The sequence below is a fragment of the Jaculus jaculus genome, chromosome X (genome assembly GCF_020740685.1).
Source record: "Jaculus jaculus isolate mJacJac1 chromosome X, mJacJac1.mat.Y.cur, whole genome shotgun sequence".
Taxonomy (NCBI): Eukaryota; Metazoa; Chordata; class Mammalia; order Rodentia; family Dipodidae; genus Jaculus; species Jaculus jaculus.
This window is the reverse complement of record NC_059125.1, coordinates 57587295-57659383: the sequence shown is the minus strand read 5'-3', so window position 1 is coordinate 57659383 and position 72089 is coordinate 57587295. Positions and strand designations below refer to the sequence as shown.

At 39.2% G+C, this 72089-nt stretch overlaps 1 protein-coding gene and 2 pseudogenes across 1 annotated transcript; 2 read left to right on the top strand and 1 right to left on the bottom strand.

Annotated features, from left to right (window-relative positions):
• Positions 1-17800: 17800 nt before the first annotated feature.
• Positions 17801-18253, bottom strand: LOC101606096 (profilin-2-like). The gene has a single exon (XM_012949304.2). The coding sequence runs from the start codon at positions 18251-18253 to the stop codon at positions 17801-17803; it is 453 nt and encodes a 150-aa protein (XP_012804758.2).
• A 23132-nt stretch (positions 18254-41385) lies between these two features.
• On the top strand, positions 41386-41927 carry LOC123453254 (annotated as a pseudogene).
• A 7350-nt stretch (positions 41928-49277) lies between these two features.
• LOC101606383 lies at positions 49278-51238 on the top strand (annotated as a pseudogene).
• Positions 51239-72089: the final 20851 nt, after the last annotated feature.

Sequence of the window (72089 nt, the reverse complement as noted above, 5' to 3'; positions counted from 1 at the left end):
TGGCTGGAGACAAGCTATTTTTTAACATTTTATTTATTTATTTGAGTGGGGGGCAGGGAGAAAGGCATATAAAGAGAGAATAGGTGTGTCAGGGCCTCCAGACATTGCAAATGAACTACACATGCATGTGCCACCTTGTGCATCTGGCTTATGTGGGTCCTTAGGCTCCACGGGCAAGCGCCTTAACTGCTGAGCCATCACTCCAGCCAGAGACAATCTTTATAATTAAATATTGGAGTCTATTGGAGGAAATAAATTATCACAGAAAAAAGAGTATATAACCTGATGGACATATAATCAATATGTTAAAATTAATTAAAAAGCAAAGGATTCTCTATCTCAGTGCTCCCATTATATTTCCAAGATTAATTTCATTTGATCAGCTTAAACCACATGACTCTTTAAGCTAGTCTCTGTGTATAGAAGCTATATTGTATTGTTTACTCAACCCTAAAGTTGACTTCAAGTTAAGGATTCAATGCCTTCTCTAAGACTATATCTCATAGATCCTGTTTCAGTCAGGATTCTTCAGAGTAATAGAACCAAATTGAATATATATTAAATATTTATGAAATTGGCTTACATGATCAAAGGCCAAATGGTCCTATAAAGGCCATCTGCAAGCTGGATAGCTGAAGAATTTTAAGGCCTGGAAGCCCTTTAAAGAGTCAGTGACACAAGTTTATAATCAAACACTTACATTCATGGTGATAGCATCAGAAAAAAAAATACCCATGCTCAAGAAGGATCTGATTTATACTCAAATGAGTTTTGTTCACTCATCTTCCACTTTGGCTGTCCATATAGACAGCCAGACTACATTCAAGGTGAGCCTTCCTCACTTAGTTTACTGATCCACATTCTAATCTTCTTTGGAAACACCCTCCTGGGCCTATTCAGAAGTATGCTTTATTAGTTGTCTAGGCATCTCTCAATCAAGTCAAGTTGACAACCAAGATTGGTATTCATAGATTCTCAAAAGAAATCAGGAGCTATTGGGAGGGGAGGATGTTGGGAAGTTAGTTCTAGGAAAGTAAGCAATAATTTTCACTATAACATGATCTCTTTCATACTAAGGCAGTTTAAAAATGAGGACCATATGAAAGTCATATATATGAGATACAAGGAAATCTAGGCAGGTTGTGGCATTTGAGAAGTCTTTCAAGGAATAGTAGAAATACAGCCATTAACTTGTGGCTTCAAGATCAACTCCTATAACTAGAAAAGTAAATGACAATAACAAAACTGTACCCTTGTCCCTAACAAATGTTATAGCAAAAAATATTTCCAATAATGAGCCGGGCGTGGTGGCCCACGCCTTTAATCCCAGCACTTGGGAGGCAGAGGTAGGAGGATAACTGTGAGTTCAAAGGCACCCTGAGACTACATGGTGAATTCCAGGTCAGCCTGGGCTAGAGTGAGACCCTACCTCAAAAAACAACAAAAATAAACTTATAGCTGAAAAGAGGATTTAAGGTCATGGGTATGTTCTTGAATGCATAAGGTTAGTAAAAAGCATTGTGATTCAAGAATGAAGCACATATAGAGCCAATGGAAATGGATGGTAATCTTCTAAGCCATGATTTCAGTTCCCTCACCTTACATCAGCAATATTGCTAAGGCAAGGCTGGGCTTGTATCTGTAGAGAAAGAGAGAGATCATATGATTTCAGATGTAGGAGTTGCAAAAGCTAGTTATAGCCTGGTGCTATCAAGGGCTCTTCTTTTTCCCTCTTCTCCAATTCTTTGAAATCTCAGGCCCCAAGTAAGGTAAAAGTGAAGGAAAATTGTCTGGATTGCTTTGATTGTAAGTGGTAGAAACTAAATTCAAAAATGACCTAATCAAAACAGGAAATTTTCTGACTCAGATATCTCTTTTTTAATTTATTTATTTTTGTTTATTTTTATTTATTTATTTGAGAGTGACAGAGAGAGAAAGAGGCAGATAGAGACAAAGAGAGAATGGGTGCACCAGGGCTTCCAGCCACTGCAAACGAACTCCAGATGTGTGTGCCCCCTTCTGCATCTGGCTAACGTGGGTCCTGGGGAATCCAGCCTCAAACCAGGGTCCTCAGGCTTCACAAGCAAGCGCTTAACTGCTAAGCCATCTCTCCAGCCCCTGACTCAGATATCTCAAAAGATGAAGGACATCTGGGTTGAATTCAATTCAGTTGAGATTGTACTCAGGTATATCTTTAGAACCTGGCTTCTCTCTCTCCTGTTAGTTCAATTGTACCTTCAGTTACCACCAGCTTCATTTTCAGCATCTTCAGGCTTATATTATACATTCATTCATAATTTAGCCCAGAGGACAAGAGCACAAGCTAAACAGCCCCCCATTAGGTTGTGAATCCTCATTCTGTCAGCTGCTACACTACTTGATTACCTGTATCTATGAAATAGGGATGTGACTACTTTCTACTTCAGATAATTACTGTGGTGATGAACTAAGCTAATCATACAAAAATTGATAACAATGGCAAATGCTCAACAACTACTTGGAGTTATTATCTTCATCCTTCTATCTAATGATCTCAATGGCAATAGAACATACTGTTATCAGTAATTCCTATCAAAGCTCTACCTCTGAACACGCACTGAGGTGAAAAGGAAATCTCTCCAAAATTCAAGAAGTTCAGAAAGTGGATACCAAAGGAAAGAAAGGAATGGGAGAAGGTTAAAAAAAAGTGCTAACATATAACAAATATGTCCAAACTGAGGTTTTCTTTAGATTAAAGAAGGGAGATCTGTAATAATAAAGGACTCCTTAAAGCAAAACCTTGTCTTTTCTCCCAACTCTAAAGCAGCATGCCAGTGGTAGTGATGATGACATGAATGACAATGATGAGGTAGAAGTAACTGGACAGCTCACATTTCAAAAGTTCTGAAAAGCAGTAGAAATGTCTTGGGATATTTAAAACTAACAAAGAGCAAATGACTTGATTGACAGTATGTGTGGTAGTTTGGCTGTGAATGCATATCTCCCATAGCCTGGGGGAATATTTTTGTTTTTGGTTCTTGAGGTTGACCTGAAATTCACTATATATTGCCTGAAGTGTTATTTATTAAGCTTGCATCTATAGCAGGCAGAGCTCTGCTGGAGGAGGTGTCACTGGAGGTGGATTTTGCCGTCCAGCTCTACTATGCAGGTATAGAGAACACATTTTGGTGCTCTGACTGTTCATGTTTGCTGGCTGTTGGCGGTGTCTCTCTGCTATGCATCTATGGAAGGAGCCAGCTTCTTCTGATGTGATAGAATTCCCCCTGGATTGTTTAATCCTGAAATAAATCCTTTCCTCCCATGAACTGTTTCTGGTCAGATGTTTGTCCAGCAAGAAGAAAGTGATTGTAGCAGTATGAAATTCTTCCACACTCCCTAGATGACTGGCTATTTGAAAAAGACTAGATGCCTTTCATGACAATAATTTGTCCAAGGTGTGATAATGTTTGAAACACCTTTATTTGAGCAGTAAATCTGCATGATAGGTGGTACCCTATAAAGCATTATATCCCTCTTTCACAGATTCAATTTCATAAATACTCTTGGGCAGAAAAGGAAACAAAAGTTAAACTTTTCATTTCTAATGGGCTCTTGGAAGTAGCATTTGGAACTAAATTATGGCTTCTTGGTGCTCTGTTTAAAGAACAGATGGGAGATAGGGGCCTAAGTAAAAGAGAAATTCATGAAAGATAGATCTTGCCTCAGGATTTACCCTGACATAGAATACTTTTTTACCAAGAGAAATGCTGTTGAGAGAGCACTTATGATGATGATAAAGCAAAGACTGAAAACTAGTGATACAGACTGAGGTTATGTTTGGCCAACAGTGTTTTTAAAATGTTAACCTGATGACATTTACACAGGGTAAGAACTCATAAGTCTAGATGGGTTTCTGATGCCTTGTCTTGCTGCCCAAAAGATAGTATGTCCAATGGTTAGTATTATTCTTTGGTAGGATAGATTTTACATACTTTCACTCACACTGATGTTTCACTTAACAACCTTCTCTAATATGGGAAGTGCAATTTGCACTTCCTGTTCAAACTTATAGTCAGATTTGTGGTATGTATCACCTCAGAAGATTTTGGACTGGTTACTTTTGGAGTGAGTGTGTTACGGGATCTGGTGTTTTTAAGTAAGACCATTGACTCAAAGAATGTGAGGCAAAGTTTTATTGGGTAAAAAATTAAAAGAAGAAAGTCTGGTATATCAGATCTGCACCCCAGAAGTTGGGATCTCACAATGCAGCCCTGAACTTTTTGTAGTGTCAGCTTTTATTGGAAATAACCACATGATGTTTATAGAAAAAAAAGATGGGAGATAGACCATAAATCACAATTTCACATGTTACCGTTATAGCCATAAAAGTAATTGTAAACCTAGTGGGGAATTCGGTGGCCTTAGGAGATGATAGGTAAGGGATAAAAAACAAAAGGAACTTGTAGACAGGTCTGTTGGTCAGTTACAGGAAACGCCTGGGAATGTGAGGTTGGCCTGAGACCAGGAGTCTCCCAATGTCCTGCTTATCTGCCCTTAAGGATTTTGCTCAACAATGAAGGCCTGGGGTAGTGATATTCAGTGATATCTATCAACAGTAGAGCCTCCTGTTTATCTACCATCCCCACTTGCTTAAGAAAGTGTTTCATTCCAATCTTTTACCTCCTACAAGTAAGTAACTTCGATTTTTCTCTAAGCTAGGTATAAATAATTGTAGAGAAATCTGACATTTTGCTGTCTTTACAAGGTTTTAGCTCACCCACACTGAAGTCAGGGGTCAGATTTCTCTTTGATTTACACTAGGCTTGGCTTGGTGAGGTGCTATGTGGGGGTGGGGCCAGTGGGAACCCTTGGATTCAGGTGCAGCTTCAGTGTTCCTGGTGCTAGTGAATGGGGAGATGAAATGAGAGTTTACCTTTTGGTTCCCACATCCTCTGCTTCAACTTCTTCTGATCTTGCAAAGCTGGTAGGTGTGAATAGAAACTCTTCCTGAGTTTCCACTATTTTCACCAGCAGGACTGGTGTGTGTGAGAAGCACTTTCTGGCAGCTGGTACCATTTGTTGAAGCTAGACACACAGATCCAGCTTGACTCACAGTGTTCCCACCTACCTCCCCTCTGAGATATCACCTGGTTTTAATAAATTCATTTATAGATCTTGTCTCTTTCAAGCAAAGACCTTATTGTGTATTATCTTAACAATTTCCTAGTTTCATAGGTGATGCTTCTAATACTTCATCTTATCAAAAATCTCAAAATACTTTTTTTTTTAATTTTGAGTTTGTCACACTAATATTTCCAGCTGGCCTTGAACTCATTCTATAACCTAGACAGTCCTTGATCTTGTGTTGATACTGCCTCAATTTCCCAAGTGGTTGTAATTACAAGCCTGGTAAAATATTTTACATATATATATATATATATGTAATAAATATATAATATATATTTAAAATATTTATTAATAAATATATATAATTTATAATTATATATAGTTTCTATATTACATTTCCTTAAATCCCTTGCCTCAGCAGAGTAACTAACTAGAACTACTGTGATAAGCTTTGTCATATTAATAAGTAGCAGCATGTTTGTATGCCAATACTTACTGTATTGAAGTCTACATTTTTAATGGCCTTTGGAAGATACTTTATATTAATGGAAGAACAAAGACAGATATTTGTAAGTAATAAGGTTTTATTTTCGTAAAGCTAGTTTAACTGCTATGGAAATCAGTGTGGAGGATCTTCAGCAAGCTAAAAATAGATCTACCATATAACCCAGAAATACCACTCCTGGGCATAACCTTCAGCACTTTGCACATTATTATAGAGATACTTGCTCATCTAGGTCTATTACTATTCTATTCACAATAGCTAGGAAATGGAAAATTTGGTACATATGTATAATGCAGTTTTATTCAGTTGGAAAGAAAAATGAGATTGCCTTTTCATTGTTAGGAGCTCTCTGTACTTTCTCTCCTTTCCTTCTCTTAATCTAATAAAGTTTCTCTAAATCTCAAGTAAAATAAAAATGAAATTGTAGAATTCTCAGGAAAATAGATCTATCTGGAAAATATACTACATGAGGTAACCAAGGCTCAGAAAGAGAAACATTGTATGTTCTCTCTCATATGTGGATTTTTAACTTCAAGTTTTCAGATCTCTATACAAGGTAAAGTAAGAATAAGTAGAAGCCAGAAAGCTAGAAAGAAGCCATCTTGGGAGATTTAGAGGGCAGAGCTTAAAGAGAAATGATAGTAGATATGTAAGCAGAGGGACAGAATACTCAAGGTGAAAAATTTCAAATGGGGTCAAGGAAGGGAATGGAAAGGGGATATAATTAAAACTTAAGATGCTATTGAAGGGTTAATAGCCTTCCCTGAAAACTAGAGGGAACTAAAGAGTTAATAATGATCCCTAAATTAGCAGGCAATAAAGAAGTCGAGAGACATGCAGCCTTGACAGGCTACTCCCAACTGATAAGCTTCCCTTAACTCAGAAATCCTTGAGGGAAAAGAAACTGTCTAGTGGGTAATCCTCCCTAGAAAATTTAGCTTAAAAAAAGCTTATTCTGAGCAAGGACACAAATAACTATAGATCCTTATCTACTTCCCTCGGACCTGCAGCTGGTACTGTTTTTCTTAGGATCCTCATTATAAGATTGCGTCCCAGCCTGGCCCAGTGCTTCAGCCTTCATCCTTCTGGAAGGCTGCTACCCCTTGCTATTTCTTTCAATAATCAGTCTGTCTACAGAGTTCAAGTCTAGTGTTCTCTTTTGCTTTGCTCTTACACTTTCCTTACACCTATGAAAAAGACAGAGGAAAACACACTTCTTTGTTTACTAATTTTAAAAAATAAAATTAAAGCCAGTAGTAGTGGTGCATGCCTTTACTCCCAGCACTCGGAAGGCAGAGGTAGGAGGATTGCTGTGCATTCAAAGCTACCCTGAGACTCCATAGTGAATTCCAGGTCAGCCTAGGCTGGATTGAGACTCTACCTCGAAAAACCAATAATAATAATAATAATAACAATAATAAATAAATAAATAAAAATGAATTAAAAATAAAAATAGATTGGAAGAGAAAAACCTTACATGTTTGTATCATATATTTTTATTAGTCTTTGTCCTTAAATAAATGTTCTAATTTCTCTATGCTATTTTTAAGTCCTGATGGTCTGTCTTTCTCTTGATCCATTCTACTGCTAAAAACTTTTCATTGAGGTTTTCACTCGACTTTTTGAATGTAATTTCCAGCCTTTCCCTTTATTTTTATTTATTTATTTTATTTATTTTGGTTTTTCAAGGTAGGGTCTTGCTCTGGCACAGGATGACCTGGAACTCACTATAGTCTGAGTTGCCTTGAACTCACAGCAATCCTTCTATCTCATCTTCCTGAGTGCTGGGATTAAAGACATATACCACCACACCCTGCTCCTCACTTTGTTTTTTACTTTAGCATTTCTCTATTGAATTGCATTTTCTTGTCCTATATTGACTTCCTGATTTTATGAATATGTTTGTTTTGACTTAGGATTAATTCAGGAGTTTATTATTCATTATTTTTAACAGATTTATAATAATTACTTTGAATTTTATTTTAAATTTTGTCTAATTTACTCTTATTGAGGGTTATTACTATAGGATTTGTAATTTGTGAAAGACATGTAGCCTAAATTTTTCATGTTTCTTGTGCTTTTGCATTGGGACTTTGGCATCTTGAGTTGGGCTATCAGTTGATTTTGCTGGAGTTTTCTTTAGTTTTTTCAGTAGAAGTGTTTGACATGGTCATGAGAGTCTAGGTTATAGTGGGGCTTATGTTGTAATAGGTAACCTTTTCCTTCATTAAATTGGCATTCATGGTACCAGGCTTGATCTCAAGTACTCCTCTGAAAGTAGAGTGGAATGTTGTATAAAAAATCCCTTCAAATTGGGCCAGGCATGGTGGTGCATGCCTTTCATCCTAGCACTTGGGAGGCGGAGATAGGAGAATTGCTGTGAGTTCGAGGCCACCCTGAGACTACATAGCGAATTCCAGGTCAGCCTGGACCAGAGTGGGACCCTACCCCCCCAAAAAAAAAACAAAAAAAATCCCTTAAAATTGAAATATGCACTTCTAGAGGACTAAGGAGATCAAGGTCAACATGTCTGGGAGAGCTGAAGCTTAAAAGGTCACAGGGACCCTCCACAAGGTTATAGGAGTTGTAAATAACTGTTGAAGGAGAGTCTGATCAATGTTGTGTAGCAATATTCTTTGAAGTGAAATATTCCCTCTTGGGGTTCAGGGGAAGAGTAAGACTTAGGAGGTCAACAAGTCTGTGTAAAAGGTTGTAAGACCCCTCCCTGAGGTTATATAAAGGGTAAACAATTGCTTGGGATGAGACTTTCCCTCCTGCCCTGCCAATATGCTTGCAAATCCTGCAGTGAGCTCCAGAGATACAGCTTCTGTGAGTTGCTGCCTATGCTGGGGTGGGCTTTTTGGTTATGCAGCTGCCTTTGAGTCATTAATTGCTTCTCTTAGCAACCCGTTACACTACCCTGTATATAACCGAATAAACTCATTAGTCCACCAAAATGGGTTTTGGTGCAATCATACTTTGGTCTGTCATTTGGGTACTATTTGGGGTGAATAGACTTGTTTTCATGTCTCCCAAGGGAAAAAAAGTTTCTCATGATATCACAGCCGTCACCATCCAGAGGCAGGCCTATGAAAATATAATGATTATCAAATAAAAATAATCACTGTTTAAGTACCAGTCATTTTAAGAAGCAAAAGGGCACTGATAGGATTGTGTGTACTAATACATTACTGTGGCTATGTATGAAAGGGAATAAAAGACATTAAAGCTAGTCATTAGTACTGGGTTGTAGAGACAGAAAATAGAGAAGGGGGATGTAAACAAGAGGGGAATGTTAGAGACAAAAGTTGGGAAGGGGGAGATGAAGGAATTTTTTTCTCAAGGTAGACTCAAAAGAGAGAGGTAAGGATTTGAAATCAAATAACATAGAGTACAGTCTCATGTCTCAGGAGGTTGAGATACAGATCAGGCCAGTCTATGTTCTTTGGAAGAGGAAAATGAATTTTTTTTAATAAAAGCAATATAGGGCAATAACAGAACAGGATCAGATTGGCTTGCTAAATCGATACTGGATATTAAATAAAGTAATAAGTGTGAAAGTGAGAGAGAGAGATAGCTTGATGAGGATACATGATATGAAAGCTGTCCTACCTGATTATTGGATTCTGTGTCAGGTCTCTTAGTGTCCTTTCTTGGCTCATAGAAGCCTATGTCACCTCTAGGAGTTCCTCTGTGATGGGTACTTGTGTGTTCTCCTCTAAGTCTTCCTTTAAAATACTGGATTACAGACACTAGTCCAGTCTGTGGTTAGTGCTTCACAGGTGGAGTCTCAAATGATGGCCATATTTTGGAGTATTCCTTCAAGATTATGGTTCCATATGCTAGCCCCAGACCTATATGAGTCTTTCTAAATTTTTAGCATGCTGTTTTGAAGCATGTGTGATAGCTACCCAGTAAACTCTTATTTCTACCAGGTTTTCAGCTTATGCACTAATGGACCATCCTGATTCAAAGTTTCTTCCTTGCAGACAGGCAGTACTCTGAGGGCAAGTTTTCTGACATGACACTTGCTCTGAGTTTCATAGTATGATTCATGCAGGGTCTTGGGCTACCAAGCTGTTGACACAGGAGAGATAGTTTTGCAATGATATTTTGTCTCTTCTCTATCAAGTGCCAAGTTCTGAGTGCTCAGTAGTATGGAGAGAGGGGTTTCCCAGCATTTCCTTCCTCTAGTCCCATTGCTGCCTTGGGAACTGCCTATTTTCAACTCTTTAGAATGCCATTAATGCAGATACAGTGTAAACTTTCTGAAGCCTCTCTGGCTCCTGCAGTCTGCATTTGGAGGTCTTTCCCAAGCTCCTTTGACCACAGCCTGTGTGTTTTTCAGCAATGGGGTGTTACCATTTAGTTCTGGCGGGTAACCAAATGATTTATCAATGGACTTATTTTATTTTGGGCCTCATAGACATCTCTGACCAACAGATCACTGTGAGGGCAACCCAAATATATGTAATCTCTCTCCCTCTCTCTCTCCTTTTCAGAGTTATATCTTTTATTTAGGTAACCAAGTGGTAGGTTTTTTATGGTACTGATTCATCCCATCATTACTTTTGTGTATCTCCCTCCTCTCTTCCCTGCCTCACCCCATTTCCCCTGACCATTTCAACCCCTGTATTCTGTGCCTCCACTGGCCTAGTATCCCCTTCTCTCATCCCTCCCTGCTTCTCTTCTCTCCAAGCCTCATTCTAACTTCCTTACCAGTACAAATGATGTTTACTACAACTTATAAACAAATCAACCTATTCCATGTTAGGATCATAATATGAGAGGGGGAGCATGTGTAACATCACTTAAGTATTATTTTTTTCCAGATCTATCCATTTTCTTGCAAAAATCATAATTTCATTTTTTTCTTACCACCAAGCAGCTTTTCCTTGTATGTATGTACCACATGTTCGTTATTCATTCAATAGTTGATGGGCATCTGGACTGATTCTATTTCCTCACTATTGTGAATAGAGTAGCAACAAATATGGTGGAACAAGTATCTCTACAGTAAATCTTAGAGTGTTTAGGGTATGTGCTCAATAGTGGTACAGCTGGTTCAGATGGTGGATCAGAGACTATACAAATTTGAACAGAATCCAGTGGCATATTTTTCTACTGAAATCCTATACTGTTGATTGAGACTTCCATTTGCTTGGCACTGTGTACATAGTTGCTAATTACATAAAGCCTGAAAACAGATCTAAAGATTTCCTAGAGTAATAACTCTCTCATTCTCCTGCTGCCTGGATATAAGGAAATTAGTGAATGGTACTGGAAAATTGGTGGGCATATGAATTATGGAATAATAAATAAGCTTCCTACATTCTCTACTCATTTCAACTGTGATGAGACCAAGGAAGAAGCTTGCCTAAAAATATTATTTAATTCATTATTTGTCATGTCATTCACTTTATTCATCCAGCAACTAGAACTTCCTAGCACAAAAACATGCTAATAGAAACTATAGTGCAAGAAAAATCTGAGAAGCTTTCAGGCTAAAAAAAGGAGAAGCGATACATACCCATATAATAGTAAAATCTAAAACTTGAAAGCATTAAGTATTATGAGAAAGGTACAAAAGACCAAGATGGAAGATTCCACGGCCCAAGGAAACTTCTCTAAATGTAGGGAATAGGGAATATTCTTAGATGAATGGAACTTGGAGTATAGCATGTGGGCTTAATATTATTAGGGAATAGAGGGAAGGTAGGTGGTAATTCCAAAGAATCTAGAAGAAATTGGAAAGCATATTCTTAAATCACTAAGTTCAATGTGGTTGGAGTTTTGGGTGTAAGAGAGGAAAGGTAGATTCCAAAGTGTGAAATGAAGGCTAAGAACAGATTTTGAAGTCATCTGAATATCACTGTGATCACCAAAAACACAGACTCACAGGGTACATGGGAATAAAAGATGAATCCTCTATATTCTGTATATCCCTCTTCTGGCTCTGAACCTCCCTTTGATGGTCTTTCGTGGTACCTTGTGGAAATAGAAGAGCCCCATGGGTTTCTTTACACTTTCAATTCAAGTGCATTTATATAAGCTATATTCAGCCTCCAGGGAAAGACATCATTAGCAAAAGATCATGAACATGGTCTAGTCTAGCAGGGAAGTTTTCCTCTGGAAAAGAAAGGATTCCTGATGACTGGTTACTCCTAGCCTATAGTCTCTGGACCTCAGTTAGCTGAAGGTCAATTTTTTTTTCTTGTCCAGTAGGAAATATAGATGATGAACTTGTACTCTAATGATTTTCGTGGACCTTTTTGACTGCCAAGATTATTTGTCTTCAGTGACCTTATTTTCATCTCTTTACTTGGGAGATACAGGCTGAAAATAGTAATGGGTGAGGCTCAGTTATTTTAAAGATTTGCCTTTCTTGCCTCCCACTTCACTGCCTCCTTTTTCCCATTATGGGTGTGTATCATGCCACATTGAGTGTCTGTTCAAGGTGAAGAGTTTAGTGAAGTCACTTGCACATCTAAATTTTTTCTCTGGCTCATTGCCCCTACTACTATTTTGAGCTTCTTTGTTTTAATTACATTTTAATTTATTTATTTATTTGAGAACAACAGAGAGAGAGAGAGAGAGAGAGAGAGAGAGAGAGAGAGAGAGAGGCATAGAGAGACAGAGAGAATGGGTGCACCAGACTCCAGACACGTGCACCCCCTTGTGCATCTGGCTGACATGGATCCTGGGGAATCGAGCCTCGAACCAGGGTCCTTAGGCTTCACAGGCAAGTGCGTAACCACTAAGCCATCTCTCCAACCCTTGAGCTTCTTTTTAAACAGCAAGCAGTGTGAAAAAGCCTTTGGGTTTAGTCAAATACAAGCACAATGTGAATCTGCAGAATGACGTGGCCAACAAAACAAAGCAAAAAATTAAAAAAACACACATTTTTAAAAAAAAGTTAATGGAATTTAATTAGCAAAAGAAAATTTCCCAGAAGGAAGGTGTCCAAAACTTTATTTCTATGCTGCTTCACTCTGGGTGGCAAGCAGCAGCTGCTTTAACACTGTATTTGGTAATGATATAGGTGGAGAGAGAAAGGATTAACTGTATTAGGAGGCTGCAATTACATTGGGCTCTCGGTAGTTCCTTAGATTTGCTCTACTCCAACCTCAAGGCCTTTAAATAAGCTGTTCTATCTGTCTAAAACACTTAAACACTTACTTTAATTCTTGACATGGTGCACTTTCTCAATTTTTATGCTTCTGCACTAGTATCTTTTCCCTAAAGTCTGTTCTTAACCTCATTCATTAAAGTAACCTCTACCATTAGTCTTTTCTTTTACAACACATTGATTACATTCACTTTTTAATTTTTTTTGTTATTTTTATTTATTTATTTGAGAGTGACAGACAGAGATAAAGAGGCAGAGAGAGAGAGAGAGAGAGAGAGAGAGAGAGAGAGAGAGAGAGAGAGGATGCACCAGGGCCTCCAGCTGCTGCAAACGAACTCCAGACGCATGTGCCCCCTTGTGCATCTGGCTAACGTGGGTCCTGGGGAACCGAGCCTCGAACCGGGGTCCTTAGGCTTCACAGGCAAGCAGTTAACCACTAAGCCATCTCTCCAGCCCACATTCATTACTTTCTTATCATTTGGAGGATGTAAGCTCATCATTGTGGCAGTGGTGGTGGGGAGATCTATGCTAATACTGTTGCCAGTAACTTGAGGCATTCTCTTACTTGTTAGGGATTTCCACTTAGGTAAATCTGAATTCTTGACTGTGCTATAGGAAAGAATTTTAGGATGAGCCAGAGTGGAGTGAAGTTACCGAGTTTATTAAGACAATAGAGAGTACATACTTCAGATTTATAAGGAAAGTGACAGAAAGAGAATTTCTTTTTTTTAATTTGTGTTGTGTAAGTGTGTGCGTGCAAGCACATGCACATGCACACACACACATACAAATAAGTGTGCCATGGTCTCTCACCACTGCAAATGAATGACAGACACTTTCGCTAGTTTTGTGTCTGGCTTCATGTGGCTAGGGAATTGAACCTGGGCTGGAAGCCTTTATAAGCAGCACCTTTTTATTTGTTTAATTTTATTTATTTGCAAGTAGAGAGACAGAGAGAGAAGGCAGACAGACAGACAGAGAGAGAATGGGCATGCCAGGGCCTCTAGCCATGCAAATGAACTCCAGACCCATATGCCCCTTGTGCATCTGGATTATGTGGCTCCTGGGGGATCAAACCTGGGTCCTTTGGCTTTGCAGGAAAACACCTTAACTGCTAAGCCATTTCTCCAGCCCACAAGCAGCTCCTTTAACCATTGAGCAATCTCTCTAGCCCTGATTCTATGGATTCCTAAGTCACATTCTCCAAAGGATGTAATTTCTAAGGTTTAAAGATAATGAAAGGTTAAAATTTTAAGCAAAATTATATAAGCTGTTTACTTATTTTTTAATCTTAAAGAGTTTTCTTTTGTAAATGAAACTATAAGTTGGTTTTATGAGTTGCATCACTACAATTTATGGATGAAGGGGCTGGACAGATGGCTCAGCAGTTAAGGTGTTTGCTTGCAAGCCTAATGACCTAGGTTCAATTCCCCAGTACCACATAAAGCTAGATGCACAAAGTGGCATATGCATCTGGAGTTCATTTGTAGCAGCTAGAGGTCCTGGCATGTCCATTCTGTCTGTTGGTGTCTCTTCTCTTTATCTCTGTCTGCTTGCAAATAAATAAATAAAAATATTTCAAAAACAATTTAGGGATGAAGAATATAATATAAAATTCAAGGTAACAAGCCAGGTGTGGTTGCACACACCTCTAATCCCAGCACTTGGGAGGCAGAGGTAGGAAGATTGCTGTGAGTTTGAGGCCACCCTGAAACTACATGGCAAATTTAAGGTCAGCCTGGACTAGAGCAAAACCCTACCTCACAAAAACAAAAATACAAACTGACAAAAAAAAAAAAAGAAAAATTCTGACCCAAATTAAGCATAGTTATTTGTTGATTTTAGCATCTTTGATTAAGATGTCTTCAGGAAAACATGAATCTTTTTTGGAAATTTCAGATTTATCAGCTGTGTTAGGTTTTAGAGTGTAAGTCAAGGGGAAGGGAAACTATTCCAGGGGCTTTTTTCCCTTCTCGTGTTCCCTTATTCTCTTTCTAGCATGCTTTGATAAGATTTTTTTTATATATCTTTCCTTCTGAACTCTGAGCTTTTATTTTTTTATTGATAACTTCCAAAATTGAAAACAATATCCCATGGTAATTCCCTCCCCCCCTCACTTTGCTCATTGTGATTTTCTTTCCACTGTTGTGACTTGAATACTTCCTCATCACTCCATATTTGGATAGAAAAACTCTTTTTAACTGTATTGCAAATTATCTTTATATATGCCTTCCCACTAGATTTTTTTCTAGTATGCTATTTTTTTTCTTTTTCTTGACTTTTAAACCAATGTTCCAGCCAATAATTATCATGGTATAAATTGGGGGGGGTGAACTAACAGGAATACTGCATGTTGTAGAGCATGTTTGTTTTTGAAACAGTTTCACTGTGAAGTAAAGCTTTCACAGATCTTGCTACTAGTTCAAGCTGGCCTTGAACACACAATATATCTGCCTTGCCCTCCTAAGTGCTAGAATGACAGGCATACGCTTGATTTGTGGAGAAGTTTTCCGTTTTTCTTGTGCTAGTGGAAATGAATGTCCACATGTGTGCTAGGCAAGCATTTCACTACTGAGTTACATCTGTAACCCTAAATATTAGAAGAGCGGATGGCCTAGACAGACAATGCCAAAATATGATAGCTGTTGGATACATGTGGCTAGTGAGCAATTCAAATTAAGCTTGTTTGAACTGAGATGTGTTACAAATGTAAAATGTATTCTGGAATTTGAAGCCTTGGCATAAAGAATTACTTAATTACATGTTGAATGATATATGTATTAAGTTAAATAATGTATATTCTCAAAGTTCAGCTTATCTGCTTCTTTTCCTTATTTTTAATGTGTCTATGAGAAAATTTACAATTACATATTAAACTAGCAGTCTATTAGATTGTCCTGTTACATTGATTTTGACCATTTCTATGTTTAAACCCTATTATAAGTTTTGAGGTATGTATATGTATGTGGGGGCTTATATAGATGGTCTCTTAAAAAAATAATTTTACTTATTTACTTGCAAGCAGAAAGAGATAGAGAGAAGAGAGACAGAGAGAATGGGCATATTAGGGTCTCCAGCTGCTGAAAACAAACTCCAGATACATGCACCACTTTGTGCATCTGGCTCTATGTGGATACTGGGGAATCAAACTCAGGTCATTAGGCTTTGTAGGCAAAGGCCTTAACTGCTAAGCCATCACACCAGCCAAGATGGTCTCTTTTTTGCATGTGGATGTGTGTGCTCTTTGTGTGTATGTGTCTGTACATGTGTGTTCATGCATGTGGAGGACAGGTTGGCACCAGGTATCTTCATCTATTGCTTCTTCACATAGATTTTTTGGAAACAAGGTCTCTCATTGCCTGGAGTTTGCCAGTTAAGCTAGACTAGTTATCTGGTAAATCCCTGGACATCCCCTATCTCTACCTCCCTAGCACTGGGATTGTACGCATGCTATGGATCTGAACTTGGGTACTCATGCTTGTTTAGAAAGCACTTTAACCACTGAACCATGTCTCCTGTCCATGATGGTTTCTTATAGTTGACATAGTATAACATTCTTCATAATCTTTTCTCCTGGGAACTGGTGACAGGAGTGTCCAATCAGTACTATGGCCTATTATTCAACCTCATTTTTCTCATTTTACCATTTCTCTTACCAGGTATCCCTAGAACTGTTAGCAACAAGTCATGTTGAACAAGTTTTAAATGTCTCTTCTTATATCCAGCCATCCATGTTTCCACTGACTAATGAATAGATGAGTGTTTAAAAGGTAAGCTATAAATTCAAAGAGTACAATGTAGTCACAAGCATCCTGGGTCACCCTTACTTTTCAGAATCTCAAATTTGGAAAATCTCTTTCTGCCTGCAAGTAATTCCTGTGTCAGAGAATTAAAAGACATTGTCTTCTAGAGATTATAATCAAGTTGGAAAAAATCAAACTAATGAGTACATGAAAAGTTAGCAAAGAACATTGAAGAGTCATCCAAGAAATGTTGGAAAAGGTGTGAATAAAGGCCAGAGAAATGACACAGATGGTTGTGTGTTAGAAGTTCCAATCAGAGTCAGCCCAAAGAGCTGAAATAGTCAGAAAAAAGCTCCCTGAAGGCAGAAGGAGGTATTCTGGAAAGGTGTGTGTGTGTGTGTGTGTGTGTGTGTGTGTGTGTGTGTGTGTAATATGTTATAAGCTTCTAGACTTCCTTAGTTCAAAGGACTCTGAGAGGCATAGTGTGTTTACATTTTACTTATAAGGAAACTGACTGCCATCTAGAAAAAGAAAGTTGTTATTAGAACCAAGATCTTCTGATTTCTAGTCCATTACTCTCTCCACCGGGAGCTGAGGAGAGAGGAATGACATTTTTTGTATAATAAAGGTAAACATAAATGATAGCCTATTCCCTGGCAGGAGATGAACCACCCCTCGCACATCAGCCAGGGCCCAGGTGAAACCACAGAAGAATTGCCGAGATGAGCAAAAGTGCCGTTTCCATGATGAGCCTGACAACCTCTGCCAGGGTGATGTAGACAAACACTGAGGATACTTAAAATATACCAAAGCAGTAATCCAGAAGCTTCTAAGAGCTTGACACTTAAGTAGACTTAAGACACACCCACCATGGCAGAAAGAATTTTGTGGAAGAAGGGGCAGAAAGAATGTTAGAGCCGCAGCGTGGGAGGGAATATCCAGAGGCATTGCCCCCCAACCACAATTACTGACTGCTGCTCTCATAACCCACAACTCATGGTGAATACCAGCAATCCCACTGTGGAGGGCCTTAAGTGGAATGAGAGTAAGGGGGAGGGAAATGATGGCACCGACACATGATGTGTCCATACAAAGTTCCTACTTAACAGAAAATATAAGCAACATAAAAGGCGTAGAAAACTAAACATCCGAGAAAACTATTACTCTCCAATCCACACTCCCCCAGCCTCTGCCTCTACTTCAAAGCATATACACATCCCTTCAAACCCAGATCGTTTTGTCCCCCAAGGATATAATAATTTAGCAGACATAACACTGAATTCAATTGCAGGTCAACATCAGCTCATGCTTATTAATTTAGACACGGGCCATTTTCTGGAGAATGATTTCTCTCATGTAACCTGCTAGTTCAAAAGCTTTAAGATTGAGAGGCCCTCCTTCTGTCCCTCGTTTCCCCATCACCACAATGTACACTGACTCCATTTGAACTACTGTCACTGCCTGGCTGCTTCGACTTTGGCTTTTGGTGCGCAGGTCCATGGTGTTGTTGCCTTCGGTATACAGGTTGTCCCTGATCAACAGGCATCTGATCCCAGCAAGGGTGACTCCATGGAGAAACAGTTTTTCCCTCTCATTTTTTGACAGCAAGACCTGGATTTCTTCCTGGGAGATCTGAGAGAAGTTACCTTCAGGATAAGAAGCTAACACCCAGGGGGGATAACTGGTGAAAATTGCTGCATCACAGATCATCTCAGTTTGTTTGAAGAGACGAATGCAGTCTTGCCAGGTGTCTTGGCTGATGTTCTGCATACTTCAAATGTGTTGTCCCTGTAAGATAAAAGGGAACTTTCTAGAAGGTTGGTCTTCAAGGAAAGTTTGTTGGCAATTGGCTCAAGAATTTTGATGAGTTAAGAATTAAATAACCTAAAGCATTCAGTCTCTTTCATAAGACCCTTCTAAGAGGCAAAATAGAGGAGGTCTTGGTGACTTGGATGGAGTTATGCCTGAAGTGGCCTCTGCTGTGATTTATTAAGCTGCCTTTGAGATGGGAGTGATGACACAAAGGCTTTGTGACTTTTGTAATAGTCATCATAAATGACATCATTAGTAACCCCTGGCACTAGCTTTCTGGGACTCCACTCTATAGCCAGCATGGTAAAACAACTAAAGTACAGCTACTTACTTACTTGGTTGCCATTATAAGGACCAGCCCTGAGTAGGTAAACACTAGAGGTGGAACATAAGCAAGTAATTGAGTCGGAACTTTGAGACACAAAAACAGATGAGACTGCGCCAACTAGTATTTCATATATTGGCTCATCTTGGTGGGACAAGAGCTCTACATTACAAAGTCAAAAGTCTACATACCAGCTCACAACTTCTTTATGGGACAATAACAGCACCCTCTTACCTAGTTTTCTTGCCTTCAGACTCTTGCCCTCTTGTTTCACACTAACTTTAAATTTAGTGTCATTCACTCTTATTTAGCTACTGTCAAGTGTTCATTATGTGCTAAGCACTTTTCTAGGTGTCCCAGTAATGTAGGGAACTAAGCAGACAAACCACAGACCTCAGAGGAGCTGACTCTCTAATGGAGAGACAAAAAAATAGATTATATTATCTTTTTCACTTAAAATATTTTGAGCCTAGTGTTTCTTTCAACTTTTCTCACCCACTCTCTGGTTTTCCTACTTCTATGAGGGTTTCATTGGGACTCCTGACTCTTCTGTACCCTTTGGTAATTCATTCTGCTTCAGTTTCCCTTGGAATATTTTCAGCTTGTCTAGGAAGTAATGCTATAAGGATCAACTAATATCAGACATATTAAAAAATACTATGATAGATCCAAAAATTTATTTTATCAACATTAACTACTGTGTTTTAGGCCTGTTCCAGACTTCAGAGATTGTTTCTGCCTTCATGAAGATTACACTATAGAGGTAAATTAAATAATAGATGAAAAATACGTTTATCTTGCATCAGATGGCAAAAGGTGAGAAAAAGACGTAAGTAGAGAGTGCTGTAGAAGCAGTGGTGGCTCAGTTTCATATAAGGTGCTCATGTAATGATTCTCTGATAAAGTGACATTTGGTTAAAGATGAGGGCTGGAGAGATGGCTTAGCGGTTAAGCGCTTGCCTGTGAAGCCTAAGGATCCTGGTTCGAGGCTCAATTTCCCAGGACCCACATTAGCCAGATGCACAGGGGGCGCACGTGTCTGGAATTCGTCTGTAGTGGCTGGAAGCCCTGGCATGCCCATTCTCTCTTTCTCTCTCTCTCTCTCCCTCTCTCTCTGCCTCTTTCTCTGTCTGTTGCTCTCAAATAAATAAATAAAAATAAACCAAAAAATAGAGATGTGTTAGAGATGAAAGGGTAAATATGAGATGTCTTTGGAAGAGCATTCTAAACAATAGAAAAGCACTAATGTAATCCCCCTAAGCAAGAGTATGTCTGATCTATTTGTGAAATGACAAGGAGGCCAATATGTTGAGAAAAGAGTGATTAAAGACATACTAAGGATGTGCTAGACTTAGATAATATGTAGGGCTTTATAGGTCATGATTAAGTATTTGTTTTTTTTTTTAATTAAAATGATTTTGTTTATTTACTTGAGAAAGAAAGAAAAAGACAGAGAGAGAGAGAGAGAGAGAGAGAGAGAGAGAGAGAGAGAGAGAGAGGGAGAGAATGGGAACAACCAAGGAGTACCATTAGCCACTGCAAATAAATTTCAGACACATGGCCCACCTTGTTCATCTGGTTTTATGTGGGTACTGGAGAACTGGGTCTGGCTTTGTAGGTAAGTGCATTAATTGCTGACCACCCATCTAGCCAGGCTCTAATTAAAGCAATAATGCCATTCTTAATTGCAGAGTCTAAAATATGCTATATAGAGAACAGATTCTAGGGGAACCAAAGCCAAGACCTGGAGACCAATTAGAAGGATACAGGTTGAATATTTGACTGAACTTATGTTTCTGAGCCTTTTTGGCCTGAACAACTGTGCTATGGTTTCAATGTTTGTGTCCCCTCAAAATTTTCATTGAACCTTGTTGTGCAACATCATTCCCTGAGCATGGTATGGCCATTGCCTCCTTGAATTATCAGCAGTTGTGATTATCCAAATGAGACCTGCACAAAATTGGGCCTATTATGTTCCACTGGGGCAGAAGGAGTGGCTTGTGAGGCCTCACCCCTACTCAAAGATATATAGACATTTAATAGTTGCTGAGAAAGAGTTAGATTTTTCTTCTTAGTATAAATTGTCCATATTCATGTAAGTAGCCCCAATTAAACACATTGCCTCACACAGATACACTTGGGTAGAATAATGTTTTTATTATTGTTTGTTTTTTGTTTGTTTCTATCATTGGCTCCCTATCTAAGGTAGGTAGATGTTTGTTCATGTCTCATCAGGAAAAGTTCATACAAAAGAAAACCTCAATTTATAATTTAACAATGTTAAAGTTGTTTGTGATGGTGTGTGTCTCTAATCCTATCATTCTAGAATCTGTCACAGAAGGATAAAGAACTTGAGGCCTACCTGGCCACATTGTGAGACCCTGATTAGGCTATGAAGGCTCCCATCTCATGTATAAGATTAATGCCTATCAAAGGGTTCAAGGGGACTATATATGCCTTTTTTGTCTTTCTATCCCTTCTGCCACATGAGAATGCAGCATTCAAGATGCCATTTTGGAGCCAGGTATCATTACATATACCTATACCTATAATCCCAGCTAAATGAAGCTGAAACAAGAGTATTGTGAATTCAAGGCCATCTTGAACTACGTAACAAGTTCCAGGCAAGTCTGGGCTAAAGCAGATTCCCCCATTCCTCCTCCCCCAAGCAAGAAATGAAAGTCAGATATGGTAATGCATGCCTTTAATCTCTAGCACATAGTAGGTGGAAGTAGGTTGGTCTGGAAAGATGTCTCAGAGGTTAAAGGCACTTTCTTGTAAAGCCAGACATCCTGGGTTTGATTCCCTAGCACCCATGTAAAGTCAGATGCACAAAGTAGGTGGAGGTTACCCTGAGGCACATAGAAAACCTGAGGCCATTCTGGGCTACATGAAACCCTATCTTTTAAAAGGTCATTGTATTAGTTATAGTTCTCTAAAGGAACAGAACTGATAGAATAACTATGAATTATAAAGGGAAGTTATTACATTAGGTTACAGGATACAGTCTGGGAGTCCAACAAGAGCTGCCTGCAGACTGTAGAGTCTGAGGACCCAGTAGCTGCTCAGTCCACGAGGATGGATGCCTCAGCTTTCCCAATTTGACACTGAAGGAAAATCTTGGAGAGCTCCTGTCTGTAGTCCAGGTGGGAAGGCTGATGAACTGGGTTCCAATGCCCCCAAAGGTTAGCAACAGGGTAGATAGATGCACTCATCAATGAGTAGCACAGACACCCAGGCAAAAGGCTCTGTGTTTTCATGGAGCTTCTGTATATAGTCCATTACTGGAAGGGATGCCCACTCTGGAGGACGGACTTCCTCCCTCAGTTAATGTTTCCTAGAAACTCCTTCACAAACCACCTAAAATGCAGCACTTTTATTTAATTTCTAATCTGATCACATGAACAACAGAGCTTAACCATCACAGTCATTTTGGAAATAGAAAAAGTAGCTTTTACATACCCTTTTCACTTCCCCAAACAGCTCCAAAATGAATTTTTGATGGAGAAAATGATAATAAAGTGTTCAGAATGGGGAAAACTTAAAAAAATAACAAATGTCAGAGATAGGAAAATGCAGGAGGTCTGAGGAGGATATGAAGGGAAAACAAGTTTTATAGGATCAAATACCTTTAATGTGTTAAAACACACACACACACACACACACACACACACACACACACACACAAATGGGACTCTCAGGGAGCAGCTGGAAGTTTTCAGTTTGAGCTTTGCAGAACAATCACAGGATTTGAGATACAAAATTGGGGTCCTCTACTAGTCAGTTAAGATTGAACTTGTGGAAGAGATCAAGATTAACAAGGGAAATTAAATAGAAGATGAACGAGGCTAGCTGACTGGGAAATTAAAAAAAAATAAGATTATGAGGAGCTAGGAGGAGGGAGGCAGGGGAGTACCAGTTAGGTATGCAAGCAGTGACAAAAGCCAAGTGAAGAAAGAATGCCAAATATGAATATCAATCAACAGCATCAAATGTTGCAAAACAAACAGAATGAGCACTGAAAGGAGGTGGTGAATTCAGAAAGTGGAGTTGAGAATGAATAAAAGTCTCAAGTGAGAGAATGGTCAGGAGGAAACACAGTTGTTATAAGTAAATATGATAATATGTAGATATTTCTTTTGAGATGTTTGACTTTAAAGAAACTGAAAATATGGAATGGTAGTTAAATGGAAAATAGGGAGAAGGATTCAGAAAAAGTTTTTTGGACTAAGGAAGAAGACAGCTTTGATAAGTGAGTTTAGACAACAAGAGTCATGGATACCCAAAGGAGATATGTGATTGAAAACCACAGCACTGTAATAGTAGAGCTAGAAAAAACTTTAGAGACAGTAGACAATTTCTTCATTTTAACTGGTCAGTTTAAGGCCCAGTGAGGTGGCATCATTTGACCAAGGTCATTTAGCAAATTAGTGCTGCCCTGAGAGTAGTAGGTGCCCGTTTTTCAAATTCTCAGAGTGTTCTTTTTCCCATTACATATCTGCTTCATAGAATACCACTGAGAGTCTACACTTGTCTTCACCTCATCTGAATCCAATGGTCCTGTGTTCCTCTTCCTATATCAGTGATGATAAAAGTTAATGAGGTAGGGGCTGGAGAGATGGCTTTGCAGTTAAGGCACTTGCCTGAGAAACCTAAAGACCCAGATTCAATTCCCCAGTACCCATGTAAGCCAGATTCACTAGGTGGTGCTTGTGCCTGGGATTTATTTGCAGTGTTTAGAGGCCCTGGCATGCTCATCTCTCTCTCTCTCTCTCTCTCTCTCTCTCTCTCTCTCTCTCTCTCTCTCTCTCTCTCTCAAATAAATAAAAATGTTTATAAATAGTTAATGAGGCTACTACAGTAGTCTGAGTTTTAACTAGGTTGATGGCAGTAGTTACATAAGAAAGGATAGAGAATAGAGCATAATTTTCTATATTTCAACAAATATTTGTGATTAGCCCAAAGTTTCATTACTGAAAATTTCTTCAGAAAGCCAGCACCCTCCTAGCATCAATAAATATGAAAACTGTGGTAGTATTCAAAATTTTTGTTAAAGATGGAGTATCATGGCCTCAAACTCACTATATACCTTGTATTGAGGATGATTTTGAATTTCTGATCCTCCTATCTCCACTTCCCAAGTGCTGGGATCACAAGAATGTTATACCATTCCGAATTATTAAAGTACTTCATATGTTCCACTTGGTAGGCAGCGACTCTTATAGGCTGAACTACATCCCTAGCCCAAGAACCTGAGGCCAAAATCCTGAATCTAGGCAAAACTTTGAGGTCTTAGCCAGAATGATAAACTCATGGGAGAAAGGGCATTTGCTAGAAAGTAAGATGAGCTGAGTACCTGTGGTAGTTTGAATACATGACCGCCCCCTCCCCAATTAGATTCAGGAGTTTATTAAAACTTCTTGGCTTTCCAGACACCTGGCTCAAAGAGGTGTCACTGGGAGGAATTTATGGTCCAGCCCTAAGGTGTGGTGGTGGATTTGAAATTTCAGTCTAAAGATATGCAAAGTGCCTGAGTTCTGCCTGGAATCCCTAAGTCTGCTTATGTGTGCTGTGGCTTTTTCTTTTTTCCTTGTGCCTCCTCTCAGACCTATGAAAGCAGGGACTAGATTCTGCCATTATGGAACTTCCCTACTATCTTTAATAAATCACTTCCTCCATAACAGTGCCTGGTTTGAAAGTTTATTTTGGTGACTTGGAAGCTGTCTACTACAGTACCCATAAGCAAAATATTGAGATAGGAGCCTCCATGAGGATTACTTTCAAGCTAGTATAAGGAAGTGGGAAGTGGGAGGAGACAAAGAAAAGCCTTTGGATTAGGAGGCAAAGCTACAGGAGTGAAAATGCCAATAGTAATCGATAATTGTAGTAATGAGTCCTGTCATGGTTCTTGAAGTAAGATGGTTTTTTTTTTTTTTTTTTTTTTTTTTTTTTTTTTTTTTTTTTGCTTTTGGAAAGACACATTTTGCTTTTTTTTTTTTTTAATGTGCTTGTCATTTTATAGAGTAAGTAATTCCTAAAATGTGAACACCTTCACATCCATATAAATGTTTAAAGGGGACTGGAGAGGTGGCTTAGCGATTAAGCGCTTGCCTGTGAAGCCTAAGGACCCCGGTTCAAGGCTCAATTCCCCAGGACCCACGTTAGCCAGATGCACAAGGGGGGCGCACGCATCTGGAGTTCATTTGCAGTGGCTGGAAGCCCTGGTGTGCCCACTCTCCTCTCTCTCTATCTGCCTCTTTCTCTCTCTGTTTGTCGCTCTCAAATAAATAAATAAAATAAAATTTAAAAAACCCTGCACATTCAATGGCTTATGATACATAAATAAAGATGCTGACTTCTTTCAGGGTCTATTATTAAAAAAAATAAATAAATGTATAAAGGCCCTTTGTATATACATGCTAGGAAACCAGTATGCACTTTGTGAAAGAGTGAATCATATTTCCTCCTCCTCCTGCACCTGTCTTCTTTACTTCTGAATCTATTGAATTTACTTGTTTTATCATCTGTATTTTTCAGTTTCAGATAGGGCTGTATATGTATTTCTGCCTATAATCTTAGTTATTATAAAAGTACATTTTATTCTTGTATGCTTTAGTGCCCTTTTCAGGAAAATAATAACATATTTTGGATAGATTTCATCCTGGTATATTTTTGTTGTTTATGAGAAATTGACATTTCTTGATGATAAATACTAGCTCGCCAACACCTGAGTGATTGCTAATTCTAATCAGTTGCTAATAAGTAAAAAAAAAAAAAATGTAAAAATAATACTGAATTTGTTTTCTCTTCCATATGAAGTACTTACTCTCCTAAAATAATGATTCCCAGTCTCTTACCTAGGGAACTGTGATTTGAAATTTGATATACCGAAGTAAAGAACATGTCCCTGTGCTCTCCTATCTTATGAAGAGAACAATGTAAAAGAACTAAAAGGTTTTAGAAGACCTGGATTTAAATTCCATCCTAACTCTGCAAATGAACTTCAGATGTATGTGCCACTCTATGCATCTGGCTTTACATGGGTACTGGGAAATTGAACCCAGGCCAGCAGGCTTGCAAGCAAGTGCTTTTAACCATGGATCTATCACCCCAGCCTAAATTTCTTTGTAAACTGTTTAGGATGAAGAAGTGGGATTGATGAATCCCATTCTTTTATCCTGTGGCTTATTTGCTTTATTGTACCCTCCACTTTTATAACTGAGTGCCAAGAGATCAATCAGGTAGCTGGGAAGTGGTATGAAAATGAAGACAACTTTGTCAACATTTGTTACAGATTCGTTCATTGGGTACATCCATGTTATATGTAGCAACAAACTGAAACTCTTGGAAGACATTTGGATTTCACTGTGGCTAGTCCAGAGGTCTTGGGTTTGCATTATTATGCAAGCAAAAAGTCTGCATGATTTGGAGTGAACATAAAAGCAAGCAGGTGAGCAGAATCAAAAAATGTTGTTTATAGAAAAACCTAGCTAACATAGTACTGAATTATATCAGAATTGGTCTAGCAGATGGACTTTTACAATTCAGTAAAGTGCATCTGGGTCTAATTATATAAATAATATTTTATATAATTATAGAAAGGTGTGTAGATCAATATATAAATGTTAAATAATTAGGGATTCATTTCATACTCCTCAAAGTGAAGAAATTACCTCACCTAATTGGCTTTAAGGAGTCATTCCAATGTCATTGTGCTGATGCCGAAATTGAATTTAAAACTCAAAGGAATAAGGCTCATACAAGAAAATTTGAATAATTTGTCATTACTACAAAATAATTGGGATCAGAATGGAAGTAAAAAGCTACTGAGCCTTATGGGACTTGTGACACTGGAACATTTTCATAAAGGCACTCCTCAGAATTTCATAATATGGTATGCTAACTAAAAATGATAGTGAAAACCTACCTTATGTAGTGACTAACTTCTTCTTCCTCTTTTCTTCAGTTTTGTCATTGTATGGTGTGATAAGACTTCTATATATAACCCTTGTTAGATCCTGTCTCCTCAGGCTGCGTACTTTTTAGGACCTCGCTCTCTCTCTTACACACACAAACACAACTATTTTATAAAAATTAAGTGTCCCTTTTATTTGGGTCTCTTCATGCAGAAAGAAAAAAAAAGAAAAAAATCCTTCTGAATATTCTGTAGGAAAGATAACTTTGTTTTACAAACTTTTAAGGCAAAGCACTGCTCTCTGCTGGATAGCCAAGGAAAAGTATATGAAGAGTATTGTGACATTTTTTTTTTTAATCTGTTGAGATAGCACAAGGCTGCATGATTACACTGAAGAGTATAGACACATGTTAAGGACCTGCAGAATTAGGATGAGTGACTGGAGAACAAATATGTTGTCCAATCAGAGGACTTATAAGTACTTTCCTATAGATGTTGGCTCAGTCTTTTGTCATGTAAAAGATTTCTGAGGGATTTGTGTGAAGGGGCTATGACCTGGGAAAGTAAAGATCCACACTCTATGCTGTAGCCCTAGTCCTGGCTCAGACTCACTATATTGTTACTTGCTAATTGTTTAATCTGCTTTTTAACAAAGTGAGGATCTATTTTGTTCCTTTTTTTCATTATTAGGTTATGTAGGTACTCAGTGTGTAAGCAGCACATGTTGGTGCCATTTAGTCTCCTCCCTGTCCTCCCCCCTCCGAAGGGACCCTTCTCATTGGGGACTGTGGGTCAAACATACTGGGGTAGTTATGAGTTGTGGGTAGGAGGCATTGTCTCTGTGCATAATGTCCCAACTTGTGGCTCTAACAATCTTTCTGCCCCCTCTTCTTCAAATTTCCCTGAGCCATGTTGGTTTCATTTTAGGTCTACTTCAATGATGAGGTCCTGGGAGCCTCTGTGTCTCAGTATCTCTGGTTTGGTAGGAGTTGAGTGTTCTCTGTGTCTATCTCCTTTACCCTTGTGCTGATACCAGGTTCAATTACTCTATGGTTTCATCTGGGGTCCTGGTGAGGTGTGATAGGCTGATTCTCTCCTCATGTTTTGCAACCATCTGAAAAAGAGAAGCAGAATCTCCAATGGAGAGTGAAGTCAGAACTGGATAAACGGGATAGCCATTATTATTTTAGAGAGAATTTAATCGGTGTGGGCCCTCTTGTATTCCAAGATTGGTGGGAGTTTGATAGTGGAGAGCAAACTCATTTTTTGGATGTGATTCTGACTTGTTTCCCAGTTCCAGCTATGGGTTATAGTCCCCTGAGTGTATCTGTTAGCCAATTCAAGAGCAACTGGTTACCCACCATGGCTGTGTGCCATTATTGCATTTGTGTGAGCATCACATCAGGTTGTTTGCTGCTGAGTATCTTAGACCACGAGTTGCTTGGAGAGATGTTGGCCATTTTCCCCTTGTTGTTCATGTAACACCTTCTGGCACTAGATAAGTTGTCTGGGGACTGACTCTCTTCCAGATTCCAGCCAGATCTCTCCATGTTCTGTACCAACAGCATATGGTGTCTTTGGCAGTAGATTCTGATCTTTGGTGGGTAATCAAGTGCTTTGACAGAAGTCTGTCTTCTTTGGGGAGAACTTGTAGGTCTCTCTGATCAACAGCTCATTGTACATCCTGGTACTGAGAGTTACAGGCCAACACCCAAGGAAAATAAGGAAGAAAAATATAGGTAATATAAAACAGAAAGAGAGAAAAGAAAGTGAGAGAGAAACATGAGAAGCTTAAGCTTCATCATACCCTCTCCAGGGCCCTTTGATTCAGGTGTTCCCTCTAAGGACCTGATAAAGGTTCAATCTTTTAGTTTGTCTTTCAGGATATAGGAATTTGTGGTACCATTGACATTTGGGTCCAGTTTTGTGCCTCCCCCTACCTTTACCCTCCACTTCTACCCCACCCTCACTATTGTCTGGACCTTGAGATGCCTATTAGATATGTCAGCATCTCAGGCAGATCCATATTAGGAGCCACAGATGAGTGAAACCATGTGACAATTATCTTTCTGTGGTTGGGTGAGTTCACTGAGAATGATCTTTCCAAGTTTGACCATTTTTCTTCAAATTTCATTGTGTCATGTTTGCTTACTTCTGTGAAGAATTCCATCATGTAGATATACCACATCTTGGTTATCCATTTGTCTAATGATGGACATCTGGTTTAATTCCAGCTCTTAAGTATTAAGAATTGAGCAACTATAAACATGATTGAGCAAATCTCTCTGAAATGAGGCATGGAACTTTTAGGGTAAATGCCTAGTAAGGGAATAACTGGATCTGTTGGTAACTCTATAGTCAACCTTTTTAGAAGTCTCAGTATTGCTTTCCAAAGTGATTGTACCATCTTATATTCCTACCAATACTGAATGAGGGTTCCTATTTCTCCACATCCCTGCCATCATTGGTTTTCATTTGATTTTTTAATGTTCGTTGTCCTTAATGGGGTAAGGTGGAATCTCATAGTTGTTTTAATTTGCATTTCCCTGATGATGAATGATGTTGAACATTTTCTTAAGTGTGTGTCTGCCATTTGTATTTCTTCCTCCGAGAATTCCCTGTTCAGTTCTCTGCACCATTTTGTGAGTGGGTTGTTTGATTTTTTTATTGTTCAGGTTTTTGAGCTTTTTGTACATTATAGAAATTAGGCCTCTGTCAGTTGTAGAGCTGGAAACAATTTTCTCCCATTCTGTGGGTAATCTATTGGCTCTACTTGTATGTTTGTCTGTGAAAAATCATTTCAGCTTCATGAGATACCAATTTTTAAGTGATTGTTTAATTCCCCGGGCTACTGGGGTTTTGTTCAGGAAGTCTTTTCCTACACCTATATCATGGAAAGTCCCTCCTATTTTTTCTTCTGGTAGTAACAGAGTTTCTGGTCTTATATTGAGGTCTTTCATCCAACTGGACTTGATTTTTGTGCATGGCAAGATGTGTGGACCTTGTTTCATTTTCCTGCATATGGTTCTACAGTTTGTCCAGCAACATTTGTTGAAGAGGCTGTCTTTTTTCCAGTCTACATTGTCAGGACCTCAAGCTCCATGCCTCAGGTTTTGTTTTATGAATTGTGGTACACCTGTATTTGGTACATAAAGAATGATGATTGTGATATCCTCTTGTTGGATCATTCCCTTGATAAGTAATAAGTGGTCTTCTTTGTCTCTTTTGAGTTCTTTTGGTTTGAAGTCTATTTTATCTGATAATAGTATAGCTATGCCTACTTGTTTCTTATTTCCATTTGCTTGGAATATCATTTTCAACCCTTTCACCCTGATGGGGCTTCAGTCTTTAGTGGTGAGGCACATTTCTTAAAGACAGTAGATTGAGGGGTCTAATTTTTTAATCCACCCTGTTAGCTTATGACTCTTGATGGGTGAATTAAGGCCATTAATGTTTAGGGTAATAACTGTGAGGTTTGATTTAATCCCTGCAATATTGTGGTGGTTTATGTGGTTTGGGTTTTCTTGGACATTATAGTATGTGTGCCTTGTCTGAGTTTGGTTATTGTGATCCACTTCTTGTAGGCACTTGAGAATGGTTATTTGGCTCTTCTGTGTGGAGAAGTCCCTGGAATACTTTCTGTACGTTTGGCTTTGTGTTCATATACTTGTAAAGCTGACTTTTATCATGGAAAGTTTTTCTTTCACCAGTTTATATGAGGGGTAGTTTTTCTGGGTAGAGTTGTTTGGGTTAGAAGCAATAGGTTCTTAGACTTTGCAGTGTTCAATTCCAGGCCCTTCTGGCTTTCAGGGTTTCCATTGAGAAGTCTGAAGTAATTCTGATAGGCTTACCTTTATATATAGTGTGCGATTTCTCCCTAGCTGCTTTAAGGACTTTCTCTTTGTGATTGATGGTTAATCTTAACGATAATATGTGTTGGAGAATTTCTCCTTTGGTCCAGTCTGTTTGGAGTTCTGTTTGCTTCTTGTGACTTGATGGGACTTTGTTTTGAGTGGGTGGGAAAGTTTTCTTTGATGATTTTGTTGATTAAGTTCTCCTTGCCTTTGGTATGAATTCTTCCCCTTCTGGTATTCTTATGTTCTGATCACAAATTTTTTTGAACTTATTGAAACTTTTGGGCTCACAAACTGTTTCTTATGTTTTGTCTTCCAATTCTGAGTTTCTATCCTCCACATGGCTGACTCTATTCTTGAGAGCTTCTGTAGAGTTTTGGGCTTGTTCAATTTGGTTTGTATTTTCTACTGCCTTTATATGTATAGTATACAAACCTCTGTCACGTTCCCTTTTAATGTCATATTCTGATTTTCTTTTCTTAAATATGTTTTTTATTATTAGATAGGGACATATTTTGTATGTAACATCACTTGTTGGTCCCATCCTTTCTCTCCTCCATGACCCTTTTCTGAAGAGGCCTTCTTCACTGGGGATGCAGGTCAACCCCATGGGTATTGTGGGTCATGCATTATGGGGCAGCAGTAAGTTATATGGGGGAGAGGTAATGTCTTTGTGCAAAATGTCCCAACTTCTGGCTCTAACAATCTTTGCTCCCACTCTTCTGCAAGATTCCCTGGACTATACTGGAACATTTTAAGTCTACTTCAGTGATGGGCACTTAGGAGCATCTAGATGTCTGGTTTGGTTTGGCTAACAGATCTGCTCATTGGAAAGGTAACCATACCTGGAATTGGGAAACAAGTCAGAATTATAATCACATAATGATTCTGCTTTCCACTGTCAAGCTTCCACTAACTTTGGGCTTTTAAAAGTGTCTAAACCCTTATAATTCTCTAAATTAGTACTGGCTATCCCATTTAACTGCTGCTGACTTCACTCTCCATTGGAGAATCTGCCAGATGGGAACTGGACTTGAGGAAATAAATGACCCAGCGCATTCCACCCTGTCCCTAGCTGAAACCACAGAGGAATTGGGGAAATGAGCAAGAATGCTGCACTCTCAGTTAAGCTGATATCAGCGCAAGGGTGATGGAGAAAGATACTGAGGACACTCAACACATACCAAACCAGACATTTTTTTGATTTTCTTAATGCTTCTTGGAATTCACACTTGCATTTATTTTATTTTATTTTTATTTATTTATTAGAGAGAGAGAGAGAGAGAGAATGGGCACACCAGGGCTTCTAGCCACTGCAAACAAATTACAGACACATGCACCACTGGGTGCATCTGGCTTATTTGGGACCTTGAGAATCAAACCTGGGTCTTTAGGCTTCGCAGGCATGTGCCTTAACCACTAAGCCATCTCTCCAGCCCCAACCCTTGCATTTCTTTATGTCTGCATTGAGATTAGCCAGCTGATTATTGAGATCCTCTTTTATTTTTTCCCCTCTCCTTTAGATCATTTAATTGTCTTGAACCCTTCCTGGTTCTTTTCTATTAGGTCTAATCTAGTGAGGACAGCATTCCTACAATTATTGGACCTTTGTTGATTTTCTGTAAGTTCTGCTAATTGCTTGGCCAGGGTTGCATAGCTTGTATGTGCATTTTGGGATTTTGATCCTAATGTCTCTTCTATGTTTTGATTAGAGACTTCCATTACTAGGCACCCATGTTGGATTGACTTGCATTTGATTTTTGTGCTGTGGTATGCCCATCACAGTGTAGGAGTCTTGTTTAATTTAGAAGGAAGCTGTAGTATACCCTAAAAGTGTCTTCAGTGATTATTCCCTTTTATGTTTGCTTTGATTAAGCTTTTGATGGGAATGGGGGCTTATCTGCTCAGAGGGAAGGAGCCTGCTAGGTTCTGGTGGGGGTCCAAGAACCAGATGAAGTAGCTTGTTGGTTGGTGGTTCCAGGTATGAGATTGCATGGTCAGGTGGCCTGAGGGGTCAGGGGCAGGGAAGAATGGGACAAAGCTGACTGATAATGTGGCAGGGGCAGTGAGGGATGGAGGATGGGATTGTGTGTTGGTTCTGGGATGCTGAGGGGTGAGGGGATGGGACAGTGGGATCTGTTGCAAGCTTGTAGCAGGGGTGAAAGTGACTTCTGTGCCCTGTGACATGATGGGGCATGATATGGGACTGCTGCAGGTCAGGTGATGTGCAGGGGGGATGGGAGGTCCTGGTTGTGGGAAGGGGAAGGGAAACCAACGGAGGGAGGGAGGGGTGAATACTAGCCTGCTGTCCTGGGTCCAAGTAACCTGCAGGAAGTGTACAAGGACCTGGCCCACACCCAGTGGGGCAGCGGGAAGGCTGGTGGTTATGCATGGAGGTTCCTGGTGGCCAGAAAACTGAAAGGAGTGAGGGGAGACACTAGCCTGCTTACCTGGGTCCCAGTAGCCTGTGGGTAGTACAGGAAGACCTGGCCCATGCACAGCAGGGTGGCGGGGGGGGGGCGACAGTCATGAGTGGAGGTCCCCAGTAGCTGGAAAAATGAAGGAGGTTGGGGGGAACACTAACCTGCTGACCTGGGTCCAAGTAGCCTGCGGGTCAGATAGGAGGACTTGGTCCACTCACGGTGGGGCAGTGAGTGGGAGGGCGGTCACAGAGAGGTCCCTGGTGGCAGGAAAACTGAAGGAAGGAGGGTGAATGCTATCCTGCTGACTGGTGTCCCATTAGTCTGCAGGAAGTGCAGGAGGACCTGGTCTGCACATGGTGGTCCTGGCTGGGATGGCATAGTGCAGGAGGAACCTGTTGGTGGGGCAGCTGGGAGGGTGGCTGGGGCAACTGCTTGAGGGGGTTGGGGGACTGGTGGGCTACCTGAGAGAGTGGGAATTAGCTGATTCCCTACTTTGCTCCTCTGAGTTTAAGAGTCCAAGAATCGCTGAAGAAAGACTCCAGACTCAAATAGTATGCAAAAACAAAGAGCGTTTATTCTGCAGAATCAGCCAGCATGTGGAGGTCAACCATTCATACAAAATGGTTACCCTTAGAGGAGCTCGCAGGCTCCTTTTAAGCACAGCTAGATGAATTTTGGTGGGTTTAGTCTTTTCTAACATGATTGGCTAATTTGAACAGTAACTATACTTGCATTCTTTTGATTGGTCCTAAGGTTTTGGCAGGCTAGGTCTAGGGGAATTCCCGGTGGGTTAGGTAATCTTTAAAATGATTAGCTAGGCAAGCAGCACTTACAGTTGTGAAACTCTGATTGGTTGGGGCAGAAGGCATGAAAGGGACATGTCTGGGCATGTCCAGGAACTGCTCAGCCTCTGGGCAGCTATCTTCCTGGCCACATGTCAGGGCAGGCCCTTTCCAGAAGTCCTGCCTGCCTCTCTGGGAAAGTGAAACTTAGCCTAGTTAGAGTGGCCTTACTGAAGCCTGTCATGGCATCAGTTTGGTCCCTTCATGAGCTCTCCCACTGGAGGTCTACTAGGATCTCCAAACTCCTAAAAACTGCAACAATCTTGTCTTTCCTTACTCACAATGTGAGGTTTAGTTAGGCAGACACCATCTTCACTGGGAGTCCTCTACTTTATTCCTTTTTAAAATAGTTTTAAATTTTTTTCATATTTATTTATTTATTTATGAGAGAGAGTGTGTATGTGTGTTTGGTGTGCCAGGGCCACCAGACACTGAACATGAACTCCAGACACATGTGCCACCTTGTGCATCTGGCTTATATGGGTTTTGGTGATATGATGTGAAATGTGTGTGTGAGTTTGTTTATTTCTCTTTTTGAAGTTTTGTTTTTAGATATCCTATATGAAAACTCTTCTTTCTTTCTACTGTCAGTATTCCAGTATTCAAAAGAAATAAAGAAAAAGAGAATGGCTTTTCACTACTGTCATTTTCTCAGTTTAAAGCTGTCTCTCTCTCACTGTGTGTGTATATGTTTGTAGACAGACAGACAGACAGACAGACAGACACACACACACACACACACACACACACACACCTTCCATCTTATGCGGATCCTAGCTACAAATGATTGGACTTCTATGTGAGTTTGAATAAAACTCAGTAGCAGAGGCCAGTAAGCTAGAGAGGGGATATAAAGGGAATATAAAAGGAGGGTGGGGAACTTAATAGGATGGTACTGTGTATATCTAAGGAGAAAAACAGATGAATGGGGGTGGAAAGGCCTATGTGAGGTCAGGGGAAGAGACTGAGAGAAGGAAAGGTGGGGGAGGGCTAATAAAAATCTAAGAGGGTATGAATAAGTCATATGGAAACCTACTTTTTTGGACACTAGAACAACCAGAAGCCTTATATTTTTATTTGAATATTTTTCAGTGCCAGGGATGTGATACTTTATAGCAAATTGTTTGCCAGGGAGGTTCCTGATGCCCCAAAACATTACAGGCCTATTGCCAAGGCTGATGGTTTCCCACCAGGAATAAATGGTAAGACCCTACTGCTGAAGACTTCACATACATGGGCTGCAAGGTCACTGAGAAATCCTGCTGGGGGTGAGCTGAAAACCTACTTCATGTAGACCAGCTGAAAGAAAGTTGGAAAAAGCTATGCTGCATGCAGTTCAATGGAAGAGAGAGAAATCCAATGGAGATACTCAACAGTAGATGCTGCAAGCCTTCAATTTGGCCAGCCAGGCCAAATGAGCCAATGGGTATAATAGTGGCATGTCTGTTATGGGGGAAACAACCACTCTTTAATTGGAATGGAGGAATTCTCCATGAGAAGGAATACGTGCCAGATACTGAAAACCTACAACAGAGGTAGTCATGAGCCCTAGGTGTATAGCATCTGCTGGTGTTTGGCTAAATGTATGTACTATATGCTCACCAAACTGCCCTGTAAGCACTTCTCTTAATGTTCATACCTATATATTAATACTACTCTCAATTTTGGTTAGATAAGCTGCTCTTTTCAGATGGTGATGACCCTGGGATGATTTAGAAGACACCATGGTGCTGAGAAGTGACAAAGGAGAGCTCAGCAATGAAATATCTCTATCATACTTTCCAAGGCTCAGGGTCCATTGCACAAGAGGTGGCAGGAAGAATGTACAAGCCAAAGGAAGGGTAGGAATCCTTACAACATGCTCCTCCAGATACAAAATGACCTGGCTATCTGTGACCTCACAGTGCCTGACACTACCTACACAAGACCATCATAAGAGGAGGAAAAGATGATGACATCAAAATAAAAGAGAGACTGATTGAGAGGGAGAGGGGAAATGATGGAGAATGGAGTTTCAAAGGGGGAAAGTGGGGGGAGAGAGGGAATTACTATGGTTCATTGTCTATAATTATGGAAGTTGTCAATAAAAAAGACTACTTTTTTTTTTTACATACTTTGAAGGGACTACATATATACTGCCTTAAATAGCCACTGTACTTTCCTGTTTCTATTGCCTACTTTTTTATGTTATTTACCATATGACCCTGTTGGTTGTTTTAGTCCCTTTAACTATCCTTGGTGTTCCTTTTTCATATTACCTACACTCAAACATCTGTATTCTCTTTCTCAAACCAAATTTCTTAGAACAAAGATGGAGAAGAGGGCTATTTTTAAGTTAATATGAGGTAATAAATACTGGCTGAATTAAAAATGAGTGAACCAAAAGAATATAAACCTTTTTCAGTTGGGTCTTCAAAGGTAAGTCTGGTGATTCTGCTTTCCATTCTAGTCTCTCCTTGTAACAGGGGAGGGTTTTCCCTACTTCAAGGCAACAAAATCTTCCTTTCCTCCAGAGCCTTAGAACAAACAAACCATAAGCAGTTTGTGTATGTTCAAGGGTTGATCTGCTTAAAGTGTGTCATTATGCCCTTACTATTACGATTACTCTGGCCAATGTACTCATGATTTGACAGATGTATGAGTCAATTTTTAACCTTTATACAGTTTTGACCTCTCTGCTACATTTGGCAATGTTGATCCCTTTTTCTCTGAATATTGTTGTAGTCCTGGCATTAATGCACCTATTCCCTTCTGGTTTTTACAACTTTTTGCCTGCTTGTATACATACTGACTACTGTAATATTCCCTATTTTGCTATTTGACCTTCAAATGCCACTGATTTATAAAATCATGTGTCCAATTTTATCTTTGCTTGGACCATAGCATCAATGAGCACAATATGAGCACCATAGAAGCTGCTATCTCTGTTATGATGGTGACCAAACCTATACTTTGGCTCACATTCTTCCCCCTGTTCAACTCCAAGTACTCATATACAATTATTACTGAAGTACACATTAGATGTGTCTTTTCAAAAGATATACTTTATTTGTGTGCATGTGTGCATGTACTGGTGTGTGGGAAGGGTACACTAGAGTTTCTGGCTTCTATAAACTAATGTCAGATACTTTCATCAGTTTGTATGTCTGGCCTTATTTGGGTGCTAGGGAATTGATCCTGGCTGGTAGACTTTGCAAGGTGTATTTTTAACCACTGGACAATTTCCCCAGCCCCCTGGCTGTCTCTTAACTATCTTAAATACACCATGACCCAACCACTATTACTGTCTAAAACTTGCTTGATTTTTTGCTTTTTTTTTCTTACAAGCTCATCACCTATGTTGTTTACTCTTCAGAATAATGGTATTGTTATCTAGCTAGGTACTAAACTAGATATTTCAGAGTCATCCTTGAGTGACCCTTCTTCATCCTCTGTCCAGTTTCTCACTACCTACTATTAAATTTTCATATTTATCATTTATTATTCTACTTATCCTTTTTGGCCCTATTGCTTACTTCAATTACTTATGGACTTCCATGGTTTTAGAAATTCCTTCACTGGTCTTCCTAATATTTTCCCACTTCATTCTCTTTACTGCTACCACAATGATTATATGTATTATTTGTGAAAGGGAGAGAAGGATAGAAAGAGAATGGGCACACAGCCACTGCAAACAAACTCCAGATGTATGTGCCACCTTGTACATCTGGCATATGTGGGTACTGGCCAATTGAACCTGGATCCTTAGGCCTCACAGGCAAGTACCTTAACCCATAAGCCATTTCTCCAGACCCACAATGATCTTTTAAAAATGCACATCTGATCGTGGCACTCCTGTTTTTATAATTATATCGCCTTCTTATTGCTACCAGATAAAACTCACACTTGTTGGTCTCTTAACTTCTAGGACAAGTCTGTCTCTCTTTACTGTCTCTTTCTCAGTCTAACCTCAACCATTATCAAATTTCTTACAAGTCCATCACCTATGTTGTACCTCTGTGTCTGTATGTATGTTATCACTTGTTCCCCTAACATAATGTCCTTTTCTTCTTAGGCATCTGGAAAGTGCCTATTCATCTGTCTTAGTTGTTGTTTCCTTAGATTATCTTTGTGCTTGGTTGTACCTGGTATGGAATGTCATTGTTTATTATCAACCCACAATAATAGGTTCTCCACATTGGAATTTTCTCTTAATATTTAAAAAGTATTTTTAGTTATTTGTTTAAGAGAGAGGAAGATACAAATAGAGAGAGAATGGGGAACATGTCATGGCCTACAGCCACTGCAAATAAACTACAGATGCATGTGTCACCTTGTATGTCTTGTTCATGTGGGTACTGGGGAAACAAACCTGGGTCCTTAGGCTTCATAGGCAAGAGCCTTAACTGCTAAGCCATCTCTCCAGCCCTCTTAATATTTTTGATACTAACTCAGATGTTACATTTGTATTTATGTTTTTATAGGCTGAATTTACTTTTATATTTACTATTTTTGTATTTATTTATGGGTTCATAGCTTGTCATACATCATGTAAAAAACAAATGATATGTGACACTGGATACAGATACAGAATACTTTCTATTCAGAGCATATGAAGTTTGAAGACAAGCCTGTAGAAGTCTGTAATCAAAATCAAATTATTTACTTATTTATCATTTGGAAAATTAACATAATTAATAATTCAACCATTTCAGCAATTCTTATATGCACAGCTAAATGATTTTAATTTTTAAATGATCTTTTCATATAAAATGTAATAGAGAGAAAATCTAATAAAAAAGGAATGGATATTGATTAGCCATAGGTTCTCTCTAAGGTAATCAAATACTCATTTTGAAGAAAGATGCTAAACAGAGTTCATTCAGATAATGTTTACTAAACATGATTTTTGTATGACTTTGCTTGAGAAGGAATAGGAAGTTGCACATGTACTTAAGGTTTTCCATTAAAAAATTAGTATTCTGGGCTGTGGAAACCTAGCATGAATAAGACTCTGGGTTTAATCTCAAATACTACCCAGCAAAGAAGGAAAACAGTCAGAGAAACAGTAGTAAACTCAAACATGATGGTGAGTGTCTACAATACCTTCATTTAGGAAGTGAAGGCAGGCCATTCTTAGCTCTGTAATGAGTTCAAGGCCACCTATTCTAAATGAGACTGTTTCAAAAGAAAAGAGAAAAGGAAGGAAGCAAGGAAGAAAGAGAGGGGCAGAAGAGATGGTTTGACAGTTAATACACTTGCCTGCAAAGCCTAGTGACTCAGCTTTGACTCCCCAGTACCCATGTAAGAAAGATACACACAGCAGTGCATGTGTCTGGAGTTCATTTGCAGTGGCTAGAGGACCTAGCATGCCCATTCTCTCCCCACCCCAAATAAATAAAATATTTTTTTTAAAAGAGAAAGAGAGAGATAAAGAAAGACTGATTAAATACATGGAACAAGTATTCAGTGACACAAAGATTACTATAACGTCATCTCTGCTTTGAAGGACTACAGGTAAGTATATAAATTGTTGAGTATTTCAGAAAAAAAAAACACAATTCATTATGAGCCACAGAGTGAAAAAATGTTTAGTTTAACTTTGCATGAAGAGTAGACAACATTTAAGAGTGAATTTTTAGAGATGAAGTGGCATGTGATAGGTAAAACATGAGCATGGAAGAAGGAATTTAGGTAAATGACTATTAAGATAATATACATTTTAATTTTTTGTAAAGAAAAAGACAGGTGCATATTTCTGTTTTTTAGTAAAGTGGAAAAGGCTTATGTTACCTATTTTCTGGTGGAAATAAAATAGCCTTACTATGGCTTTTTTTAAAAAAAAAACTTATTTATTTCAGAAAGACAGAGAAAGAAGAGAGAGAGAGAATAGGCATGCTAGGGTCTCTAGCCAGGGCAAACAAACTCCAAACACATGTATCACCTTGTACATCTGGCTTAGGTGGGTCTTGGAGAATTGAACTTGGGTCCTCTCTCTCTCTCTCTCTTCCTCTCAAATAAATTAAAAAAATTAAAAAAAATAAAAATGGGGCTGGAGAAGTAACTTCATGGTTAAGGAAAACTTGGGTCCTTTGGCTTTGTAGGCAAGCCCCTTAAACAGTAAGTCATCTCTCCAGCCCTACTATGGACTTTTCTATAAGATCAATGAATGTTTTCATGATATGTAAAAATGTGCTGTATAACAAATCAAATCCTAAGCCAGTCCTAAATGAAATACAATGTTTTACTCTTGAAGAAATGGGCATTCATGTCTTATTTCCTCTTATTGATATGTATTCATTTAATTTTATCCATCTTTCTTTCTCTATATTTTAGAAATACCTCTCTGACACCACTGTGGAAAGTTGAGACTGGAAGCAAGGGGATGAAATCTAAGGCTATCCAAATTTATATGGCTCTACAAGAGGAAAGAAGCAATGGGGCAGATATAAGGTTGGTTGGGAAGTAGAAATAACAGACCCAGGAGATGTGAAAAAATGTATAGCAGAACTTGGAAGTTTGCCTTAAGTAGCCAAGATTACCAAGACAGAGAATTCAGAAAGATATAGGACAATAGAGGGGAAAGGATGGTTTCAATATGAGACTTTCTTGACATAGGGCATCTAAGGAGAAATGTCTAGTAAGGAGATTACTCTTTGTAAATTTTAATCTCATTCCTTTTGCATTGACAAGTTTAGAGAATTGAGAGTAATTGATATATAAGTGGCTGTGTATTTGGATAAGATCACCTAAAGAATTGTTTATAGATACAAAAGGACCAAGGGTCAGTCAAGATAAAGCCTTGGATAACATGGGTACCTAGGAATTTAGTAAAGAATGAAGTCCATGAAGGTGGCTTTAAGGATTGTTAGAGAAGTAAAAAATGTATTTAAGGAAACAAAATGTAAAAATGTAGAATCTCTTGTGAGTGTTCAGCAATGTCATATGCCTCAGAATAACCTCTGAATAGACTTGACAATAAGTAGGCTAGATAATCTTTAGTGGCAACGAGATGAATAAGGTGGTAGAAGAAGCAGCCAAACAACAGCAGATGGAAGTAGAATACATGCTGTTCAGACTGATACTGGAACTTAGAATTCAAAGTAATGATAAGAACTAGGTAATTTCAAGAACCAGCCTATGGCCATAGACTCAGGAGTCTGATGATAAAGAGAGGTAAAACTGGGTGTGGTGGCGTACACCTTTAATCCTAGTGCTCAGGAGGCAGAGGTAGCAAGATTGCCATGAGTTCAAGGTCACTCTGAGACTGCATAGTGAATTACAGGTTAGCATGAGCTAGAGTGAGACTCTACCTTGAAAAATCCAAAAAAAAAAAAAAAAGAAGAAGAAGAAGAAGAAGAAGAAGAAAAGAAAAGAAAGAGAGAGAGAAATAGAGGTAAAGATGAGTGAAAATAATTATATTTTGGCTAGGGAACCTGTTAGTTTGGTCAATGTAAATCATATAAATCAGCACCAAAAATAAATACCTAAGAAAGGAGTCAAAAATCTCCAGAAAATGGAAGCAGACAACATGAGCATGACCTGTGATGGAAGTTATTTTAAGACTCTCCTCTCATCTCTTGTCTCCACTCCCTCTGTGGTCCTCACCACTCCCCTTACCCCACTTCCTTGCCTCTCTCCCAGTCCCTTCTCTCCTCACACCACCTGGCATCCTGCCCTTATTCCTTTCATTTACCAGGACCTACCAGCAGAACCAATACTGGGTGGAGAGGAGGGCTCTTGATATAGCACATGCATCGCTATTGCTCCCTTCTCCAATACTTTCTGATTAGGGGCTGTAGACTCCACTTTCCCACCCTGACCGACCTCATCAAGCATATCAAAGAAGACCACATCAATACAGACCTGTGAGTTTTAGAAAAGCAAGAATTATAGCAGACAACTTATGTTACCCTCAGATAATAGATTCATGATGGATGACATCTGCCAAGAGCAAGAGATCCTGAAGCAGAAGTTTCAGTGTAAGCTCTCACTGATCCTGACTAGCTCCATGTGGAAGACTTACTCCCTGTGTGACCCCATCTATTGCCCTCTTCTCTTCATTCTGCATCAGCACTCCAAGAGGAACCAAATACAACAGGGAAGAGGTGAACTATAAGGAGTAAGAAAGCAGTAAATTCTGGACCAAAGAGAGATTGATCAGTTCTAAAACATCCTCAGCTCCATATGCTTGAATGGAAGAGAGGAAAACCCTTTGGCCTGCTCAATTCTTAAATGTAAAAAAGATATACAGGGATGTGAATGGCATAAAGTACCATGCTATTTATGTCTGAAAACCACTTGGATGTCAGTGTGTGAGGAGTTATGAGTCAGCTCAGGGCCTGAAGCAGTACCACACTGGTCATAATTTCCAACAGTGGCTGATGTTGAAAATAAACACCTTCTTTCAGGTGAAGCATTTTACAGCACTTTATAGAAAACAAATGCATGCTTTAAGATTTTCTGAAATTTTTGAATTATGCATCATTTTAGAGTTAATGATTTTGTACATTTATCCATCACCACACTCATTTTCATGACTTTGATATAAGATGCTGAACAACAAAAAAAATCCATCTGGGCATGGTGGCACACACCTTTAATCCTAGCACTTGGGAGGCAGAGGTAGGAGGATTGCTGCGAGTTGGAGGCCAGCCTGAGAATACAGAGTGAATTCCAGGTCAGCCTGTGCTAGAGCAAGACCCTACCTCAAAAAAAAAAAAAATCTATCCAGCCCATTTTTTATAAAACAAAATAAAATTGATGGCATTGTTACATATTGCAGAAGGAAAGAATGTGAAAGAAATAATAGAGCTAGAGAAATGGCTTAGCGGTTTACATGCTTGCCTGCAAAGCCTAAGGACCCATGTTCTACTCTCCAGATCCTATGTAAGCCAGACACACAAGGTGATGCAAGCACAGGTTGCACAGGTACACTAGGTGGCACAAGCGTCTGAAGTTCAGTTGCAGTGGCTGAGGCCCTGGTGTGCCAGTTCTCTCTCTCTCTCTGCCTCACTCACTCTATAATTGTATGATAGCAGATTAGCAATAGTATGAGGAAGGAAAGAGCAGATACCATTTCTGCCCTTGTGATATTATGACAAGTGGAAGATGGAATAGTCAGTATTCATTTCTCCATTTGATTTAGGCTCCATGTAGAGGTTATGTTCTTAGTAAGCCCGGTAGGTTACAGGCATGTATTGGAAGGTAGGCTGAGGGTGCTATGTTGATTTATGGTAGAGTCAGAATTCCTGTAGATGGTAGAGTTGGCAAAGTAGGCATTATAGGGCTAGAGAGATGGCTAATCCATTAAAGGCACTTGCTTGGAAAGCCTGATGGCCTGGGTTAAATTCCCCAGTAACCACATAAAGCCATACACAAAAAGTGACATAAAATGTTTGTAGTACATTTGCAGTGGCAAAAGGCCCTGGCATGCCCATACTATCTCTCTGTCTGCCTTTCTCTCTCTCTCTCTCAAATAAATAAATATTTAAATATTTTAAAAAGAAGGTACTCTGTGGGAGGAAATATTAATCAGTTCTAAAATGAGGTTTTGTTTATGTGTTTAATTTTTTCTTAAATGTATGTTTTATTCCAGACATTTTGCAATAAACAGTTTAGATGTGGTCATTATATTGAGCTAAATATGGGTATTTAAATTACACTAAGTTAATACAATTACAGATCTCCTTCCTCAGCCACACTGGCCATATTTCAAGTACTTAACAGTAATATAACTGCCATCTTTATGCTATAAATATAGACAATTTTCATCATTGGAAAATGTTCTGTTGGAAAGAAGGAGTATTAGAAACATTGAGAGCTAACCAAACTGCTTATAGTCAGGCATGTCCAACCTTTTGAGCTTACAACACAATGTTGTCATCTACAGAGTTCACACTTTAGATGCAGGAAATTGAGTTTTTAAAAAACTCATACAGTTTAAGTAAATTTATGATTTTGTATTTGGCCATATTCATAATTATCCTTAGCCAGTTGTGGCTTGGTAGTGAAAGAAACTATTGGCTAAGCAGTCTACTGAGACTAAACTTCGAGATTCTGCCTGATGTTTTGGCATGAGGTATTTTTTTGCCCATGCTAATAGAAACAACAGAAACTAACAGCTCATAGAATGATCTTGGCCTAATGGTTTGTTTGGTTAAAGGAGAATATTTTTGTTGTGGATATTTTGTTGTTGTTTCCAGGTAAGGTCTTATTCTGGCCCAGGCTGACCTGGAATTCACTATGTAGTCTCACGGTAACTTCAAACTCACAGAAATCCTCCTACCTCTGCCTCCCAAGTGCTGGGATTAAAGGCATGCACTAACACGCCCAGCCTTGTTTTGATTTTTAAGACAGGATTTCACTATGTAGTCCAGGCTGGCCCTGAAAACACTGTGCAGCCCAAGCTCATAATCCTCCTGTCTTCACCTTGCTTAGTGCTGAGAGTCCTATTACATCTGGCTTGGAGGTATGTTTTTAAACTGTGACTTTAGTTGACAACATTTAAATATTAAAGGAGTTCATAAAGAAAATCCACTTCACTTGAGAATTTTTCGCCTAACTAGTATACCAAGATATTCTGAAGTATCAGGAGGTCAGGCAGGCAGTAGGGAACCTGTATTTCTTCATGACAGTAATCAGCAAGAGTTGAGTAGCAGCTGCTCCATTTGGCGGAGGCAGCTCTTATTGGCCGGAGTTCTTGCCACTCCCTGTTGTTTATTTTCAGTCCACTTCTAATGTTATCTGCCCAGCTCTTGGAAGACAGTTCAGTTTTATCCATGATTTAAACTAACATCCATATAATACATAAAACCTTTTTGAGGTTGGCAAGATAGAGTACCTGTGAATAACTTTCTTATTTTAGAGACAGATGAAAAGAAATAGGGCAGTAACTATTTCACAGTCTATGTTTCACAGCTGTTGGCTGAGTTATCAGTCAGCTCAAGTTCTCATAACCTTCTATGGTGTTGCCTAGATGACATTATTTCTCTGTGATTTCATTTTCTTATCAACACAGAGAATGATAATAAGTCTTTTGGCCTTAACATCCATGTTTACTTGGTAGCTTCCATACACATTTCTCTTTTTCCAACTAGACTTTATCACTGTTTACTCAAGTTTTTTTAAACACATTCATTCTTTCTCTAGTCAAGAAAGTCCAAGATTTTTATGATACTATTTTCTTTATTTTTTTCTATTGTTAAAAATTTTTATTTATTTATTTATTTGACAAAGAGGGAGGGAGAGAGGGAGGGAGGGAGAGAGAGAGAGAAAGGGAGAGAGAGAGAGAGAGAGAGAGAGAGAGAGAGAGAGAGAGAGAGAGAGAGAAAGGGAGGGAGAGAATGGGTGCACCAGGGCTTCCAGCCATTGTAAACGTACTCCAGATACTTGTGCCCACTTGTGCGTCTGGCTAATGTGGGTCCTGGGAAATCAAACATGGGTCCTTTGGCTCTGCGGGAAAGTGCACTAACTGCTAAGACATCCTTCCCTCCAGCTCTTGATACCATTTTCTAATTGGAAGGAAATGTATCTGGACTGATTTTTCAAACTAATTTGAATCTATGTTACAATATAAAATTTAGGCATATTGATATACAAAATCTGTCATTACTTAAAACACCAGAAGTGTCATTCACTCATGAAACACAAAACATGAACTTTAGAATCAAGAAGACATAGAGTCAGATATTGTCACCTATTATGTGACTGCTAACAAGTTGATTTCTTTCATTATTTTTTACTAATGTGGAGATAAAATTCTTCATTGGATACTTTTGTTTTTTTGAGGTAGGGTCTCACTCTAGTCCAGGCTGACCTGAAATTCACTATGTAGTGCCAGGTTGGCCTCAAACTCATGGCTATCCTCCTACCTTTGCCTCCCAAGTACTGGGATTAAAGGCATGCACCACCAGACCCTGGCCTTCATTGAGTTTTATTATGCAAGTTAAAGGATATATGTTAGGTAGAATCTGGAATAGTATTTGACACAGTAAATACTCAGCGAATATTAGTTAACTCTTGAAAGATTGGTGTTTTTGTTTCTATTTTTAACCAACCAATGAGAAAGTTAGATGTACAGGATATTTAGTTTTACTGAAATAGTATGAGCAATGTAAAGTTCTAAGACCAAAATCCTATCACCTATACTACTGTTCTTCATTCTCCTTTAGCTTTCTTTGACATAGTATGTGCAGAAGACCTTTCCATCACAGTTACACACAACTCTCACTGGAACCTGGTGGATCCCATGTATTTTGAATGCTTTAAGTGAGGTTTCACTGCCCATTAAGCAAGGTCTTTGTGGATAAGAATTAGTTTTTCAATATAAATGTTACAGTTTTCAGTTAACTGCCTGGAACAACTCATGAATATTTCCTCAGATGAATTGCCAATTACTTTTTACTCCTTCTACTCTTCTGAACTAAAAACAAAGAAAGAAAAGAAAAAGAAAACCAGAGGAACCAGAAACCCTGTAGGATTCCTATCTTTTTTTTCTAATTTTGTATTTGTTTAATATTTAATTACTTTCCAAATATAAAACATAGATATATGTGCAAATGTTTGTGTACATACATATATAACATAGCATATATACAAACACAAATATATGCACATGTGTATATGTATATACAAGTTGGATGTCTCCTGTCTGAAATTCTTTTTTATTAGTTATGTGCATAGTGTGTATACAGCCATGTTGGTACCATCATTAGCCTATTCCCTGTCCTCCCTCCTCTGCAGGTACCCTCCTCATTGGGAAATGTGGGTTATGCATTGTGGGGTTAGCCATCATTATGGGTAAGAGGCAACGTCTCTGTGCCTAATGTCCCAGCTTGTGGCTCTAACAATTTTTCTGCCCCCTCTTCCGCAAATTTCCCTGAGCCATGGTGGGTTCATTTTAGGTCTACCTCAGTGATGAGGTCTTGGGAGCCTCTGTGTCTCTAGATATCTGGTTTGATAGGAGTTGAGTGCTCTCTGTGTCTATCTCATTCATCCTTGTGCTGGTACTAGGTTCACCAAGAAAGCAAAACTCTTCCTCATTTCCCCAATTACTCTTGGTTTCAGTTGGGGCCCTGGTGAGGAGCAATGGGCTGATTATCTCCTCAGGATCTGTGTCCATCTTAAAAAGAGAAACAAATTCTCCAGTGGAGAGTGAAGTCAGCACCAGACAAATGGAATAACCATTAATATTTTAGAGAGAATTTAATAGATGTAGGCCCTCTTGTAGCCCACGATTGGTGGGAGCTTGATAATGGAGAGTGGGCTTTTTTTTTCAGATATGGTTCTGACATGTTTCCCAGCTCCAGCTATGGGTTCCATTCCACTGAGTGGATCAGTTAGCCAAATCAAGAGCAGTTGGTTCCCCATCATGGCTGTGTGACACTATTGCACTTGCGTGAGCATCATGTCAGGTGGTTTGCGGCTGAGTAGCTTAGACTATGAGTTGCTTAGAGAGAATGTTGGTCATTTTCCCCCAGTTGCTCATGTAGCAACTTTTGGCTAACTGTCTGGGAACTGTCTCTCTTCCAGATTCCACCCAGGTCACTCCATGTTCTGTACCAACAGCATATGGTGTCTTTGGCAGTAGGGTCTTCACATTAACCTTTGGTGGGTCATCAAGTGCTCTTACAGAAATCTGTGTTCTTTTGGGAAACCTTTTAGGTCTCTCTGATCAACAGCTCATTATGGAAGTTAACCACATCCGGGTACTGGGAGTTACAGGCCAGCACCCAGGAAAAAGAAGGAAGAAAAAGATAAGAAATATAAAAGAGAAAGAAGGAAGATAGAGAAAGAGAAACAGGAGAAGATTAAGGTCAGTCTACATCATAGTCTCTCCAGGGCCCAGTGATTCAGGAGTTCCCTCTAAGGACCTGATGAAGGCTCAACCATTTAGTCTGTCTTATAGGATGTAGAATTTTATGGTACCATTGCCATTTAGGTCCAGTTTTGTGTCCCCCACCCCCACCCTTACCATCTCCTCCCACACTATCCTTCCTATTGTCTGGTCCTCGAGATGCTTATTAGGTACGTCAGCATCTTGGGCAGATTCAGGTTAGGAGGCACAGATGAGTGAGACCTTGCGACAATTATCTTTCTGTGATTGGGTGAGTTCACTAAGAATGATCTGTTCTGGGTTCAACCATTTTTCTTCAAATTTCATCGTGTCATTTTTCATTACTGCTGTGTTGAATTCCATTGTGTAGATACACCGCATCATGGTTACCCATTCATCTAATGATGGACATCTGGGTTGATTCCAGCTCTTAGCTATTATGAATTAAGCAGCGATACATATGCTATATAAGTATTTTAATTTGAAGTGTCTCTTTTTTCCACTTGATCAAATTGGCCAGGGGTTTATCAATCTTGTTTATTTTTTCAAGGAACCAGCTCTTTGTTCAGGGTTTCCATTGAGAAGTCTGAAGTAATTCTGATGGTATTCCCTTTATTTGTTATGTGTTGTTCCTCCCTAGCTGTCTTTAGGACTTTCTCTTTGTGATTGACGTTTAGAGTCTTAATGATAATATGTGTTAGAGAATTTCTCCTTTTGTCCAGTCTGTTAGGAGTTCTGTTAGCTTCTTGTAACTTGATGCGGCTTTCTTTTGAGAGAGTGGCAATATTTTCTTCAATAACTTTGTTTAATAAGTTCTCCATGCCTTTTGTCTGAATTTCTTCCCTTTTTGGTATTCCCATGATCTGAATGTTGGGAGGTTTAAGGGTATCCCATAGTTCTCTCATGTTCTGTTCACAAAAAAATTAACTTATTGAAACGTTTGGACTCATGAACTGTTTCTTCTGTTTTGTCTTCCAGTTCTGAGTTTCTATCCTCCACATGGCTGACTCTATTCTTAAGAGCTTCTATAAATTTTTGGGCTTGTTCAATTTAGTTTGCATTTTCCACTGCTTTTTTATGTATAGTATCCATCCCTTGGTCAAGTTCCCTTTTCCTGTCATTTTCTGATTTTCTTAAGGCATTTTGAAATTCATCCTTGCATTTCTTCATGTCTTCATTGAGCTTAGCCAGCTGATTATTGACATCTTCTTTTTTTTTTTTTTTTACACTCTCCTTCAGATTATTTAACTGTCTTTGGAATCCTCCCTGGTTCTCTTCTATTAGGTTTAATCTAGTGAGGACAGAATTCATACAGTTATTAGCTCTTTGTTGCTTTTCTGCAAGTTCTACTATTTTCTTAGTCAGGGTTACATAGCTTGTATCTTTGTTTTGGGGTTCTGACCCTATTGCCTCTTCTGTTTTCATTAGAGACATCTATTGTGGGTCTGGGCAGTCTTATTGGATTTACTTGCATTTGATTTTTCATGTTATTCATTTTGTGTTGTGGTCTGCCCATTACAGTGTAGGAGTCTTATTTAATTTAGGAGGAATTTGTAGTCTACCCTTGAAGTGTCTTCATTGATTATTCACTTTTGCATTTGCTTCTACTAGACTTCTGATGGCAATGGGACCTTCTTGCTCAGAGGAAAGGAGACTGTGATGCCCTGGTGGGAGCCCAGGGAGCTGAAGAAGGGACTCATTGTTCTGTGATTTGGGGTATGGGACTGTGTAGTCAGGTGGCCCAAGGGGTAGTGGGGAATGGGACAAAGCAGACTAGTGTTGTGGCTGGGCTGTGGATGGAAGGAGGATGGGAATAGGTGGTGGTTCCAAGACCCTGAAGGGTAAAGGGATGGGACAGGTGACCCTTGGAAACATGTTGCATGGGGTGGCTGGGACTGTCAGGTCTTGTGACAGGGCAGGGCACGGATATGGGACTGCTGTGGGCCAGGTGACATGTGGGAGGCATGGAGGTCTCCTGTGGTGGGATAGCCTATGGAGGAGGGAACGCTAGCCTGTGGGTCTAGGTCCATGCACAGAGGGGCAGTGGAATGTGGAGGTCCCTGGTGGCAGTGGGGGGAGTGCTAACCTGCTGACTTGGTCTGCATATAGAGGTTAGGGGTGGCAGTGAGTGGGATGGCATTCCCATATGGCAGTCCCCTAAGGGAATTCTAGCCTAGTGGCCTGGTTCGGTGCACTGGGTTGGGAGGCAGAGGTGAGTGGGATGGTGTTCACATGTGGAGGTCTCCTAGGAGAATGATATAGCCTGCTTGCCTGGGTCTGTGCATGGGGGTGGGGAGTCGGTGGTGAGTTGGCTGGCATTGTCGAGCTTGGAGTCGTGTGTGGAGCTATGCCTGCTGGCCTGGGTCCACTTGCCTATGGTTAGTGCAGGAGGAACCTGTGGCTGGGACTATGGGTAGGATGGTTGCTTGAGGAGATTGGGGGACTGGTGGGCTACCCAAGAACATGGGAATCAGTGGCTTCCCTACTTTGTTCCTCCGTGCTCTCCCACTGGAGGTTTATTAGAGTCTTCTCACCCCTGGAAGACCCAATGAACCCTAAACACCTAGCCTTTTCTTCTCCAGGAGGTGTGGCATGGTTAGGCAGATGCCATCTTGACCATAAGTCATCCTCAGATTCCTATATCTTAACTTACTAGACTGTTACAAAATTACAGAATTAAAAATATATTTTACTTGGGAGAGCAGACCCCAGAGAGCCCTGAGCAGCCCCACCGCCGCAGCCAGCCTCAGTCACCATCACCGCGACCATGAAGCCGAGACCCAGCAGCCGCCCCCACCCCCCGCCGCCCCGCCCTCAGAGCCACCTTTACCAACCCGGGCACCACAGGCAACAGCGCAGGGAGCAGCAGCCCGGGCGGCCTTACATTGGTGGCGCCTGCCTGCGGGGACAAGAAGGTCATCCCAATGAAGGTTTTGGGAACAGTAAAATGGTTCAATGTAAGGAATAGATAATGGTTTCATCCACAGGAATGACACCAAGGAAGACGTGTTCCTACACCAGACTGCCATAAAGAATAACCCCGGGGAGCACCTTCGCAGTTTAGGAGATGGAGAGACTGTGCAGTCTGATGTTGTGGAAGGAGAAAAGGTGCGGAGGCGGCAGTGCTGCAGGTCCTGGTGGAGGTCCAGGTCACGGCAGCAAACGTGCAGCAGACTGTAACCATTATAGACTATCCATGTCTAGGGGTACTCCACGCAGTTACCAGCAGAATTACCAGAATAGTGAGAGTGGGGAAAAGAATGAAGGATGGAGAGCGCTCCTGAAGGTCAGGCCCAACGACTCCGGCCCTACCGCAGCGAAGTCGCCCACCTGACCACATGCGGAGGCCCTATGCGCGCGGACCACAGTCTTCCAACCTCCTGTGCAGGGAGAAGCGATGGAGGGTGCTGACAACCAGGGTGCAGGAGAGCAAGGTAGACCCGTGAGACAGAATATGTATCAGGGTTATAGACCACGACTCCGCAGGGTTCCTCCTCGCCAAAGACAGCCCAGAGAGGATGCAATGAAGAGGACAAGGAAAATCGAAGAGATGACACCCAAGGTCAGCAGCCACCTCAACGTCGGTACCGCCACAACTTCAATTACCGACGCAGACGCCCAGAGAACCCTACAAGATGGCAAAGAGACAAAAGCAGCCGATCCACCAGCTGAAAATTCGTCCGCTCCCGAGGCTGAGCAGGGCGGGGCTGAGTAAATACCGGCTTACCATCTTTACCATCATCCGGTTTAGTAATCCAACAAGACCTTAAGCGCTTGCTTTTTGCCCATTGACCAGATAAACTAGAACTATCCGCATTGACTATGAAGCATGGGGCTTTTCTCAATATACCTTTAAAGGCTTTTAAATTGCTTCATATCTAGTCAAGTTGAGATTTTTAAGAACTTCATTTTTAATTTGTAATTAAAAGTTTACAACTTGATTTCTTCAAAAAAAAGGTTGACGAACTGCAAGCACCTGTTAATAAAGGTCTTAAATAATGTCTTTGTGTAAAAAATATGTATATACATATTACTCATTTATTTATTATTAAAATATTTTATTTATTTATTTGAGAAAGAGAGAAAGAAGTAGATAGAGAATTGGTGCACCAGGGCCTCAAGCCACTGCAAACAAACTCCAGATGCATGTACCACCCTGTGCATCTGGCTTTATGTGGGTATTGGGAATCGAACCTAAGTCCTTTGGCTTTGCAGGCAAGTGCCTTAACCACTAAGCCATCTGTCCAGCCCTTATTTTATTTATTTATCTGAAAGAAATAGAGGGGGGAAGATAGAAAGAGAATGGGCGCTCCAATGCCTCTAACCACTGCAAATGAACTCCAGACACATGTGCCACCATGTGTATGTGGCTTACGTGGGTACTGGAGAATCAAACCTGGATCTTTTGACTTCACAAGCAAGCACCTTAACCGCTAAGCTATTTCTCCAGCCCCAATTAAAGAATTTAAAAACTGGAAATATGACAAGTTTGTAGAATCATATTTAGAAGTGACCTTAAAAGTTACATTGTACAGATGAAATAAACAGGCCCAGAAAGAGTAGTAACTTTTGTAAGTTCATACAGCTCCTCCACAGTAGGGAATGGACACAGAATCTGTTGCTTTCTGATATATAGTACTTTTCTCATATTCATTTTAAATATATAAATTGAATCCCAGATTAAATTATTACTCTCCCAACACTTGATAACCACTTGTTTCTATTTTTCTTCTATCAGATTCTATTGCTCTTGTGTTTTGTTACTCACTAGTAAAATTTAATTGATTATCATATTCAGTGATGCTATTGAAATTTTTAGCATGCAGCTTTAGATTCTTTTCTAACAATCCATGAGAAACATATTCATTGTGGCCTTTCTTGTGCAGAAAAAGCCAGACTTTAGGAATCTTCTCCAAAAGGATCACCATGTATAGGGTATTCTGTTCTAGAACTAGCCCTTGAATGCCCACTAAGTTTCTGAACTTCACCATCCATTCTTTAAGCAGATTCCAAGGCCTCACCTATCTTGCTTCTTGGATAGCTGTCATCAGCTGTACAACTCTGGCTATGAAATAGGATACTCTATCCCATCACCCAAACTTTGCAACATCTGAAAAGAACAGCTCATATCTTTTTGGTTTTCAGTAAACATTCTGTCTCTATAATGTCAATGAAACAACTTATAAAGAAAAATGGTTCATACTGGGTCATGGTTCTTGAGACTCCATTCCCTCCCAAATCAAATGACCCTGTTACTTTGCGATTCTGGGAAATGCAGCACATTTGGTGAGAATACAAATAGAGAAAACTGCTCAGCTCATGAGCCAGGAAGCAGAGAATACAGAAGAAGAGATCAGGGTTCCATGTTCCCCTTCAGGGGCCACCTCCAATGGCCTATGGACTTCTTCATTAAGCCCTATACCTCCTAAAGTTTCTACCACCTCTCACCAACACATATTGGAAGCCAAAGTTTCCCACAGACTTTTGAGAGAAACTTATTCAAACCATATTATTTGATTAAGGAACTAAAATTTAATTTGTAGGAATACAACCAGTCAGGATATAGGTTGTTTCATTAGTGTAGTTTCCCTTTGTATATTTTCGTCTTCCATCCTTATACCCCCCAAAAAGAAAAGAAAAACATGAGACACAGGGTGTTATGGTATTGCAATCAGGTTTGCATTGCTGGCAGAAATCACCCCACCAAGAGCATCTTGTGGGGAAAATAAAGGGTTTATTTTGGCTTACAGACTCTATGGGAGTATCCATCATGGCAGGGGGAAGTGATGGCATGAGCAGAGGGTAGACATCACCTCCTTGCCAACATCAGGTGGACAACAGCAACAGGACAGTGTGCCAAACACTGGTAAGGGGAAACTGGCTATAACACCCATAAGCCCACCCCCAACAATGCACTGCCTCCAGAATTCCCAAATCTCCATTAGCTGGGAACCTAGCATTCAGAACAGCTGTTTATGGGGGACACCTGAATCAAACCACCACTTATGGTATTATTTTCTATATTTTTTTTCAAAAAGTCTTCAGACTAAAATGCTTCCAACCATTTGATTATAAGACAGTACTGAAAACATCCATTAGCCTTTAGTCTATTTGAGCAATTCTTTAGTATTTTTATATAAAATATTGTATTTCTAAATGAAAATAGTTTACTTTTTTGTAGTTTGAAACCTTTTATTTTATGGCCTAATTGTACTGGCTAGACAATTTAGTGCAGTATTTCATAAAAGTAGTGAAAGCATGCATCCTTGTTGTGGTGGTTTGAATGTAAAATGTCCCCCATAGGCTCATGAGTTTGAATACTTGGTCCCAAGTTGGTAGCAATTTGGGAAGGTTGTGGACCCTTTGGAATGTGGAGACTTGCTGGAGGAGGTGTTTCACTGAGAGCAAACTTTGAGGTGCATCCGTCTAGCCCAGAGTTGACTCATGCAGGCCACTTCCTTTGAGCTGCTGTGGAGATGTGATATTCCAGTAGCCTTCTCTGTCATATTTTGCCCACCATGATGAAGCTTCCCCTCAAAACTTTAAGCTAAAATAAACCATTTCCTCCCATGAACTACTTCTGTTTGGGTGTTTTGTCCCAGCAACAAGAAGGTCATTGCACCACTTGTCCTGCTGTAGATCTTAGGTGGTAAAAGTTTTAGTCACCAGTGAGTGTGATATTAAGTACAGGTTTTTCATGACTGTCCTTTCTCAGGTTTAGGACATGCCTTTCTGTTCCTAGTTTGTTGAATATTTGGGGGATGAAAAGATGCTGTATTTGGTTGAATATTTTTCCTGTATCAGTTGATATGGTTATGTGTTTTTACTTTTAGTTCTACTAACATGCAATATTATATTGTTCTCTGTTCATACACTGGACTTCTCTTGCTTTCTTGGGGTACATCCCACTTGGTAATGGTGATAAATCCTCTTTATTAGCTGTCACATTTGGTTGGCTAGTATTTTGTTGAGAATTTGGGAATTAAAAAAACTATTTACTTACATGTATGTGTGTGTGTGTATGTGTGTCTGAACATACATGCACATATGCATGTGAGGTCCAGGGTCACTTGTTACTTCAAAGGAATGCTGGGCACATGTACCACTTTTGTGCCTGGCTTTTACTTTGGTGGCTGGAGAATTGATCCCAGGCTGGCAAACTTTGCATGCAAGCACCTTTAACTACTTAGCCATCTTCCCAATCCCTAGAAGTTTTACATCCATATTCATAAGGAATATTGACCAGTAGTCCTCTTCTCCATTATTCTCTCTGCCTATCTCTTTTTAATAAAGAACCTCACTACATATCTCAGGCTGGCTTGGAACATATTATGTAGCCTGGGCTGGTACTGAACTCTCAATTCTACTATTGCCGCCTCCCAAGGGCTGAGGTCACAGGTATGTGCCAACATGCGGAGCTAAATTGTTGATTTCTTGTTGGTTTTCTGTCTAGTGGTTTAGAAAGTGACAATTGAAGTCTCCTTTTATTTTTGTCAATTATTTTTTTCTTTTTGGTTTTTTGAGGTAGGGCTTCATTCTGGCCCAGGCTGACCTGGAATTAACTATGTAGTCTCAGGGTGGCGTCGAACTCACAGTGATCCTCCTACGTCTGCCTCCCAGGTGCTGGGATTATAGGCATGCACCACCACGCCTGGCAGTTTTGTCAATTTTTGCTTCATACATTTTGGATTCTATTGTTAGATGCATATGTTTATAATTGTTATATATGTTTGATGTCTTGACCCATTTGTAAATGTTATAACATTCTCTGTCTCTTAAGTGTGTGTATATATACATATGTATGTCACTTATGTGTCTATATGTATGTGTATATATATATATGTATATGCATATATATACACATATATATGTGTGTATATATTTACATATATATATGTATATGTATATGTATGTGTGTGTATATATATGTGTGTGTGTGTGTGTGTGCGTATATATATATACGCACACACACACACACATATATTTGTGGTGCTGGAGCTCAAGCCCAGAACTTTGAGCATGCTAGACGAGTGTTCTGCCATTGAGTTACAGTACGGCCCTAGTCTGCCCTCTCTACTTAAGTCTCACTAAATTACTCAGGCTGGTCCTAATTTCATTCTATAACTTTGGTAGGCCTTGAACTCATGAGCCTTCTGCTCAAGTCTTCCAAGTTCTGGAAAATAGACCCAACTCCTTGTGATTTTTTGGACTTAAATTCTATTTTGTCTTTTAGACATATGAGCTCATTTTTGGCTATTAGTTTCATACCATATATTTTACCATCCATTAAGTAGTCTTAGTTTGAGTCTATGATGAGTCTTGTAAACGCAGCATCTGGTTGGAGCATGCTTTTATTCAATTTCTCTCTCTCTCTCTCTCTCTCTCTCTCTCTCTCTCTGTGTGTGTGTGTGTGTGTGTGTGTTTGTATGCACATTTGTATGTTAAGGTGTGTGAGTGTGGGTGCACACATTCTATAGCATATGTGTGGAGGACAAAGGACAACCTTGGGTGTCAGTCCCTACCTTCCACCTTTGATTGATTCTTCTGTCTCCCCTTGCTACTTCACTGTAGACATACTGGGATTATAGATGCTTGCACTATAAACTTGAGCTTCATGTGGATTTGAGGGTTCTGAACTCAGGTCATTAGGCTTCTACAGCTGTTTTACCCAGTGAGCCATCTTCCCAGCCCCCTGCTTCTTGTTCTTTTATATTCATTTTACCAAACTTTGCCTTTAAGTTGGGCAGTTTAATTTAACTGCCTTATACTTAACGTAGTTTACTGGTAAGGACTTTCCCCATTTACTAGCAAATTCATATATATATGTATATAACATATATCCTGTTTAGTTAACGACTTAGTTACTAATTACTTCTTGTTAAATTGATTTTCCCATTATATTGTTTTTATTCTCTTCTATTTTTTTTTCTAGTTATTTTCTTAGTGGAGTATCCTGTAATTACAATCAACTTTTTTCTTTTTTCTTTCCTTCCTTCTTTCTTTCCATCCTTCCTTCCTTCCTCCCTTCCTTCCTTCCTTCTTTCTTTCTTCTTTCTTTCTTTCTTTCTTTCTTTCTTTCTTTCTTTCTTTCTTTCTTTCTTTCTTTCTTTCTTTCTTTCTTTCTTTCTTTCTTTCTTTCTTTCTTTTTTTTGAGGTAGTATCTTGCTCTAGCCCAGGCTGACCTGAAATTCATTACGTAGCCTCAGGCTGGCCACTAACTCACAGCAGTCCTCTTACATCTGCATCCTGACTGCTGGAATTAAAAGTGTGTGCCTGCCATACCTGGGTTAGGAGGAAAGAGAGAAAGAGAGAGAGAGAGAGAGAGAGAGAGAGAGAGAGAGAGAGAGAGAGAGAGAAGGAGAGAGGGAGGGAGAGAGGGAGAGAGAGAGGGAGAGAGAGGAAAGAGATGGGCATGCTAGGGCCTCTAGCCACTGCAAACAAACTCCAGATATATCACCACCCTGTGCATCTGGCTTCACATGAGCACTGGGGAACAGAACCTGGGGCGTTAGGCTCTGCAGGCAACACTTTAACCATGGAACAATCTCTCCAATCCTGCAATCAACATTTTAATTTATAACAACAAAGTTTGAAATAATGCCATCTTTTCTTGCTTTAATAGTATATTAAAAGTGTTCTATACAACTCAGTTATCCTATTGACATATCAACCAAGGTTTTCTGACTTATAGCAATTAATCCAGTTATTGGCTTCAGGGAGCAAGACAGAGGAATGGTTTTGCTTGGCAGGATGTTGATGCTAAATTATCTATTGAGAGTGAGAAGACCACTTCTGTGCTGTGATACCAAATGTAATCCCAAGAATTATTGACTAAGGCAAAATGTAGAAATTAAGATGAGCCCTAGATAAACCATGCCACGTTAAAGAGATTTAAACCAAGGTTCTGGATTGGGTTACCCAAAGTATAAGCTTCCCTTTTTACTTTTCATTCATGAGAAGAAAGGGTATGCGTTGGGTATGCTGACTCAGAGCCATGAAAAAGACATAAGCCCCTAAGATACTTCAATTAGAACAGTCAGCAATTAGACTAAGTAGGATGTCCTTCCTTTATGAAGGCCAATTTTGTCATTGTGTGCTACTAAAAATAGCTGAAAAAATCACTTTAGGCTTTCCTCTCACCATTTATGGGCCCCACACTATAGGAGTTTTGTAAAATTCACATCACACCCAGCATTATTCAGTGAGTCATCTAACTTCTGAGATACTTTTACATTCATCTTCAAATGTTTCCCGCATTATAACTCTCTTAATCCTCCTTTCTCTCCTTTACTGTCCTTAGCACATGTATTAGAAGAGGATAAACATGAGTGTAAGTCAAATAATAGCTAGTATATTTTTCCCCTAGTACAGACTTATTGGAACACTAATTGATTTTATTTACTGATGGTTCTTATTTATGAGATGAATTAGGAGACTTTCAAACATGAGATGTAGTTACTTTGAAAGTATGCATTTGCCTTGGGTTCATTCTGCTTAGATGGCTGAAATAATGAAACTAAAACATTCCTTTAGCAAAAAAAAAAAAAAAAAAAAAGCCAATATTTATATGGTCACTATGTACTTGGAGTGGTACATGGCCATGGCATGTTGTGGGAACAAAAGGCATTTCTGATTTCCTCTGGCCAGCCCTTTTGAAATTGACAGCAAATCAGAATTGCTAGATAGTATCCATTTGCCGAATTAGCTATCACTAAAGTCCCAGGACATTCTGAAATAAATACTGAAGAAGCAAAAGGTAGTAACTTGGCTGATGAAACAGCACAAAGGACTGCACTACATGGAATTGCATGCCCTGAAACAGTCTGTACTTATATCCACTCTACAAGAGCCACAGATAAAGGGGAGCAGTGAGGCTGCAGCAGGAGCAGCACGGCGGGCCGGCGGCCTCAGCCTACGTGAGCGTAGGCGCCTGCGCGGCCTCGGTCTGGAGAGCAAGACTCAAATCCAGTATCTTAAGCAAGTCCAGCAGCCAAGAGTTGCCCAACTGAGATCAACAATGGTAGACCCGGTGATCAACTTGTTTTTCCTGAAAATGAAAGGTGAACTGGAACAGACTAAAGACAAACTGGAACAAGCCCAAAATGAACTGAGTGCCTGGAAGTTTGTGCCTGATAGGTAAACAAATCACACTCCCCAGTGAAGACTTCCCTGACAGCCCCGCCTCGAGAAAGATGTTGTGGGACAGCCAAGTACTCATCTCCACACCAAGACTCAGACTTTTTGAGCTAAAAAGCCACATTCTTACATTGTCCAGCTTGTAATGGTTAATTTAAAACTTACCAGATGGACCTTGTGTTTCAGCTTTTTTATCTTCCCCTTCCCCTTGCTTCAGAGTCCTGTTGTCATCAGACTACTCCAAAGAAGAGGCCACCTCCGAAAAATTCCCCTTCTAGAACATGTAGACACTTGAGAAATGTTTCTGTTTGAAGAAAATAGAGGGAGAAACAGAAGCCTTAATTCTGTGGCACACTGTATCTTCAGACAGTTTGGAGGATTGAAAACCTAGAGGTTTAAAATCATGAATTGAACATGTAAAGTTCCAGTAAAATTTACAAACGGAATATGCATCACTATTAACCTTGAGCATAGTGACTTAGAGACACTGTATATTAGTTTTGCCAATAAGACTGTAGACTACATGATTGCTGAACTATCTGGGTCAAAACTCAAATAAGGTAGCTGGACTTGGCGGCACATGCCTTTAATCTCAGCACTTGGGAGGCAGAGGTGGGAGGATCACCGTGAGTTCGAGGCCACCCTGAGACTACATAGTGAATTCCAGGTCGGCCTGAGCTAAAGTGAGACCTTACCTCGAAAATCAAACAAACAAAAACCTCAAATAAGGTGATATTTCCCTTTAAAGGATTTACGTGCTAAGTCTCAACTTTGAATAGTCAAGAGAAAAATCAAATAATAGATTCCAGTACAAGTAGTACATATACTTAAGCAATTAGTTTTGGGCTCTATATTACATAATAGAGTCTTAAAGCAATGTGGTTCTAATCAATGGTTTCTTCTTTGAATGGTCGCAGAAACTGTAGACAATCTTACTTGAGGAATATACAAACATGAAGGTGTGGTCTCAAACTTGAGGTTTAAACTGTTTTGAAGCATTATGAACATTCAGTTCACAACTAGACTGTATAAGGATACTGGCTATGATGAGACACAGTAAACTCTCATCCTATTCAACAGGCACATGTTAGAACATTGTTGTTGGTGTTAATGGGAGAATGTGTTCCTTCGATATATTTGGACCTTTTGTATTGCACTCTGGTATTAAATTAAATGTGCCTAGAAAAAGAGAGAGAGAGAGAGAGAGAGAGAGAGAGAGAGAGAGAGAAGGAAAGAAAGAGAGAGATACCGTGTAACAGACACCTTGCCCAATTGTATCTTCTGGAATATATACATAATTTTACTTATTGGGCCACAGAAAACAAAATCTGTGGGGAAAGCAAAAAATTTTAAAGCCCTTCCCGGGAGCTCACAATGTATTCAATGTACTCCATGTTTCACAAATAGAACCCTAGTAATCCACTTCATAGAACATAGGGCATGTCCCTTTACCAAATGGTACATTTGAAACCTGACAATTAGGCTTTATTCAAATACCTCCAATACATGGGCATAAATATGTCTTATTGCTAAGTTGTATGTTTTCCTATTGGGTTAAAACTTTATCTTGCCAAAAAGCCAATGCTTCAGCAGTAGAAAATTTTCTGTTAGAATAAATTATTTCTACTTGGAGCATCCCTAATGAAATATATATATAATATTATATATATGAAACATTTTATTGAGCAAGTATTTAAATATATATGTAAAATTTGTCCTCTTGGGCTGGAGAGATGGCTCAGCAGTTATGGAACTTGCCTGTGAAGCCTAAGGACCCAGGTTTGATTCCCCAGTATCCATGTAAAGCCAGAAGCACAAGGTGGTGCATGCATCTGGAGTTTATTCACAGTGGCTAGTGGCCCTGGCACACTCATTCTCTCTCTCTTTCTGGCTAATAGATAATAAATATATAAAGTATATTTTTAAAAATTATCCTCTTTTTTTCAAGGTAGGATTTTTCTCTAGCCCAGGCTAACCTGGATTCAGTATGTAGTCTCAGGCTGGCCTGAACTCACAATGATCCTCTTACCTTTGTATTCCAAGTGCTGGGACTAAAGGTGTGCACCACCATGCCTGGCAAAATTTGTCCTCTGATGTAACACTTTCCTTATATTTACTATCCTCAGTCCTCTGCATTGGCTTGGTAAGTGAATGACACTGTAAAACAAAATCAGTTATTAAAGTTAATTGAAGCTTTTGCCTTCATTTGGCAAGAAGTATTCCCACTAGTTCTACTAAATATGGTATATACCCCCCCCTTTGAATAACACCAATTATCTCTTTTTGAAGAGTCACTGGGCCTCCCATGGGATTGGATGAAGAATTATATAAGCCATCTCTGCTCAAAGGAAACATTACACACTATTGCAAAGGACTTATGGTAATGATAACTAAAACTTCAAAATTGGTTACAGAATATTTCCAAAGAATGCTCCTAGGAGATGGAAGACTGAATGAACTAAAACCAGGTGATTTTTGTTTGTTGGGGAAAGCACCACATCAAGGACTCCCTTAAGCCTCGATGGTCTGTCAAAGTGGACTTCAGAAAGGCTGCATGATACTCAGCTTTGACTATATCATCAATTACAAGCCACAAGTAAGTGAACTCAACCCCCTTCTCCATATATATGCGTGTATGTAGGTATGTTTATATATATATATATATATATGAAATATTATACATGCATATATTATAATATATATTATATATAATATTATACATGCATATATATATGCATGTATAATATCTCAGACATTTTTCTAAGAAATTTTACCTTAATATATTTCCTTTGGTAATAAAGAACCATGCTGGTCTTAAAGACTTTAATAATATCATGCCTTTTAGTTAACCATGTTTTTGTCATGACTATTTGCTTACCTCAACCTCCCATCTTACTCATACCAAGCCTTTAGGTTTGGAAAAATTACAGTATTTAACTACCTTCAGGAAAAGTCTTCCTTACTATCTAGTATAATTTGGATAAAGAAAAATACAAGGTTTTAGACTAGAAGAATCCTAACTTAAAACTATGTAATGGTGTTTTGTAAAGTATCTCTATTTTAGATCCACAAACTCTTTATCCAAGGCAATAAAAATTCTTCCCACCAAGAAAAAGGGAAAGATTTTAACTGGGTCCAACCAGTTCTATAAACATAGTAATCTAAATATATTTATGTTGATATTGGAAGGGATAAGACACAACAAATTCCTGAATATAATAGTCAATCTGGGGCTGGAGAGATGGCGCAGTGGTTAAGGCACTTGCCCGTGAAGCCTTAGGACCCAGGTTCGATTCCCCAGGACCCACATAAGCCAGATGCTCAAGGCGGTGCGTGCGTCTGGAGTTCATCTGCAGTGGCTGGAGGCCCTGGCACACCCATGCGCATTCTTTCTCTTCCCCCATCTCTCTCTCAAATAAAGCAAATAAAAAAAATAATAATAGTCAATCTGTTGTAGCTGCCTGTGTTTCCTGTCACAGGATAACCTGCCCTGATGACCACTTGCCCCACAGTATGAGACTCAACCACATGAACTTCAATTCATAAGAGTAACTTGGAAGGCCCAGGTAAGTCCTATAACACACTCAGATTTCTGCTAACCTTGGAGTAACTTCAACCTTATTAACTCTTATATGAGATACCCAAAAATTTTGGGTTGACTCATTTTATACAAATTGTACAAAAGCTGTCAGTTTCTAATGGCAACAACATTCATGATAGATTAGTAAAAATTGGCTAAATGAGGACTAGAGAGATTGCTAAGTGGTTAAGGTACTTGCCTGGGAGGCCAAAGAACCCAGATTCAATTCCCCAGTACTTACTTAGAGCCACATGCACAAGGTGGTACATGCACCTGGAGTTTGTTTGCAGTGTCTAGAGGCTCTGGTGTGCCCATTCCCTCTCTCTCTATCTGCTTCTTTCCTGCTTGCTTGCTTGATGTATGTATGTATGTATGTATGTATGTATCTCTCTCTCTCTCTCTCTCTCTTTCTTTTCCTCTCTGTAATATATAAGCAAATAAATAAACTTGGCTAAAAACTAGAGCCAAAAAGAAAAGTGTGCTTTTACTAAATGAAAGTTTCAGAACTGTTCCTTTTTATAACTTTTCTTTATTAATATTACCAGCTTTTTGAGGTATCATTCTCTTGGCTTCCTTTAGTTATCTGTCTATAGGTTTTTTTTTTTTTTTTTAGCTCTATGGGTCGATTTAAATGTATTAACTTAATTGTATTCATTGGTAAGGTCAATATCTGGGTATCCTCATATGCAGTTAGTCTATGTACCCATTAGTACTTTTATATTATGAATGCACCACATATTTTTTCTTATAATGCCCCTTCACTTTTTCTCCAAAACTAGACAGTTTCAATATTTTAATGTGGTTAAGTTAGGAAATCAGATTTTCACTTCTTACTACAGTTTTCTATTGCTATTTCGCATGTGCTATAATGGTTTTTAAAAGCTTTTAAAAACACCTTATAAAAGTAACGTACTTTCTCATGAGCATTTCGTTAATTCTCCTGGGCACTAGTTTAGCTGATATTAAAAAAACAATATGTTCATTGTACAAAGTGATTATATTTATAATGACTATATTTATGTCCATTATCCTTTCTGGCCCTATCTGCTCCCTCTTACTAGTTTCCTCCATCTTACAAAGTATTCCTCATTTTACTTTCATATAATGTGTAAATTTCTATATATGTGTATATATAATATTTATAATATATATGAACTAAACCATGATGTTTTTCTTTCTGAGTCTAGCTAATTTTTATTAATATGATTATTACCAGTTTCATCCATTTTCCTACAAATGTTATACTTTTGTTCTTCTTAGGCCTAAATAAAATTCCACTGTGTGTATGTGTGCATATCACATTTCCTTTCTTCATTCATTCCTTGATAGGCACTAACACTGATCCCATAACTTGGCTATTGTGAATATTACCACTAAGCAGAGTTATATAGGTATCATTAATGCTGACTTTGATTCCTGCAAGTATAAAAGTTCCACAGCCCTTTACCCATCCCCCTTTCTCCCTCTTCCCGCTTGACCATACCTATACTAGGTCTGGGACTCTGGAATTATCTTTTATGTCAATTGATGATACCTCTGAGCTGAGAAGAAGATGCCACCTCCCCTTCCAGGCCCTTACCTCAGCACATCAACCAAGATCCCGCTCTCACAGGGCAGTTTTCCTCCTCTCATTATAAACTCTTTCTGGCCTTTTCCTTTCTCTCTGGCTTTTCTGCTCCCTGGTACATGCACCTCTCTCTGTGTGTCTCTCTCTCTCTTCCTATTTCTGTTTATTCCTGTCATCCTTCCTTGGGCCCTGTTGCTTTCCCCCTGGCACATACCTCATCCTCTCTTCATCTCTACCACCCCTGTTTTTTTCTCTCTTCCTTTCTGTTCTTTCTCTCTCCCTATGCCTCACCTGTTAAAATAATGTTTTAAACCTAGAAATCCTTTTGTCTCAATGTCTCTATCATGAGTCCAAATCTAATATTAATGTATGCTGAGGAGTGGTATAGCTGGATCATGTGATAGTTTTATGTTTAGTGTTATTTAAAAAAAAATGACTTATTTGCATATGTGTGTCTGTGTATGTGTACATTCCAGGATCTCTGTGACTGCAAATGGATACCAGTTTAGCTTATGTGAGTAACTGGGGAATTGAACCTATACCAGCAGACTTTTCAAGAAAGTACCTTAAACCCCTGAGCCATCTCTCCAACCCCCATTTTTAGATTTTGAGGAACCTAAATACTGATTTTCATAGTGGATTTACTACTTTACCTTCCTTCCAACACTTTATAAGTGTTCCTTTTCCTACATGTCCTTGCCAGAATTAAATTTTGTCTTTTCTCCTGATGGTTGCTATTTTGACTGGGATGAAATGGGATCTCAATGCACTTTTGTCCTTTTGTGATAAAAACTGAATTTAAATTTTATAAAGCAGTTTTACATTAAGCATAAATCAATTTACCTCATATAGAAAAAATTCCACTTGTACAATATCAATGTTTGCTGTATATAAAATCAGCATGTGCACATTGTACTTAAACTGCAATTGTGCAGTTTTACAAAGGACTACCTTTCAGAAGGGGATCCTTGCTGGATTACTTACTTACTTAAAATGCTTACTACATTTTATTGTATAGTAACCATACGGTAGATAACCCACATGTACAATGAAGAAGAAGTAAGGAAAACAATTACAAGGAGGGTGGAAATATCAGCTGTCAGTGAAAGTTTTCATACCAACAAAGACGAGGACAGCCATATCTGCACAAGATGTACTTGTGTGTTGTTTTTGTATTTGCTCACAGTGGATGGTTCTTGGATAAGGCCTTTATATACACTATAACTCCTACAGTGTCAACTTTGACTGTGTTTTTTTTTTTCTTTGCGGGGGGGGGGGGGAATAGGATCTCACTTTAGCTCAGGCTGACCTGGAATTCACTATGTAAAATCAGGGTGGCCTTGAACTCTTGTCAATCCTCCTACTTCTGCCTCCCAAGTGTTGGGATTAAAGGCTTGCACCACCACACCCTGCTCTTTTGACTGGTTTTACAACTAAGTTGGCAACAGGTATAAGATCAAAGCTAACTGTACATAAGTGAACAAAATCAATACCTAGAATCTTAACATAAAGAAAAATTTAAAGAAATCCCCACACACTCTCTTCATTCCCTTCAAACTCAGAATAAATAAATGTTTTACAGGATTTAAAACTCAAGGAAAGTCTGGAGAGATGACTCAGCAGCTCAGCTCAGTACCAGTACCCATGTAAAGCCAGATGAACAAATTGGCACAAGCATCTGGAATTCATTTGCAGTGGCTAGAGGCCCTGGAACTCCCATTCTCTCTCTCCCCTCTTTCTCTTTTCCCCCTTTCTCCGTACAAGTAAATAAATAAAAATATTTAAACTCTAAAACTCTCTGTATCTCTCTGGAGGTTAAAAAAAAAAAAAGCAATGAGCCAGGTGTGGTGGCGCACGCCTTTAATCCCAGCACTCGGGAGGCAGAGGTAGGAGGATCACCGAGAGTTCGAGGCCACCCTGAGACTACAGAGTGAATTCCAGGTCAGCCTGAGCTAGAGTGAGACCCTACCTCGAAAAACAAACAAACAAACAAAAAAAGCAATGGATATCCCAGGCAAAATTCTTCCACATATGACCAGCTCGACCTCATCAAAACCACCCCAGTGCTTGTTAAATATGAAGGCTATCTATCATGTTTCACAAGCTGATGGACTGAATTATCTGGTCTCTTCATTTTAATTCACTTCTAAGTGATTTGGAGGCCATCTACTCTGATAAACACTGGTCTGTACTTTGTAGGCTCAACTCCTCTTAGAAATATGGGACCATGGGACAAATCAACAAGCGGTCGCAATGCAGAAGGCAGGGTAAAAACTACAGCAATGAACTGCCACTTCTACATCAAAAGATGTTTCTTGGGCTGGAGAGGTGGCTTAGCAGTTAAGCACATGCCTGTGAAGCCTAAGGACCCTGGTTTGAGGCGCGATTCCCCAAGACCCACATTAGCCAGATGCACAAGGGAGCACACGCATATGGAGTTCATTTGTAGTGGCTGGTGGCCATGGCGTGCCCATTCCCCCCCCACACTCCCTCTTTCTCTCTCCATGTTGCCCTCAAATAAATAAATTTTTAAAAATTAGCCAAAATAAAAAAAGAATTTAAAAGATGTTTCTTTCCCGGGTAGAAAAGGATAGTCCTATTGTTAAGGCACTGATGTAGTCACAAAAGCAGTACCCTGCTGATTACAATGATTCCCTAAATCTGAAAATCAATGTGCGAGCACAATGCGGAAATCTGGATCATTCTAATGACAAATAGGATGAAGTAAAAAGCTCCTGGATAGGAGTATGTTTTAAATATCAACACTAAAAATAAATATGAGAGGCCTCGGCTTTTATTGACAAGATAAAATGCATTTTATATTTTTAAATTTTGCTGAGACATCTACTTATAGGAAGTATAAAGAGGGCTGGAGAGATTTCTCAGTGGTTAAAGGCACTTATTTGTAAAGCCTGATGGCCTAAGTTCGACTCCCCAGTACCCACATAAATCCAGTTGCATGAAGTGGTGCATGCTTCTGGAGTTTGTTTACAGTGGCTAAAGGCCCTAATGTGCCCATACTCACTCTGTTTGCCTCTTTCTCTCTCTCATATAAATAAATAAAATACTTTTTAGAAATAAATATTAAGGTTCAAGCTAGGGAGAAGGCCAACTACACATAACTGTGTTGTGGGCAAAATTAAGAGCTGTAAACATATAAATGGAGAGTTGAAGGTTATGTTTCTAAATCCTGTTTAATGCTGTTTTCAGTATAGATTTTTATCTTCTCTTCTGTTCCTTTTGAAGCAAAAATATTTTACAAACATATATATGTATATATTTTCCAGTTTTGAAGCCATGCTTGGTAGGTTGAACTCAATGAAAATACAGTATACAGGCAGATAATTCACTTGGCAGAGGTCACAGCTAACTGTTTGTCAGTCCCTTGAAATTTTGATGAGGATTACTTTGAATCTGTAGAGCTCTTTAGGTAATATAGCCATTATCACAATATGAATTCTGCCAGTGTATGAGCATCCGAGTTTTTTCCATGTTTCCGATTTCTTTGTTCAGTATTTTATTATAGTTTCATTGTAGAGATAGTTCTATATATCTTATTTTTTAGTCTATTGTGAATAGGATTGTTTTACTATTGTGTTCTCTCAGCATGTTTTCATTGATATGTTAAAAAGCTATATTTTCTGTTGATTTTATAGCCTACTCTGCTGAATGCATTTATCAGATGTAAGAATTTTTGTTGCCCTTAAGTATAGTATCATATCATGTATAAATAGGGGTACTTGCACTTCTTCCTTTCCTCTTCTTATTTTTTTAAATTTATTTTTCATATAAGTTAAAGGTCTTGATTTTGAGATTTTTTTTGGTGGCTTTCTTACTTGTTTCTCTAACTGGCTTATTTTATTTTATTTTTTATTTAGGCCATACTTTGTATGGATACATCATGTGTTGGTGCCATCTTTTCCCTCCTCCCTGCCCCCATTCCACTGGGAGATCCCTTAGTGGTGTTGCTGGTATTCCCCTTGGAGTTGTAGGTTATGCCTTGTGGAAGCAGTGATCAATTATTGGGAGAAGGCAGTGTCTCTGGGTATGATGTCCCAATCTGTGGCTTTTACAATATTTCTGTGCCCTCTTCTGCAATATTTCTGGAGCATTGGTGGGTGAGTTTCAAGTCTACTTCAGTTATGAGTTCCTAGAAGCTTCTGGATTTCTGCATTTGTATGTGTTGAGTATCCTCAACCTCTGTCTCCTTATTCTGGCACTAATTGCCAGGCTCACTATAGAAGCAGCACTCTTGTTTGTCTCTCCAGTTCCTCTGTTATTTTGCTGGGCCTTGACTGAAATGTGAGGGGTGAGTTATCTCCTCAGGTCTTGCTGCCCTCTGAAAAACACAGATTGTCCAGTGGAGAGTGAAGTCAGCCTAGATTAAATTGGATAACCATTATTAATTTAGGGAGATTTTGATGGACATAGCCCATCTTTTAGCCAGACTAGTCGGATCTTGACATTGGAGAGCATAATATTTGTTGCCATAGGATTCTGACCTGGTTCCCAATTCCAGATACGAGTTCCTTTCTACTGATCAGACAGCTAATCCAATCAAAAAGCCATCAGCTACCCATCAAGGTTGTGTGCCGCCACTACACTGGTGTGTACTTCTTGTCAGGCTGGTTGCTTCTGAGTAGCTTATTACCCTACTTTCCCACACCCTTTTTGGCTACTTTCCCCCAGTAGCTCATGCAGTGCTTTCCAGCACTAGATTGGCTAATGGTCTGGGAATTGGTTCTCTTCTGTATTCCATTCAGGTCTCTTCAAATTATGAATTGGCAACATATGTTGTCTTCAACAACAGGGTCTTCCCTTTTACCTCAGGTGGGTAATTAAGTGCTTTGACAGAAGCCTATCTTTTGGGAACCTTATAGGTATGTCCAATCAACAGTTCAATATGGGTAGCACTGATTTCTGGTACTGGGAGTTATAGGCCAAAGACAATTTTTTTTTTTAAGGTTAGGCTTCATCCCACCCTCTCCAGGACCCTTATTTTCAGGTAATCCTCCCATACTCCTGTTGAGGATTAAATATTTTAGTCTACCTTCAAGAAGAAAGGTTTCTATGGTACCAGTTCATTTTGGATTTAGTTTTATGTTTATTCCCCCAAACCCCCTCTTTCCCCCCAAACTCTTCAATCTCTATTGTCTGGGCCTCAAGTTGCCTATCAGGTATGCCAGCAACTCAAGCTGATCCAGGTTAAGAACTGAGGATGAGTGAGAACATGTGGTATTTGTCTTTCTGTGATTGTGTGTTTTCACTTAGTATTATCTGTTTAAGTCAATCCATTTTACTACAATTTTTTTCTGACTGCTGAGGAGAATTCCATTGTGTAAGTGTACAACAACTTCATTATCAATTCGTCCAATGATGGGCCCCAGGGCTAATTGCAGTTCTTAGCTACTATGAATTGAGAAGATATCAATGTGGTTGAGCAAATATCTCTGTAGTGAAGCATGGAACATTCAGAGTAATTGCCAAGTAAAGGAATAACTGGGTCTGCTGGTAGTTCTACATTCATGTTTTTCAGGAATCTTCATATTGATTTCTACAGTGGTTGTACAAGTTTGTGTTCCCACCGACAGTGAATGAGGACATCCTTGCCAACATTTGTTGTCCTTTGATTTTAATGATTGTCATCCTTACTGGATTTAGGTGGACTCTCATAATTGTTTAATTTGCATTTCCCTGATGGTTAGGGATGGTGAACATTAAGTGTGCATTAGCCATGTGTATTTCTATGTATAAGAACTCCCTATTCAATTCTCTACCTCATAATTGAGTGGATTGTTTGATTATTTATTGTTTAGTTATTCAAGTTCTTTGTAGATTCTTTTTATTAGACCTTTCTCAGTGGTATACATGGTGAAAATTTTCTTGCATTATGTGGGTAATCTTTTGCCTCTGCTTATGGTATGTTTGTCTGAGTAAAAGCTTTTTAGCTTCATGAGATCCCATTGTTAGAGGGATTGTTTAATTTCCTGGGCTACTGGGATATATTGTTCAGGAAGTCCTTCCCCACTCCTATATCATGGGGAGTTCCTCATATTTTTCTTTCAGTTGTTTAAGAATTTCAGGTCTTATATTGAGGTCTCTAATCCATTTGGAGTTGAATTTTTCTATGGTGAGATGAGTGGGTCCAGTTTCAGTTTTGTACATGTGGCTATCCAATTTGTCTATTACCATTCTTTTCTTTTTCATTTTTTTGTTCATTTTTATTTATTTATTTTAGAGAGAGAAAGAGGCAGATAGAGAGAGAGAGAGAAGGGTATGCCAGGGCTTCCAGCCACTGCAAACGAACTCCAGACACATGTGCCCCCTTGTGCATCTGGTTAACATGGGTCTGAGATAATCGAGCCTCTAACCAGGGTCCTTAGGCTTCACAGGCAAGCACTTAACCACTAAGCCATCTCTCCAGCCCTCAAGTACCATTTCTTGAAGTTGCTATCTTTTCTCTAGTCTACATTATTGGCACCTTTATCAAAGATTAAATAACTGTAGTCACTGGACCTAAGGGTCAAGTCTTCAATTCTGTTCCATCAGTCTTTATGTCTGTTTTTATGCCAATACCATGCTGTTTTTTATTAGTATGGCATTGTAGTATAGTATACTTTATTTATGCAGTATATTACGTTGACCAATTACTATATATTAAACCATCCCTGTGATGAAGCCTACTTGTTCAAGGTGGATCATGCTTTTGACGTGTTGTTGAATTTGGTTTGTAAGGATTTTGTTTAGGATCTTTGCATCTGAATTCATTAGGGATATAGGCCTGTGGTATTCTTTCCTTGATGCATCTCTGTCAGGTATTGGTATTAGAGTAATGCTAGCTTCATAAAAGCAGTAGGGGAGGATCCCTGGTCTCCAAATATGCAAAATAGTTTCAGAAAAATTGGTTTCAGTTCTTCAATGAAGGTTAGATAGAATTTGGCTGAGAACCCATCTGGTCCTGGACTTTTCTTTTGGGGGAGGTTTTTATTAACTTTTCAATCTCCATTGATGTGATAGGTTTGTTTAGGAGATTATTCTGCTCTGAGTTTAGTTTTGGAAGATGGTATGAGTTTAGGAATTCATCCATTTCTTCCAGATTATTCAGTTTTGAGGAATAGAGGTTTTGGAAGTGTGCCCTGATGATTCATCTGATTTCATTGATGTCTGTTTGGATCTCTCATTTTTCATTTCTGATTTTGTTAATTTGAGATCTTTTTTGTTGTTGTTTGATCAAATTGACCAGGGGCTTATCAATCTTGGTTTTATTTATTTATTTATTTTTTTCCAAAGAACCAGCTCTTCATTTCATTGATTTTTTTTTCCAAGGCAGGGTCTTATTCTAACTCAGACTGACCTGGAATTCACTATGTATTCTTAAGGTGGCCTTCAACTCACAGTGATCTTTCTACCTCTGCATCCTGAGTGCTGGGATTAAAGGTGTGCACTACCATGCCCAGCACCCATTTCATTGATTTTCTTAAATTGCTTTCTTAGTTTCCAATTCATTAATTTCTGGTCTAATCTTGATTATTTTTTTCCATCTGGACTTCTTTGAGTTGGATTCCTCTTGTTTTACCAGTGTCTTTAGGTGTACAGTCAGGTTTTTGATTTGGGGTCTCTCTGAGTTTGTAATGAATTCATTTAGGGACATAAATTTTCCCCTTAGGACTGCCTTTATTGTGCCTCATTTAGGGACACGAATTTTCCCCTTTGGACTGCCTTTATTGCGTCCCATAAGTTTTGGTAGGTTGTATTTTCATTATCATTCAATTCTAGGAATTTTACAATTTCTTCTTTGATTTCTTCCATGACCTATTCATTGTTTAAAAGTGTGTTTTTTAGTCTCCAGGAGCTGGTGGAATTCTTGATGTGTCCCTTGTTGTTAATTTCTAGCTTTAAAGCATTGTGATCTGACATGTTGCAGGAAGTTACTTTAATTTTCCTGATTATTATGGAGGCATGCTTTATGGCCTAATACACGGTCAATTTTGGAGAAGGATCTGTGGGCTGCTGAAAATAATGTGTATTCTGTAGAGTTGGGGTGGAATGTTCTGTAGATATCTGTCAGCTCTAGTTGATCTATGATGTTTTTGAGCTCTATTATTTTCCTGTGGATTTTCGGCTTGGATAATCTGTCTATTGATGATAGTGGAGAATTAAAGTCTCTGACTATGATGGTGTTGATGTTTATTTCTGTTTTATTGTGGAGTAGATTTTGTTTTATAAACTGTGGTGCCCCTGTGTTTGCCCCATATATATTTATGGTTGTAATGTGCTTATATTGTCTCTTGATGAGTAAGAAGTTTTGATTAGTTTTCATTTGAAGTCCATTTTAT

What these genes read in the sequence shown, in the direction of transcription:
- LOC101606096 (XM_012949304.2), bottom strand. Translation starts at nt 18,253, where the DNA reads ATGCAGAACATCAGCCAAGACACCTGGCAAGACTGCATTCGTCTCTTC.